The 57,011-nt window shown below is 27.1% G+C and overlaps 1 protein-coding gene and 2 long non-coding RNA genes across 4 annotated transcripts; all 3 read left to right on the top strand.

Moving 5' to 3' along the window:
* Positions 1-20,304: 20,304 nt before the first annotated feature.
* On the top strand, positions 20,305-20,637 carry LOC135931020 (uncharacterized). Its single transcript, XR_010572909.1, has 3 exons — positions 20,305-20,409; positions 20,475-20,549; positions 20,595-20,637. It is a non-coding gene; the product is annotated as an uncharacterized LOC135931020 (long non-coding RNA).
* Positions 20,638-20,773: 136 nt separating this feature from the next.
* On the top strand, positions 20,774-21,084 carry LOC135923032 (uncharacterized). The gene is made up of 3 exons (XR_010571114.1): positions 20,774-20,854; positions 20,900-20,974; positions 21,022-21,084. It is a non-coding gene; the product is annotated as an uncharacterized LOC135923032 (long non-coding RNA).
* Positions 21,085-34,017: 12,933 nt separating this feature from the next.
* LOC135931902 (cation-dependent mannose-6-phosphate receptor-like) lies at positions 34,018-50,285 on the top strand. Of its 2 annotated transcripts, none has more exons than XM_065469216.1 (6): positions 34,018-34,187; positions 34,232-34,413; positions 34,456-34,565; positions 39,664-39,872; positions 40,079-40,208; positions 49,824-50,285. In XM_065469216.1, exons 1-6 carry the CDS (start codon positions 34,057-34,059, stop codon positions 50,076-50,078), a joined length of 1,017 nt encoding a protein of 338 aa, XP_065325288.1. In that variant the 5' UTR covers positions 34,018-34,056; the 3' UTR covers positions 50,079-50,285. The 2 variants fall into 2 exon arrangements, with proteins under 2 accessions (XP_065325288.1, XP_065325289.1); XM_065469217.1 differs by having other exon boundaries at positions 34,050-34,155; positions 49,824-50,283.
* Positions 50,286-57,011: the final 6,726 nt, after the last annotated feature.

Below are 57,011 nucleotides of genomic sequence, written 5' to 3'. Positions count from 1 at the left end.
ACACTATAGGTGTCCAATAATCAATCAATATATTTGGAATAAAATTCATATAATGAAGAAAATTTCTAATGGGGAAATGGCACCATAGTTGTACATTAGTTTTTTATGTAATTACCCTTAACAAATGTATAGATTACACTATCCATAGGTACAATTAATACTATCGGTGTACAATCATCACTAAATATATTTGGAATAAAAATTAATATAAAGAATTGGTTAATTAAATGGGACAACATAGGGTAATAATGAGGGGACGGGTTAGGTATTATATTGATTTGAAAATATATGTATAATGGGGAAATGATATTGTTATTGTGTAATTAACAGCTGATAATAGGGAAAGACTGGGAAGGGGTTAACATATCATATATGTATAACGGAGAAATGGTACTGTTATTGTATATAAACAGCGGATAATGGGGGAAAGACTGGGAAGGGGTTAACATATCATATATGTATTTACAATTTATTGTAATGTTTTTATATTAAAACTATAAGTGACAGTCACCAATTTCTGTTTTGATCAATGTGCGCTCCACCTTATTATCTATTTTTATTTCCCAAATAACATTACTGATTCTCCCAATAACAATCCCTACACGCCATTCTTGACTGATGCCTACTTTGACAAAAACAGAGTTGCCAAATGTTAATTCTCTGAACTTTATTCTTTTAATTTTAGGTCGTATGTATATCACAGTCACTGGGTCATTCCATGTCAAATCAATCACTTTTCGGCCTGCCCCTTTCTTCGATGAAAAATCGTAGGCTGGTTATATATGTTCCCATTAGATTATAAACAAAATTTTAGCGGATTGGCAACTATATTAGCGAAGATATTCGGGGTTAAATGTCTAAAAAACGTCTTTTTTTGCTTTTTACTGATGTTAAATAACTAGTTTTTAATTTTAAACTAAATATGATCAAATATTGAATATAATATCAATAGCTAAGTTAATAATTGATGGTTATGGCGAAAACATCAAAATTAATTTTTGATAAAATATGGGTCATCTTATGGTCAGTTGAAAACTTGAAATTAATATTTCGAAATGTATATGATCTCCGATTTTTAATTTTTTTAAGAAATATTATCCGTTTACTATTTTTTTAATAATTTCTTCAACAATTTATTTTAAAAAATATTGCGATTTTTATACTTTAAAATAGATGGCGCTATATATAATAGTTTTAATATGTTAAAATTCATTTTTTTTATTGATTAAAAATATTTTAATGTATATATATCATACTAAGTCGATTACAATGTCCATTATATATATTTATTTGTAATTCAGATCATAAATTTTTAAAATCTTCACAAATTTAGCCTAATTAAGATAGTTTATAAATTAATTAAATCTTACTTCATCTAAAGGAATACAAAGGAATACAAAACCTGGCTAGCTTGTGAGATTTCTTCAGGAGATAATATATATGTTTGACTGGCGGGAGTAGAAGGATTGACCAGCGAGAGAATATGAGATTTAGGCAACACAAAAATATCACCTTTCAGAGGAAATTTAAATGAGGCTGAAGGTCCACAAGGCTGTAAAAATTGGATTTTTACTTCTTCATTTATATCATTTTTATCGATTATATATACTAACTACCATTTATCATCATATACACATGTTATATATCCATTAATATTTTAAAAATTAATTTTCTCATTTAAAAACGAAACTTGTTTTATATTATATTTTTTGGAATTAGAATATATTTTGGTTTTTAGTCTATTTTGATCAATGGGAATAACCCCGTGAATTTTTTGGGTTCCATGTATAAGCAGTGCATTAAATCTTTTACGAAGGGCTAATTCCTCTTCGATATATTCTTGATTGGATACATATTCAAATTGAATTCCATTAATATTTTCTTTAGCATAATTATATAATTTTAATGGAGTTAGGATTTGATTTTTATTTGGCCTTTGAAGACTAGCTCTGGCAACTAATCTTTTGACAGTTCCTTCGATACCGTCACATGCATTTTTGCCGTGAGCAGTGTCAAAGAAATGCCATTCGGCAGGAATATTAAATTCGTATTTATGAAGGCATATGTTCAGTAAAATTTTGCGATTCTTGTATTAAGACGCGGCTTCATCTGAAAAATATTTTTTTTTCTGGTTTAGAATTAAATTTGGATAAAATAACAAAATTTATATTTTTTAATTCTTCCCCAGATTTATATGCTACAAATAGATGTATAGTGGCCTGCACCTTGTTCCAATGAAATCCCTGAACTTCATCTTGTAAAATGAAGGAATAATTCTTAGAATAATCTAGAATTGTTAAAAATTCCCCATCTTTTAAATTTTTCTACATTTGTCATTAATTTCACATTCTGATGAATGGCGCAGACACAAACAGTTGTGTGCCACTAGCTCCAACTAAAATACAGTTTTTTGGTCTAAGTTCGGCAAATTTAGAGAATCTAATTGATATGGGTATTCTTCCTTAAACATCTTGAATATTTATTTAAGCTTATTTAATATAAGTCTTTGGACTGATTCTTTCTCGCCTTTAACAGATACACAATCTTTTATTCCTGGCATGACTCTTCTCTTCTCTTCTCTAGAGTTATTTCATCAGAACTATAATTTTGTTTATTTTTATTGCTTAAAAATTTTTTCAAAATCTTCGAAATTTTCTTTATCTCTGGTTATTTTAATAATTTAAGATAATGACAATTTCATAACATTCTTGATCTTGATGGGTATGACTTAGTCTGGGGGGGGGGGGGGTGGAGGTTTGGGGGTAGGCCTGGTAATTAATGAGATTTTCGATTTTTCCCTTAATAATTTTCCTGCATTCCTTTAATCCTGCTTTTTTGTTCGTGTGCTAGTCGGATTTTTTAATTATTTTTAATTTACATTGAAATATTAAAAAAATTATTAAAATTTTTTATCCTGGGAATATCTCAGGGGAATAAGGTTTACAAAGTTATATAATAGAATTTTATGATATATTATACATTAAAATATTTTTAATCAATAAGAAAAATGAATTTTAACATATTATAACTATTATATATAGCGCCATCTATTTTTTTAAAGTATAAAAAACGCAATATTTTTTTAAATAAATATCCAGCCATGCTAATTGTTGAAGAAATTATTAAAAAAATAGTAAGCGGATAATATTTCTTAAAAAAATTAAAAATCTGACATATATACATTTCTAAATATTAATTTCAAGTTTTCAACTGACCATAAGATGACCCATATTTTATCAAAAATTAATTTTGATGTTTTAGCCATAATTATCAATTATTAACTTAGCTATTGATATTAGATTCAATATTTGATCATATTTAGTTTTAAATTAAAAACTAATTATTTGACATTAGTAAAAAGCAAAAAAAGACGTTTTTTGGACCTTTAACCCCGATTATCTTCGCTAATATAGTTGCTAATGGGCTAAAATTTTGTTTATAATCTAATGGGAACATATATAACCAGGCTACAACTTTTTATCACAATTGAAAGGGGTCGGCCGAAAATCTTGCTTTATTTGCTCATTTGACATGGAATAACCCCACTGTCCTTCAAAAAACTCCATTTCCATCTTAGTTCCTTGCCGAATAATCTAAAAGCAGGTGAAGTTTTGGTTGCCGAATGTGTGGTATTGCGATAATTTAATAACACCTCTTCCAATAACCTATCATCCCAACCACCTAATTTATAAATCATATCCTTAGCTGAGCGTACCTCTCTTTCAGCCATACCATTTGAAGATGGATGGTATGCAGGAGTAAATATATGTGTTATACCTTTTTTTAATAGAAAATTCTTAAAATCATACGACCTAAAAGCTAGTCCATTATCAGAAACCAACTCTACCGGGTAACCAAATCTAGAAATTATATTATTTAATACCATAATCGTGGTATTAGTAGTAATATTTTTAACCTTGATAATCTCAAGCCATCGAGAGTACCCATCAATTATTACTAATCCATAATAATTCTTAATGTGTCCAAAAAAATCAATAAAAATACGATACCAGGGTCTGCTCTGATCTACCCAATGATTATTTCTAACCCTTGGTAATTTTGGAGCATTTACCATGCACATATTACACCTAAAAACCATTTCCTTGATGTCTCTTTTAACCCAGGCCACCAAAAATATCTTTCCATAATATCAATCATCCTAGACAACCCTATATGTCCCTCATGAAGAACATTTAGAATCTCTTTTCTTAGCGATTGGGGGATAACAATCTGCTCTCCCTTAAAAATACAATCATTTTTAATAAACAACAACTTACCTAACTCCATATATACTTTAATCTGTGTGAAATCTCCCGCTTCATTCAAAATAAATTGTTTAACTTTGATTAGTTCTAAATCTACTACAGTCTCTCTTTTTATCATATCTAAATTATTCAAAATTCTCTGGTCATTTAAATCATTATCAATATTAAAAAAACAAATAACATCTTCCTTTATTAACCTAGATAACCCATCAGCAATAAATTGATCTTTTCCCCTCCTATAATTAATGTCAAAATCAAACCCGGCTAAACAAAAAGCCCATTTCTGTAGCCTTGGCGACATATTGTAAAGTTTAACCGGATCTGTTCCAAACAAATTAACTAGAGGTTTATGATCCGTAAAAATTTTAAAATTCCTCCCTACTACATATTCCCTCCATTTCTTAACAGCCACAACAACCGACAATCCTTCTTTCTCAATAATCGAATATCTTTTCTCAGCACCCGTCCATGCTTTTGACATAAACTCAATCGGCCTTTCAAGACCATCCTCTTCAACATGAAATAAAACAGCACCCATACCCTTATTAGAAGCATCAGTAGAAATAAATAAATTTTTATTCCTGTCATAATGTGCAAGAATTGGTGCATTGCACAATCTTTCTCTAATCTCATCAAAACTAGTTTTTTCATTAATTCCCCAATAAAATTTTTTACTCTTTTTAAGCAATTCATATAAATTAGATGTCAATTTAGAAAAACCTTCTCTGAACCTTGAATAATAATTCATCAGACCCAACGAATGCAATTCTTCCTTACTCTTAGGTTCAGTCATGGTACTTATCGGATCAATCTTTTCTTTAATTGGCTGTATACCTTTGTAACTTATCAAATAACCTAAATACTTAATACTCTCTTTGCAAAATTCACTTTTTTTTTATATTTCCAATCAAACCAAAATCCATCATTCTTTGAAATACCTTTTTCAATTTATTAAAATGATCTTCCTTATCCTTACCAAAAATTAATAAATCATTTAAATAATACATAACCCCGTTAATGTCAGCAAAAATTTCATCCATGGTCTTTTGGAAATAAGCAGTCGACACTGTAAGTCCAAAAGGTAATCTATTAAATTGAAAAAGACCTTTATGGGTTGAAACGGTTAAAAATTTGAAAGTTTCTTTAGAAATAGGTATTTGCAAATAAGCCGAGGAAAAGTCTATTTTTGAAGATAATCTGCCTTTTCCGACCTTAGCAATAATGTCACTTATCCTTGGCAGCGGATATTCAAACCTTTCTAGCTGTGGATTAACAGTGACCCTAAAGTCAGCACAAACTCTCAAAGCATTATCCTTCTTTTTAACCAAAACTAATGGTGTCGCCCATTGGGAAAATATAACAGGGGTTATTATGCCCTGTTGGCACCATTGTTCTAGAATGTTACCTAACTCTTCTAATTCAAACGGTACTCTCCCGGCCTTCAAAAATCTTGGTTTAAAATCATCTTTTAATAAAATATTTATTTTTAAATGTTTTACTTTGCCTATTTTATTATGAAAAACACAATCACCTTTTAACTAAATTTATCATAATTAAAATCATAACAATTTTTTTAAATAAACATTGACTGAATAACCAAATTCCCTCTATCAAATCTGTCATTATTTTTACAAGGATTGTTAAAAGTTACAAAATTTAGCCTATATCCTAACTTATTAGTATGGTAAAATCAAAATTGAATCTAATCAAATCAAATTCTTTGAACTAATCTAGACCACATAAAGGTGGTCCCTCCCCTTCCAAAACATAAAAATCTAAATATTTAATCGTATTTAGAAATGACCTTACAATTAATAACTTTACCAATGACTGTGATAGGCGACCCTTCATACGAGAATAATTTCTTCGAACAACTTTTCAACTCCACATCTTCATCCTTCGCAAGCTTTTCAAACTCTTTCATGGGCAAGGATGACACCGGAGAACCAGTATCTATCATCAAAGAAAAATCATAATTATTAATTTGAAGGTCAATCATAATATCATTAATAAAATTAATTTTATTTCTTGGCCTTAAATTATAAGGTGTTTGTATTAGAGGTCTGCATTGAGCGGGTTTTTGGACCAAAAGCCCGCCTATCTAATGTTTTAAAAAAAATTTCGCCCGCCCAGCCCGCCCATAGTGTTCAAAAAATATATACCCGCCCGCCCCGCCCATTTGTCTAAAATTCCTTACACGCCCGCCTGCCCGCTCATTAGTCTAAAATTTTTTACCCGCCCGCCCATTATTTATAAAAAAATTTTAACCCAAGCCCGCTTATAAAATTTAATTATCATTCTTTCATTTTTTTAAGCATCTAATAAAAATATTTCAGCATTACACCTCTACAAAAAGTTTATAATTTATGAAATTGATATAAGTATAAAAATAATCAATGTAAATTATGGACAATTTATTTGATCTAATTGAATATTTATGAAAAAAATATAAATATAAATGTAAAATTAATATTATATGTAAACATGTGCGCCGCCGGTCAAATGCGCCGCCGCCGGTAATTCTGACCACGCCAACGCCGCACGCCAAAAAAGTGTCGGCGCTCAACACGCCGCCGCCGATGTAAAAATATGGCGGCGTGGCGGCGTGATACATATTTTTCATTATTAATTTATTTTATATGTTATTTATGAATTGTAATTAGAAGAAAAATATTAATTATTTTTTGAATTATTTAAAAATGTGATTTTAATTAATAAATATTATTTGATATAGATTTCCATATCCGCTCACTTTGGGCAGGTTTGTGACCAATTTGCTAGATAAAATAAGATTAGGACATTAAATTTGAAAAGGTAATTCTATATTTTATTCTTTTAATTTTTGATGCTTCAAATAATTTACAACTCGTTATATAAAATTTATTTTCTATCATAATAGGAAATTTTAATAATGATTTTTATTTTGTTGCCATTATAACATATATAAAAAAACCAGGACTAAAACAATTATAATGGATGCAGCATTGCAATACTTTGTAACAAAATATATTATATCCTTGCAAGCAAAGCCTTCTTTTGCTTGGAAACATTTTGGATCCTTAATATTAAAAATTGACACAAATAATAAGAGTACCAGTGTTACTACAGATAAAGTCTTTTGTAATATATTTGCAAATAGCACTTGATAAAGATGGTGAGGATGAAAATAATTATAGAGTAAATTTTTTGATTATTTTAAAAATATTTGTAATTTTTTTAATTAGTTATCCAATCAAATCTTTTTCAAAAAATATCAGCACATCAAATATAATAAAACATTTACTTGACAAACATGTTTATCATGTAAAGAAGAAATACCTAAACAAAATTTAAAGTTATTTTTCAAACCCATAAGATACAACTGATCAAAATGGATTCTGGTAAAGAATTATGTTCTCATGTGTTGCAAGGATTTAATGTCATTCTCTTCTATAAATAATATTGGAATGCAAGATTTTCTAAAGGTTATTTGTAAAATCATTATAATTTTTTATAGGGCAAGGGCAATCTTAATTTTTATTATAACTATTAATATATTTAATTATTTTATAACATCCCACATTTAGAATTTTTTACGACATAATATTTTTATTATTAACTTTTTATTATATGGAAATATAGCATTATTTCAGATGCCAAAGAATTATCATATAGAACTACACTTAGCCGGAGTGGATTAGATGATGTGTATTTATAAATGAAAGCATACATATGCCAACATAATACAGGTCCTAAATTTTGTGCTATAACTTTTGATATGTGGACCGACAAATATAGACGGCAAAATTATATCACCTTTACATTTCATGAAATAGATAATAATTTTAATATTGTATTTTATACATTGGCGACACATCATGTCACTCAAAAACATACCGCTGAAACTATTCTTTCCGAAATAGAAAAAGTTGAAAATGAATTTGATTTAGGGTCCAAGAAAATTCAAATGGTAACGGATGCAGGACCCAATATAAAGAAAAGTGTTCGTCTAGGAGAATATGACCATCATTTATGTTTGGGGCATGGATTACATAATCTAGTGACAGTCGATGGAATAAAAAAAAGTTAATAAAATAGAAAATCTCATTAAAAAGTGAGAGAAGTTATAGTTGCCTTAAGATTCAAAACAGTGGATTTTGAATAAATAAACGATATAGAGAATAGAAAATGTTTTGAATCGATATCATATATATCGGATATTTTAGATTTGGATGATAATGATTCTTTTTATGAAGATCGTTTGGGTTTTGTGATGATAGTGTAAATCAAAAATCATATGAGAAAAAACAAAAAACCTTAAAATTATATGTGCCCGTTGGTATAGTTGGTGCATGAACTTTTAAATTTTCTTAAAACCTCCAAAAAAAACTGTTGAATTTTTATCTGTCCAAAAAGGAGTAACTATAAATTTTGCCTTATTATTTCGTAGTGAAATTAATATGATAGTCCTCCCATAGCATCCCTTAAACAAAATAGTGCTTACTAAATTTGATCATAGATTTCCAATAACCGATCTTCAGGTACTATTTTAAAATACATAAATTATTTTTATATATTATTTCTCTTTCTTTTATTAATTTACTTAGGTGTTAGGAGCACTTTTGGATCCTCGTTTTCAATCAATAAACATAGTAAATGAATATTTAAAGGAAAAAATATTACTCCGGTTGAATTTTCATGTCAACACGCTACCTCTCTACGGCCTTACACGGACGAATTAAACGAATATGAAACGACGGAAGTTGCTTCAAAACTCGATTATCTTAAGTCATTGGCTACGAAACATTCATTTATTCAAAACAATAACCTGGAACAACAACACTATTTAACTAGTTTAGAAAAAAAGTGTTATTCATTATTTTCGCCTTATAATTTGGAGATAAAAGATGTCTTCGATTTTTGGAAGATAAGAGCATTGGATCTTCCTAAACTCAATATTAGGTAGAAAGATGCTGTGCATTCCAGCTACGAGCACACCCAGCGAGCGTGTATTTGCTGGGCTCACTCTGAACTCTAAAAGATCATTATTATGTCCTTTAAATCTTAATAAAATAATATTTATTCATGATAATTATAACTTAATAAAATCATTAAATTATAGTTATAAACATAATAAAGTATAAATTTTATTTTAAAAGTGTTTCCAATGAATTTATAAATATAATTAAAAAAATTTAAGTTAGAAAAATATTAGACGCCGACGCGCCGCCGCCGATTTTTGTGGCGGCGTCTAAATTGATTCGCCGCCGCCAGCCTATCATTTTAAAAAAAGAAACGCCGCCGCCGAAAATGCTGTCAGCGCACATGTCTAATTATATGTAATTATAATGCAAAAATAATAATGAATCGACATTTTCTGGATTCAAACACGTTCTTCTTTGTTCAAAAATCTTCTAGCAATGCTAAATCCGCGTTCGGAAGAAGCACTAGTTGCAGGAATTGCCAATATAAGAAAAAAGTTTTATTGTTGTGTTTATTACATAATATAGTTAGGTATATGTTCTTCACTTAAAAAAAACGATTGGTACAATAAAAAAAGAAATGTTGTTATAGATCATTTAAACAATTATTTTTTTTAGTTTGTTTTTGAACAAAAATTTTAAATCTCCTTAACCCGCCCGCCCATTGTTTAAATTTCTTAACCCGCCCGCCCAGCCCGCCCACTTAGATGGGCAAGCGTGGGCGGGCGGGCCGAAACCCCACCCAATGCAGACCTCTAGTTTGTATCATATCCGTCTTTTTGAAATTGTTATAATTGCTGTTGTTGTTGCTGCTGTTGTTGTTGCTGCTGTTGTTGTTGTAGATCCTACCATTATGCTTGTTTTCATTCCATGTCATATAGCATTGTGCACCATATCTATCCCTTTTCTCCATGTATCTTTTTCAATGAAGGACTTTTTATTAATAATCTCCAATGATTGACATTTGACAACAATCTCCTCAATGATAATCAAGTCTGTCGTGTTTTCTTCTATCAATCTTGTTTTTAATCTCTCATTGTGACAATTAATAATGAATTGAACCGCTATCAATTCTGAATTAAGGCCAGATCCGCACGCCTTCAGCCTATCCAGATATTCTCTGGATGACTCTAATCTATCTGGTTTAGCACTAAAAACTTCCATTATACGCGTAATTTTGTTCTTTTCAACTTTTTTTTGTATTAAATCCTTCATTTGCTCATAAGATAAATTATCAATCGAATCCATTATACTCACCGCCAAATCTTTATTTATTGTCTCGAAAAGTTTATATTTCTTAGTGGGTTCATCAGTTATGTTTTCGGCAATAAATTTTAGGTCAAGGGTTTTGAGTAAGACTTTTATGTTATTATTTCCATCCTCCACCATGACGCAAATAAAGAATAATTGCGCTAAAAAGAATCGGTAGTAGAATAAGAATATGTAAGTCTGGTTGCGCTAAAACAAATAAGTAATAGGATAAGAATATGTAAGTCTGGTTTCGTTTGCTTTAGAATAAATAATAACGATATCTCCAAATAATAATAAAAATGCGATTAAATTTATTCTTTTATTAGTTTTTAAATAAAACGCAAATATATATATTAGTCGTTAAAAAAGTAATTTTTATTAACAAATTATCGCGTGCATAGAAAGTCAAAAACTTCAAATATATATATATATCTAGTAAATCAATTTTAAGGTAAATCAATTGATGGTTTGAGGCTTCGTATGTAGAAATAAAATAATATATTATTTAGTGAATGTTTTTGTATATGTAAATAGTCATAGTTTAAAGCTTCAATTAACTTTGTATATTATGATATTAAATTATATTATGCAACACTCTCTTTCTGCATAATATTTTTAACTTGTGCGTTCAGGTTAATTTTAAATAATTCAACCCATCTGCAGCTTATTAAGTTATCGTCTGTCTACCAATAACATTCTGGATTGGAGAGTGCAAAATCATATATTCTAAGTGCAGATCAATTAAAAATTTATTCTATATCACAGATGGACGTACCAAATATTAAAATGTTGCAACTCATTTAATCTACAGAGACATGCTTATAATTGCGAGAATCTAAGAAAGATTCTACCCTGGATGACCCAAAAAAAATTACCATTCAATTTAAGATATATGCTTTTCATGCCGACAAAAATTAGCAAACATTCCTTATACTTTAAATGACAATGTAGATATTGATTCTTCCCCTCATATAATTAATCAAGAGGCTATTGATAACATTAATATATCCCTACAATCAATTGTGGAATCTCTCATTAAAAGAAAACGCTTATGTGAAAAGAAATATTTGAAGAAAAAAATATCTAGAGTAAAAAAAGTTTTAACGACTAAAATTATACCATTATCTTCATCAAATGATGAAAAATTTGATGAAATTCTAGACCTTAAAAATTAAAAAATTATATGAAAGATATTAATTATTGGAAATTTGTTACATTATTAAGTGTCTAATGGGCATTTACCCACTCTGAACCTCCGTTTATTTAATAGAAATTCAACATTTTTTAGTATAAAAAGTGAAAATATCCGGTTATTGATAAGTTAGCAGCAAAATTTTAATCATAATCCGTAATTTCATAAAGCGCCATCTATTTCATTCAATAATTTTTGGAGTCAATAGCGTCGCCAAGGTTTTGATATCGTATATATATTTAGCAAAGGTGTCTAAATAAAAAGCAAAAAAAAAATTTCCAATATAAATTCCCTTTTTTTTGCTTAAAAACACACGTAAAGCAAAATTGGTAAACCGGAAGTTAACGGGACAAATTGGCGCCAATTTTTATTATTTTTTGTTAGCTCTTTAGAGATTTATTTTACCTATAATTTGATATATTATATAATTTTTTACTATAAATAGTTTTTGAGATATAAGCATTTTAAAAAATTTTACAGATTCCAAAGTGGCTCTTTTTTGCACCTTTGAGCCCCTATATCTCAGGAACCAGGTGGGCTAGCTAGCCAAAATAAACGCCACTCATTTTCTTAACTATCTAAATAATTTCAGAAATTTTTAACAATTTTAAAAGGGGTTTGCCGAATCGTGATCGATTTGACGTGGAATAGCCCCATTGCTCTTCCTGACATTTACCGTTGGGGTTGCCCATGGCACCCTAGTAGAGAAATCGATAAGCTCCAAAATTTTCGCAGCAAAAAGGCTATTCACTTCTAGTTCAATCGCTCTGCGTAACGGAAAAAGCACTCTACGAGCTTGGTACCATTTTGGAACAGCCCTATCTTTTAAAGTCGCACTTCGAAATTACATATCAACCCCGGTTTGCCGTCAATAACAACTATGAACTCTTTAGCTAACAAAGACCCCATTGAGTTATCCGTTAGTGAGATCCTCGGCCTTTGGGGGCACCAATTGTATTCGAGCGGAGCATCGTTGAGCTGGTAACGACTTGATATTATTGGTCTTCTTTTCGTTTTGAAAATCTGTTGTATGCTTACCTGTCTCGGTAACTCAAACCCAAATGCTAAAATTCATGAACTCAAACAGAAGTAGGTCATTTGACTTTATTATAATAACTGATAATTTACGAATTTCCTTCCCCACTTGTACACGAACCATGGCTTCACCCATTAGATCCAAAGGCACATCTCCATAGGCTGATTATAAGTTTGTGGAAGATGTTGGTGGTTTGCCAATTTTCTTCCAAATATTCTATCTTATTAGAAGCTTGTGCTCATGTATCATAGTCAAACGTGATACAAAGTCCATTTATTTTGGCTGTAATCTTTGCCCTTTTATTTAATCCCCCAGTCCAAAGAATATTTATTGAATCACTTGAAAGTGTGGTTTCACTGAGTTTAATTTTCGATATACAGGCTTACTATGGTTGAATGCTACGAAGGGTCCGGTTCTTTGGCACTATAAACATGTTTTGTCTTTAGCTGGGCATAAATATCTTTCATGCCAGCCGGCACATTTCTTACATTTATTATCATAAAACTTGCCATAAGGGTTCCTGTAAGTATTATCTCTCTTCGCACACTCTTGTGAGTTAGACATTTTATGTTTGCCATATAGCGGTCTGACATTATTCACAAGATCTTTCTTAATAGCCATTTCGTTCTGAGCTCTTTCCGTTGCCGTGGCCATATCTAACACAAACTGGAAAGTCAGAGGTTTTTTGTTCACACCCAATGCTAAAGGATATTTAACCCTAAGTTTAACTTCGAGACCTGGTAGATCCATAACCGCAACCAATTGATCTCTTAACCGGCCGTCAACTTCTGACAGCCTAAAACAACACGCTTTCGTAGTTATTTTGATCCTATTGGTGAACTCTCCAATTGGTTCGTTCTCATTCCTAATTAACCTTATAAAGTCTAATCGACTACCAAAGATGGTTTTATTCTGCTTAAAGTATGTAGTGAAACACTCCTTATCTTTTCAAATTTAGTCGTTAGAATGGCTTCAGGAAATAAATATTTTTCGAGAATATCAATGCCCTCAGTGTCAAAACTCACCATGAACAGGTCCTTATTCTCTTGCTCGGTGCCAGTTTTTTAATCTCATTGTTGCGCCCCAAAACACCATTTACTTGATATTTTTCCAATTTGTCTATTATAATAGTATTGGCTTGGAGCATAATTTACCAAAATTAATAACTATTTTCTTACTTGTTTTAATTAGAATATTAGAATCCTCGTTGCCACTTTAATATTTTGGTCATCATTTGCACTTTAGTAATTTAGTCATCATTTACACTTTAGTAATTTAGTCATCATTTACATTTTATTTATTTTTATAATTCAATCACAATTCTCATTTTATTTATCAATCGTAATACAAGGAAGTCTTGAGATATGTGATGTCAATAATCTTTTAGGAAGTTAACCAATACCTATTATATTAATCGCAAATATATAAATAATCATATCTAAATGTATATCACATAATATGTAAATAGAATATTACAATAAATTACTCCTTACATCTATCTTTCTATTAAAAAATTAACATTATTAAATCATACGTGGAAAATCATTAGATAAAATGAAGGAAATTCACAACGAAAGATTTCTATTGAGCTTCAAATTAGGTTCCATTTTCAATAAGACATCAATTTCTCAAAATTTTCCATTATGTACCAAATTAAATATTTCTTTGAACCATAAATTTGCATTTAATTAATATCAATTATTCATTAACATAATTTTATCATTTTCCTTTTGCAAATTCATTCACCACCTATTTTTGTTGTCAAATATAAAAATTCATTCAGGGTTGGGCCAATTTTCAGAAAATTATATCCCGGATACAGATCCCTTTTAAAATTTTATATTTAAGAAACTAGATACTTAGGAAATATTTATATAAGATACTTGTATCTTATTTTCACAAAGTATTGAAATACAAGATACCATTTTTAAAACTTTAATTAATCAAAACTAGGGCGTCGCCCTAGTCTGGTCTTCGGCCGAGGAGAATCTAGCATTGGAATCACAAATGGCACAGAATAAAAGATAGCCATGAATCACAAATAGTGGTGAGTAACAAATACGATGAATCACAAAGCATGAGATGTCAAAGTTTTATAAAAAATTATAATACAATACAGGTATGGGGTAGAGTAGGTAAATTTAAAAATAAATTAATGTATCGCGATAATATAAATGAGTGTTTATCAATCACTTATTTATTGAGCAGGAACAATGATAAATAAAAATTAGAGAAATATTTACTAATATTATTTAAAATAGTATATTGCGAATAAAGGCGAATATTGTTCGGGGAACCATTTCTCAAGTTATTCCTAGTAGGATTAAAATAAAATATTATTCGGAGAGACCAATCGACAAACTTTTAAAAAAATAGGATCCTTGTGAATAGATATAGAATAATTTACATAATATAAATATCGTACTATGTATTGTTTTTTTGGAGAAAATGTAAAATGATATTTAAATAATAAAAATAGAAAGCCAGGAATCGTCTTTTTTAATGAGTTATACAAAATTAGCAGGAATGAAGAGGAGTATTGTTAAAAAAAGTAGGATCCTTAAGAATACATATATATTTTTAATTGAATAAAAAATATTGTAATATATATCGTCTTTTTGGAATAGATATAAAATCCTATATAATATTATAATAAAAATTATGTACTATGTATATTTTTTTGTTAGTTAGACAAAATAATCTGTAGGGATAATAAAGTATTATTCGGCCCGACAAAATGTCAAGCTTTAAAAATTTAGTCTCCTTAAGAATAGACATAAATTTATTTAAATGATAAAAGTAATGTACTATGTAAATTTTTCTGTGAGTTTAAAAAATATTCATCAGAGATAAAAAGGTATATTTTTCTGCCCGACAAAATGGATAGCTTTAAAAATAGGTAGGATGCTTAAAATAGATATTTAAAATATAAAAAAAATATACTAAATATTCTTTCTTATTCGTATAAATCGGGATTAATCGGATACAACCTAACGATACACACATTGGTTGTAGTTCATGTTTTATCATTGGCCATAATCTTTAGTTTATGAGGAGAACAAATCCGAGATATAGCCACATATAGCTGTCCACGTGAATAAACAGGATGAGGTAAATAGTTGCCAACTTTGTTCAACGTTTATCCCTAAGCTAACTAATTGTCATGACAAAAGCTGGTCTCACGAGAAATTAGCGGGGCTTAATAGAAAATGGTAAGCTAGAATCAGTTGGAATTAAACTTATTCTAGGAATGAAAACTTTAATGCTGAGAAAGCTACCATAAACAAATTCCTCTTCAAACAATATTGTAATTGAAATTATGACCCATTACTAGAATTGAATTTACTTGAATACTGTTGAATTGAATTTAGAAGAGAATGATTTAAAGAAAATATGTATTTTTATTTTTTGATATCTAAAATTCATAATTTGTTTCAATATAATATAATTTACTTTACACTTTAATGAAAATTTTAGTGACCCATTAGAATTGAATTTACTTGAATACTTTTGTGTTGATTGAATTTAGAATAAAATGATTCGAAAAAAATATTTATTTATTTATTTTTTTTTTTTGAAATTGATAAATAAATGAATAAGAATAATTAAATACGTAAGGATGACATGACGTAGCGATGACATGACGTCAGCCGTAGCGAGGACATCGGAAAATTATAATTATGCTAAAATATAAATTTATAAAAAATATGAAAATAAATTGCAGAAAATTACAAATTTGTTATATAAGATGATATATTTTTAAAAATTGAAAACAATATCAGAATAAAAAATTTATTTGTAAATATCAATAAATCAACCATAAATCAGCATTATATATTAATATTATTAATTTTCAAGCAATTTGTCATTTATCCTTTGACGATTTGGTCTGTTGACCATATTAGCTAAGCTGAATAATCGTTCAACGGGGGCAGAGGATAGTAATATTGTGTAAAATTTATTAAATATTTTTTAAATATAATTATAACTATTTACCATATTTATTAATTGAAGATTTGCTGACATTAATTTCAATATTATTTTTAAAAATAATTAAAGCTTCGTATAGTGTTGTTAAACGGCTCATTTTGAGCCGATTTTTAAAAACGGCCAACTCAATATTTTATCTAGAATAATATTAAGCAAACCTGAAAATTTTGTTTATAGAAGGAACAAAAATTTGGACATCTACTAGCGAAATCTCGAGGCTTAGACAATATTTTTCTGGGTAAAATATTGAGTTAGCCGTTTTTAAAAATCAGCTCAAAACGAGCCGTTTAACAACACCATCGTGTATTAATAAATCCTTATGATTTTTTTTTAATTTTTCATCACCAAACCAACGATTTTTAAAGTAGTGGTTATAATTAAATATTTGATATTTTTTAACGAGATTTAATATTGGAGCTGGTTCGCCATAATAATTGATTTCGCCTTGTATTGTCAATCGCTATAGCTTATTGGGAGATTATAATGCAATATTCTTCTAAATATTGCATTGTAATATCTTAGTTTTATTCTAATTATTTACATAGTTTTGGCAGTTAGCTTTTAAATTTTAATAAACTAATTAGACTTAGAGGTCTGCATTGGGTGAGATTTTAGCCCTCCCGCCCATTTAAATGGGCACGCGGATCAAAGCTTTTAAAATAACGGGCGAGCAGGTGAGCGGGTTATGTAAAATTTTAAGCTGGATGGGCGGGCGGGTTAAAACTTTTATTTGTTATTTAAATTTATTAAAGTAAATATTAAAAAAAATATCTGAAATTTCAACATTTTAATACCAAAGTACTGATCATTAAGGATGTTGTCGGAAAAAAATAATTAGGTAAAAAAAATCGAAAACATGTTGAATTTGATTTGCATGTAAGAATATAACATCAATGTTGAAAATCTGATTTTACCCGTTTCCCCAAAAGCAATGGGAATTCGATTAAAGATTATTGAATTATAAATGAAATTCACGTCAAAATTAAACAACAACAAATTAGAAGATGTGGTTGTTAAGAGGAGAGCATTACCTAATGACATATTAAGATATTCAATTCTTTAAGTAACGAGTTTTAGTATGTTAGCAAAATTTTAGCTGTTTAGTTTTAGTTTACAATTTATAAACAATTAATTTAAATTACTTTTTTTTAAATATTACTGGTTTCACTTTTTATTTAAATATCTCACTTAAGTAGAGAATATACTCAAACGGATATCCTACTTTGATGGAAACGACAAGAAAATTTTTTATTAATATTGGCATTTCCAGCAACCAGTACTTTTTCTAAACAAGTAATTAGCATTGCTGGAAAGTTTTTAATATTAATAAATAATTATTTTATATTATTACATAAATATTTTATTAGATCAGATAAATTCCTTATCCGTAATTTAAATTAAATATTTTTTTATGCTTAAAATAACAATTTCCTAAATTATAAAACTTTTTTTATAGGGATGTAGCTATAAAACTAAATCGTTTTTTTTTATTAGATGCTTAAAAAAAATTGAAGGAATGAGCTTATTTAAATCTATATTATAATTTTCCGATGTCCTCACTACGTCATCGTGACGTCATGTCATCGGTACGTATTTATTTTTATTTTTTTTATTTGTTGATTTTATTTATTTATTTTATACAAACAGATGTTAATAACATTTTATCACATTTGATTTTGCAAAAATGGATAGATATTTATAAATAATACTGCTTGGACGGTTCAATAAGTTAATCATTTTCCTTGAATTCCATCGGAGTGCCAGTTATTTAAAAAAATTCTCTAAATAAGGGCACTCTAGGATTTTCATGTGAAACAGGCTGAAGGCTATGAACCATACAAGTATATAGTAAATCTTAAAATAGGAATATCTTTTAAAATAATGATAATAACTTAATCAAAGTTTCCTTTTCACTGATTTCATAAGTTAAATATTAGAAGAAGTAAGATTATTAAATTAAGCTAAATTCTTTTAAAAAAAAGAAAAGATATATACTCTTTTAACACTTACATATCACTTACACTTTTCACTCCATACTCTTCATTATAATATCACAAAACCTTTCAGGCAACTAATCCTTACAATTGCCTTATTCACTTATATCTGTTTGTTTTCTGAAGTTTAAATATTTAAATAAGAATATTAAATTAAGTTAATTATACTAAATGTTTTATCTACTCTATAAATTAAGTAAGAATATTTAATTAGGTTAAAGCGTTGTGTAAATTTAATCAAGAAAGTGTTAATTTAGGAAATTTGAATGCAGGTTGATCTTATGTGGTTCAAAAACATTATGACCAATGTAAACTGGGTTACTCTTTAACACTTACTTTCACTAAGTATCACTAAATATCACAAAATTTCAAGCAACTACTTCATATAAATTGCCTTATTCAATCACATTTCCCTGTTTTGAAAATTTTAAATATTTGAATAAGTCTATTAAATTGTGTTAAATTAAACTGAATATGTGGTTCAAAAACATTATGATCAATTAAACTGGGTTACTCTTTAACACTTACTTTCACTAAGTATCACTAAATATCACAAAATTTCAAGCAACTACTTCATATAATTTGCCTTATCCACATTTCCCTGTTTTGAAAATTTTAAATATTTGAATAAGTCTATTAAATTGTGTTAAATTAAACTGAATTTCTCTTCACATATTAGGGCAGACGTTATTTTGTCATATGTTATTATTTTTATAAAGTAATATATTTTACCCGTAGACTAATTGGTAAATCACATTAATTATAAATTTAATATCACTGGGCTTGGTTTCAAAATTATTAGGGATTGAGGTGGGCTTGAGAAGATCTTTTTAAATTATTAAGATCTTGGATGCTTGGATATTTTTTCCAGATATTGTAGGCTTGAACCTATATTGGGATTTTTTAATGTTAAATGTTAGACTTATGTTAATATTTTTATAAAGATATATATTTTAACTCAAAGAATAGTTTTCAGTAACATAAATTTAGACTGATTATGCTATGCCGACAACATATGTATCTCTATTAAAGATATCACTAACATTCACTATTTTAACAAAAGTCTCAAATAATATGGGAAAAATCAAAATTTAAAAAATACTAAAATTCTCTTTTCCCTTTTAATTTCTTTTATTATCTTCCCCTTTCTCGTCATTTCCCTTTCCTATCTTCACTTTTTAATTTTCTTTTTCTTTACCTTCCTTTCCCTTTTAATTTCCCTATTTTCTTTCCATTTAATTTTCTCTTATTTCCCTACCTCAGGCTACACACTCCAGCCGAAGCTATTATCAAAAAATAAAAATCATTCAATTCTTAATTCAACTTATATTCAAGCAAAAAAATTATACTGGGTTATATGACGTGAAGCACAATACAATCTACCAAATGCAAAATTAAGTTATTCATCTATATATACTAAAAATGCTTATACTTTTCATTTTAGAATACATCTATTTTAGCTTCTGATGGATGATATTCCTACTATTTCTAGAGAGGTTATCGATATTGACTCCTCTTCAGGTTTAATACATTAATATGTTTTTTAATTATTCTTTTGTTTTTATTTTAGATAACAAGCCATGTCCTAACCTCACTTAATGTTTGTACAGGTGGTGATTTATCCGTCATTAATAAAAGAAAAAGATGGCAGGTCAATCAAAAAAAGAAATGGTCCAGGGATCGTGAGGCCCTACAAAATCTACTAACAACGCAAAATAAAGTTAGCCTTATATATATATATATTAAAAATGCATAAATGTTTTTTTATACTCTTTTATATTATAGAATACATCTATTTTAGCTTCTGATGATGTTCCCACTATTTCTAGGGAGTTGAACCTAATATTGACTCCTCTTCAGGTATTGCATTTATATTTTTTATATTATTCTTTGTTATTATTTTAGATAACAAACCCTGTCTTAACCTCACTTAATGATTGTACAGGTGGTATATTGACTCCTCATCAGGTTCAATGCATTTATTTTATTTATTTATTCTTTTGTTTTTATTTTAGATAACAAGCCATGTCCTAACCTCAGTTAATGATTGTATAGGTGGTGATTTATCCGTCATTAATAAAAGAAAAAGATGGCAGGTCAATCAAAAAAAGAAACGCTCCAGGGATAGCCAGGCCCTACAAAATCTACTAACAACGCAAAATAAAGTTAGCCTTATATATATATTTTTTTTATACTCTTTTATATTATAGAATACATCTATTTTAGCTTCTGATATTGTTTCCACTATTTCTAGGGAGTTGAACCTAATATTGACTCCTCTTCAGGTTCATTGCATTTATATTTTTTATATTATTCTTTGTTTTTATTTTAGATAACAAGCCCTGTCTTACCCTCACTTAATGATTGTACAGGTGGTATTTTGACTCCTCATCAGGTTTAATGCATTTATTTTTTAAAATTATTCTTTTGTTTTTATTTTAGATAACATGCCCTGTCTTAACCTCATTTAATGATTGTACAGGTGGTGATTTATCCGTCATTAATAAAAGAAAAAGATGGCAGTACAATCAAAAAAATAAACGCTCTAGGGATCGTGAGACCCTACAAAATCTACTAAGAACGCAAAATAAAGTTAGCCTTATGTATATATATATAAAAATGCATAAATGTTTTTACATTTTTTATATATTTTAGAATACATCTATTTTAGCTTCTGATGATATTCCCACTATTTCTAGGGAGTTAAACCTTATATTGACTACTCTTCAGGTTCAATGCATTTATATTTTTTAAATTATTCTTTTGTTTTTATTTTAGATAACAAACCCTATCTTAACCTCACTTAATGATTGTACAGATGGTGATTTATCCGCATTAATGAAAGAAAAAGATGGCAGGTCAATCAACAAAAGAATAGCTATAGGGATTGTGAATCCCAGCAAAATATACTAACAACACATAATAAAGTTAGTGTATATATATATATACTAAAAAGGCATAAATGTTCTTATATTTTATTTTTTAGAATACATCCATTTTAGCTTCTGATGATATTCCCACTATTTCTAGGGAGTTGATTCTAATCTTGACTCCTCTGCAAGTTTAACGCATTTATTTTTTAAAAATTTTTTATTTGTTTTTATCTTAGATAACAAACCCTGCTTTATTTCCTCCTTATAATTGTTTAAATATTGATATATCTACCATTAATAATCAACAAATACAAAATAAATGTTCAGAGAAACATGATAGTCTTGATAAGTCCCCAAGACAAATTTTATTTTTTGATGATAGTATCCTAACTACTAGAGATATGCATATATTGAACCCTCTACAGGTTCAGTACAGTATTTTAATGTTCGTTTTATTTCAATAATAATGTTTATTTATATTTTTGCCTAATTTTCTTATTTTTTTAGGTTAACCCAAACTTGATCCCTCACATTGCTACAAAACATGATATTTCTATTAAAGATAAGCAATCTGAATTTTGATTGTATTTTTAAATTCATTATGATTATTTAAATATTTTATTTCAGTTCTTAACTACCAAAATTATTATGATCTTTCATTGGGCTTGGAAGTTTTTCATAATTAATATGGCTTTGGACTTAGCCTGGGAATTTTTTTTAATTTTAAGTAATCAGTAATATTTAACAAATAATATTGGTATTATCAAGTAAATGCTTTAAATTTATTTTTACTCAAACCATAGCACTTATTTTTAATGGATTAAACCTGGCCTGAAGGGATGAGGGGGGTAAGAAGAATAAAAATTGGATATTTTCAAAAAACAGGTAATATGCATAAAAGTAAGAAGAAAATTTTCATTCCCCGTCATTTTTGACAGGCTATCTACTAATTTATATAATCGGTGTCCGAATTAAATTTTTAATTTAAAAATAACATCATTTTAAATTTTAATACTATTAATATAATTTTTTTTAAAGTATCTGTATCTTTATGAATAAAAAGTTGATTAAGATACAGTTTTTTTAAAGAATTTGTATCTTAGATACAAGATCTTTTCTAAAATTTTAAAAAAGATACAAGATACATTAGTATTTCATAATGGAACATATCTATATTATAATTTTCCGATGTCCTCACTACGTCATCGTGACGTCATGTCATCTCTACGTCATGTCATCGGTACGTATTTATTTTTATTTGTTGATTTTATTTATTTATTTTATACAAACAGATGAATGGAATTTCGAGAATTGATGGTGTACACATACCTAACATGCATTGTTTGAAAAATCGTCTTTGAATTGATAAAAACAATATTCCCTCAACTTTGTAAACATGAATGAAACTTTTTATTTCACTTAATCCTTTCTTTATTTTTTAGATTACCTTATCAATTTTCATCTCATATTATCAATTACACATTATTGAAATCTCTACAAGATACTCAACTTGTATATTTATTTTGAACATACTCACAATTTTTGTCAGTACTTACATTACAATTTTTTATACTCATATTTTTCTTTCATAACCAATAATTAAGAAGATAACCAAGTATATTCAAATATTCTTATCCTAACCTATTTATAATCTCCAATCCTTACAAATAACTCTTTCTTATTTTTTTCCCCTCCCTTAATGAATTTATTTATCACTAAATTTTATTATCTCATTCTTTTCTTTCTATCTTTATTATCTATTAGCCACTATTTCTCAAAACCATATATATTCTAATTTAATTTTTATAATATAATAATTTATACCTTCTTTTTCCACCCTTTTTTAATCTTATTTTTTAATCTTATTTTTTAATCTTATTTTTTAATCTTATTTTTTAATCTTATTTTTTAATCTTATTTTTTAATCTTATATTTTAATTACCTTACAATTAATTAACCTTAATCTTAATAACATTACATTCATCATGTTATTTTCTAACTTTTAGAATATCATATTAGGCTTGATAAGTCCCGTAAAAAATTTTTTTAATGATAGCCAAACCTTATTAATTCCTTTAATGTAATTTTTATTATTTTTATAATATAATAATTTATACCTTCTTTTTTCCCCCCTTTTTTAATCTTATTTTTTAATTACCTTACAATTAATTAACTTTAATCTTAATAACATTACATTCATCATGTTATTTTTTAACTTTTAGAATATCATAATAGGCTTGATAAGTCCCCCAAAAAATTTTTTGATGATAGCCCTCCAACTACTAGAAATATGCATCTAATTTTGACCCATCTACCGGTTTTACATTATTTTAATGTTTGTTTAATTTCAACAATAGTTTATTTATATTTTTGCCCGATTTCTTTATTTGTCTAGGCTAACCCTAATCCCTCACATTGCTACAAAACATGATGAATCTATTATTAAAGATAAGCAAAGAAAATAATGACGATTAAACAAACGCCTTACCCATTCTAGAGTTACTGGTAGACAAAATAATAAAGAACTACGCTCGAAATGAACTCATCTGGAGGTTTATTTTGTTTTTTTTATCTTATGTTTTATATCTATGTTTATTTTATTTTCACCCAGTTCTCCAAATTATACTATCATCATTACCACAATCCCTATGCCTCCGCCTATTTTTTAACAAATATAAACATTTAATTCTGTACTATCATTCACTTCATTAGGAGTTAATATAAATATTACTTTATCCGATTCTCTGAGAAACTTTCATGAATATTTAGAGGAATGTTCAAACTTAAATGTGTAGTACGGCCAATTTCATCAACTTTATTAATGAAAATATATGCAGTAGTTCTGTCGTGGCCTTTATAACAATACTTACGACCGTTTTATGGTTGAGTTAACATTGTCGTTCATGATTCTATTTTAGAGGGGGATACCAATGCTGACATTGACAGAAATATTGTTTTGCGTTCTTCTTTTACCAGTATCCCAAGGCATAGGCTTATCATCTTTATCAGGACGTAATGTGTTTTGTACACTGCTTTGTTAATCCGTCATCACTTTCATCTACAACCCTAAATGATATAAAATTATACATTAATTATTTCCTCTCCAGACGACCGCCCAGATTTATTTTATCGCTTTTTCAACAAAAATTAAAATGTCAACAAGGATTTGCTCTTAATTTTATCAAATACATAATAAATAATCCTCATTATTTTTTAAAAAATTTATCCTAAATTTATATGTCAATAAAAAAAAATATCTTAAAAAATATATAAATAATTTGCATATAAGTTTCATTAGTGTTAAATGGAATTTTTGTAATTTAAATAGACAGCATTTTTTTTTTTACTTAACATAAAAAAATATATATTCCTTATCGAATTCTTTGACAAATAATTTCAGAAATGCAAGACATACATTAAATTTATCTGAAAAAAAACAATAACCCTATATAATAAACATATTTTTTAGATATAATTTTAATTGATCATATTACAAAAAAGTATAAGAGTCGGTTATTTTTATTTTATTTTATTTGTCATGATTCTCTAATAAGTGGTTGCCCAGGCCTTCCCAGTTTCCCTTAATACGGAATTTACATGTTTTTTTCCATATTACTGATATTTCCCGTTCATGTGATGATATTAAAAATTTAACTATCTCCGAGGCGGGAAAAAATATTTAAAATTATAATGGATAGGACTTGGCTTGGAACCTTAAAATTAATATTAGCTTGCACCTGACTTGGGAATATCTTTTACAAATTATTAAGGGTTGAGCTGGGCTTGATAAACTTTTTTAAAATTATAAGATCTTGGATGCTTCCTAATATTGCGAGCTTGAACCTGGCATGACATCTATCGTAAAAAAATGAATAAAAATCTCATTCCCCGTCATTTTTGACTCGCTTTCTACTAGTTTGTATAAAAAAAAATTCATAAACATTATATATTATTATTTATTAACTATTTCCATCACAATATCTAAAAGACTATATTATTGAAACACTATGAAATCAAAAATACAATTTCATAAACCAATAATTATATCTAAAAATTTCTATCTAAATTTTCTAATAATATATATATATAATAAAATTCTTCATCTTCGTTTGTAAAAAGCTAGATTTTTTTTTAAACTTATAGGTTAATAAGCGTCTACATTACAGGATTTTTACTGGATGCAAACTCACTTTAAAAACCTATGCCTACCCCCCTAAAAAATCCCGCCAGCTTCAGCTGCGATGTTTCCCTATTTTTAATTTCACATTTTTATTTATAATGATACTCTTTTAGAAAATTTAAAAAGAATAACTTAAATTATTTTATCTCAACTACCAACTATCGACATTTTGTGAATATAAAGGAGTTATTTTTTAGATAATAAATTCAATTAAAACCTCCATCATTTACAATGAATTCATTATTATAGCATTATGAGCTTGCTGAAAATGTCGAAACCTTTTAAATTACATTTGAAAGGATAGCAGAAAGTTTTATTTGGAAAATAATGTCTATGATTGTTTGCAATATATAGCAGGGGCGTCGCTAGCCTTTACAATCTCAGGGGGCTCAACTAAAAAATTTTTATGGGGGGGGGGGCTTCGCCCCCGTACCCCTAATTTGCGGGCCTTCGGCCCGCTTTTGTCCGGCCTTCGGTCGGGTTATATATAAATATATTTTTAAAAATTACTAAACTCTTGAAGGATTATTCTTATTTTCATATTTTGTTTTTTATTATATTATACGTACAAAATAAACTAGAATATAAATAATTAAGACTAGAATATTGATCATTAAGACTAGAATATAAATATCATTAAGACTAGAATATAAATATCATTAAGACTAGAATATAAATATCATTAAGACTAGAATATAAATAGAATATAAATAATTAAAACTAGAATATAAATAATTAAAACAATACATATCTACAAATTTTTCAATACAAAATCGATTTACTACAGTATAAAGTATTTTAAATTGCTGATATAAAAAATTTCGCGTCTAAAAAATTACAAGTGATAAAACCGATTAATTAATTCATACATATGCCTCAATTGTTAATGTTTTTAAAAACCCCATAAGGCAATATAATTCTAAGCAACTAACATTAACAAAAGGTCATGAAACTAATATAACTCTCTCTTACCATTTTAGACAAAGTTTTATAGAATGAACTAATAAGGAAAAATTTATAGGCCTAACCAAATCAACAATTCTTGAAGAAGAGAATATAAACGACCAATCCAAATCATAAAACTATATGGTGGTTAGAGCTTCCTCTTAGATGACATGATGGAAGCTAGATAAGTAATCGAGAAAATTATTGTGAGATATTAAATTTCTAAAAGATTATCATCCATTTTTAATCCTATATAAATTACTGGACAGTTTATCATTGTTGCTCATCTTAATTATGCAATCATATGCTCTCAGCAGCTGTAGTAATAATCTTAAATTACATAGCCACACAAATAATACTGGTTAATTTGCAGTCATAGCCATGACATACACGATGTTAACTCATATCAAAATCTAGTATGTTAGATTATTGATAAAGCAAAAACACCTAAAATCTTGGAAGAAATTATGTTTGTAAGAAATTATGCAAATATATTGAAGCCTTAAGTTATTTACAATTTAAGTGTGCCAAATTAGAAATAAATAATTTGGGAGTTAGAAAATAAGTACCATAGTGATATGATGAAAGCAATTAAGATCTTATATATTATTGTATTGTCAATGTATTCAAATATTTTTAATTAAATTTTTCAGAAACTTTGGTCATATCAAAAGAAAGCATTTACTGTTTTTTTCTGATTTTTTCCTATCTCAAAAGAATTTTTTTTATAAGCACCATGTCTTTTAGCTAATTTTGGATATGAAAAAAAAATTTATAAAATAAATATTAAACGATATATTTATCCGCAGATACTAACGCCTAAAATTGCGTTTCAAAAATTATAAGGTTAAATTATTTATAAAATAAGTTCTCTACGCCGGCTAGTCATTATTGCATATTCATCTATAATGTGATCTATAGGAATGGTATTAATAATATTTTTTTCTATGCTCAATAGAGCCAACGAATTTAATCGTTCCTGACCCATTGTCGATCGAAGATATGTTTTCACCCGTTTTAATGCTGAAAACGATCTTTCACATGAGCAGGAATTAAAAGGTATAGTTAACGCAATTTTAAGGCAATTAAATATACGAGGGAATATATCTATGGGTAAGATTTTTATCAAATCTATTATTGATTTACACGTAGATTCGTGTTTTTTATTATAGGTTAAAATATAAGCCTTTAATATTATGTATTCTTCCATTGGATCAGGAATGTAAGATAAATGGTTTAATGATATCATTATTTAAAAAAGGGGGGAGGAGGGATGTAAAGCATTTATAGCTATTAAAATATCTGTGTTTTCTTGGCAAAATCTCTTTTTTAATTCATTTATCATAATATCCAAAATTGGATAAAAGACATGACACTTATAAAAAGTTTTTGTTTGAGATTAGAAGAAACAATATCATCTATTTGAATATAATTATTCAAAATGGTAGAAGGTATATTTGCTCTTTTATTTGTTATTTTTATATTATATCAATTGCAAAATTTATTTACTTCGGTAAATAATGAAGAAAAATACGAATTATTTCTTAAATTTGACAAGAACTGATAAGAGACTCAATAAGAGCCAATGCTGTTGATATGTCCGAATCTGATTTTTGCAAAAAAATAGAAATATTGGAACACATAGATAATAATTTTTGGAATATAAACATACACATAATTGTATCATATTGTAAAAGAATATATAAAATTCCCTTTGCTTTCACCACATCACCATGGTCTATATTTTTTAAATAAGAAATAATTGCAGGGAAAGTCATTTTTACTGCCTCTATAGTTCTAATATGGGATCCCCAACGTGTAGAACTCAAGGCATCAATATTTTTGGATTTTAACCCTAATCTTAATTGCAAATCAAGAAATTTATTGTGATGGATAACAGATATTGAGAAAAAAGCATGAATACCTTCTAATACATAAAAACTTTCTAGATTGAGGTACTGATTTGCAGGCAGAGATCAGTACAAGGTTGAGTTTATGCGCATAGCAGTGCACATATATAGCCATTTTGTGATTTTTCCGATATCTTTCCTGGACTTCTGAAAGATTCTCTTTCATAACACTTGCACCATCATATGCTTGAGCAACGCAAATTGCATTTATGGAATTGTTGTTTAAGGTTGTTATTAATGTCTTCGTTAATGACTCTGCATCTAAGTCTTCAACTTTTTGAAAAGATATAAAAGATTCCTTTGGTGTTTTTGTTTTATCAACATATCTAACACATATACTAAATTGCTCATATGAGCTAACATCACGAGTGTCATCAGCCATGACAGCAAAATAGCCTGCCTCCCTTATTTCTGATGCTATGTACTTTACGATTAAGTTTCCAGCTGCAGATAGCATTTGATTTTGTGATTGAGGTGAGCAATAATGAGCATTGCCTGGTGGTTTATATGCTATTAAAAATGGATCATACTCTTTCAAACAGTTCAATATTTTACAATAATTTCCTTGATTATTGCTTGTCTTACTTTCATAATGACCTCTAAGGGGAAGTTCCAACTTACCACATAGTATTATAATTTTGAATAATCGTTTCAAATATTCTCTTCTTTCAAGTATTGTTGATTTAGTTAGAGCTATAAATTTTTCTTTAATGGTGTCTTCTATCAAAGATTGTTTATAATGGTTCCAGAGAATTACATTCGTTGCATGACCATTTGTTGCTCCGTGAGTTGTTAAGTATTCTTTAACCTTACGAAATTTTTGATAACCTTGATTAAAAAGGTATCCTTTTTGAGGTTGAGTGGGAAAATTACGACAAGGAAAACAAAAAATAGAGTTTCTGGTTATGCTATATTCAATCCAGGGAAAGGATTTGTACCACTGAGTTTGAAAGCATAGTTTATCTTTACCCATTCCAATATATGGATAGGCACCTAATATAGGTTGCATAGGACCAGTTGTTTTAGTACCCATATCTAATTCTTCGGAAAAAGGTGATAAAAATTAATAAATGAATTAAAATATTATTGGCTTTAGAAAATTATGACAAATATTATATATTTGAAGAAAAACATTGTTAAAATAAAAATAATACTTGTATAAACTCTTCTAAAAAAGTGACAAATATTAATATAAAAATTAAAATATTATTGCTTTTATGAAAATTATGACAAATATTATATATTTGAAGAAAAATATTGTTAAAATGAAAAAAATACTTGAATAGTTGTTATTTTTAGATTGGGCCAAACGTATAGCTTCTATTATTTTATAAATAAATATAAAATATCTTATAAACAAACTAACTTACTTATTTTCTTTCCTTCTGTATCTACATTATTTATAATCATGTCATTCACAATACTTTCTTCATTATTTAATAAATCTAAATAAGGTTAATTTTAAAATGTATTTCATCAAATGTAATTTGCTGTAATAAAACTTCTTTATCCAATATACCTTTATATTTACTGCTATCAAGAATCTGGCTTGTTGTAGTATCCTCTTCAGAATCCATGCCTAAAATTTTATATTTAATTATATTTAAAAAATTAATACCTTCAGAGATATCTATACATTGGATCTCACATATATCTTCAGATTGAGCCACACATATTGCTTCAATTAATTTATAATAAAATATTTTATATATAAATTGATTTACCCATTTTCTTTCCTTCTATACCTACATTATTTACAATCATGTCATTCACAATACTTTCTTCATTATTTAATAAATCTAGATAAGATTAATTTTAAAATGTATTTCTTTTCAGTGTATTTATTTTTGTAAATATGATATATAAAAAGTAATATTCCATATTATAGTGTCCATTATTCAAAAATATATATAAATAAGCAAACTATTCTAAATTTATTTAGCATTTTTATTAAAATATAGTTTATTATTAAGTTAGGATAAACAAATAAATATATAATTATCAAATTATGAAAGAATGATTGAGTAAACAATTTAGCCAATATTATCTTTATTAATGTAAAAAGATTAATAGTGTATGATTTTTTAAGATATTGGCTATTTATATAGAAAATATTTACTATGTTTTATTTAGCTAATATTTTGACATCACCTTATGTGATTATAATAGAAAAATTTAAAAAAATTTTTCCATTTCTAGTGTCCTGCTCCTGAAAGGTGAAAATATATTGTAAAGCAATTTTTGCTTAACTTGAAAACTAAAGAAATCAATATTGTTTAATACTCTGGTGAAAAATGACTTAATAGATAATTAACTAATAAATTTTTATTTTTTAAAACTTAAATGTCCAAAGTGTTTTGTTATTAATTTGTGAAAATTTTAAGGATTTTTTCAAAACATTTTGGACACAGACTTATATATAAATTTATTTACCTATTTTCTTTCTTTTAACATTTTTGTTTTCAATATTTATATCTTTTAAAACTACAATTAATCGTCTTTCAACTAAATCAAAGTTTGAATTTTAAAAACTGTATAAAATATACTATGTTCATCACCATCTTTATTATTGAATCCTCTTCTTTGGTCCTCAAGATTATTGCTACTTTTATCTTTAGTTTTTTTCATAAAGTCTTTAATGCTTAAATTTTTAAATCGCAAAGTCATTTTATTTAAATAGTGATTTTAAACTCGGCTTACAATATTAAATTTGTTAATTTTCAATTAATAAATCTTTATATTTATTTAATTAGGGTTATATAATAATTTAATTAATAAAAATCAATTAAACTTCAACTGTTAATGCTAAATTGATATTTAAACATTATGCATGGTATTGATATTTTATTTTTAACAAAGAATTTGATTGCAAGCTGACATAGTGAAAATATAATTTATATGTATTAATCTAATCTAATAAAATTTAGATAGTCTTATTAATTTTTAAATAATAAAATTAAATCTATATATTACTTAACAGAATTATAATAAACAGGGGACAATCAAAAAAAGTTCTTTTTAGTTTAAGGGGATATTAAGGAATTGATTAAAAAAAAATTTTTTTTGCTTCAGAAGGCTATTCAAATTTTTCAGGGGGCTTGAGCTCCTGCGCCCCCCCCCCCCCTAGTGACGCCACTGATATATAGATTTGGTTGATGAGTTGTATTATAATAGGTCTATAAAAAAAGTATGAATTTTTAGCAATAAATTTTGTCCTATTTGACCTCTAAATTTATAGATAACACCCCAAAAAATTTATCCTACCCCCCCCCCCTAACCCCCTCAAAAAAATAGGATGCAAACTGCCCCACCCCCTTTCATGTAGACGCTGGGTTAATAAATAATGGCCATTTTGTGGAAGTCACAGTTGGAGTAAATGATAAGTTGTTAAAATTATTGTATTTGTTCATTATATATTGCTTAATTTTGTAAATAATGCACAGCTTGAACATAACGAGTTTACTATTAATTAGGTCGGCGAATTTATAGTAAACACGTTATGTTCAATTGTTGCGTTATTTAACGGGATCGAAATCTCAGCTGATTCTTCTAGCTTTAACAATTGCACATTAAACGTTATTATCTAAAATAACGCAAACAATGAAAGGTTATCATAACACTCAATAAATTATCCTCTATTTATTGGCTTGATTTTGTAAATAATGCTACATTAAATAACATACCGTTTGAACATAATGCGTTCACTATAAATGATCATCAGAAAAAATTATAAACACTTCACAGAATTTTAACTCTCAATAATTATTAGTATTATTAAATTTTTGAAAAATTACCTTGAGTTATAAATATTCCCTAAAATTATACAAAAATTAAGTGTACAAAATGCTATATAATAGCATCAGCCGGAAAGAAATTAAGTAAGTTATCCCACGCATGTTTTGGTATCGTCCCTCTAATTCTTATGAAAATTTAGGAAATAGGTTTTTTGTCGTAATTGCAATAGTTCGTTCCCAAAAAAAAATAGTTCGTTCCCAAAGTAGTTTGTTCCCAAAATAATTATGAAAATCCAAGAGATTAATGCTAAATCGCAACAATTATCAATAAGAAAATTGTAAAGTATATATTATTTAATTTGCATATAATAATTAATTTTTTTAGAAAACTAGGCAAAACAAAGAGTGCATATAAACAAAGCTATTATTCAAATTCTAATAATCAAATGGTTCAATATAGTTTGATCAAATCAAAATACAACAATAATATTATCTATTCTAAGAAAAATTTAATTCAATTTGTACATTATCATGCAAAAAAAAGAGATTGCATTTTTATATATTAATTAAAATTTTTATTATGAGATATTTCATATAAATTTTGATAATGTTATATCAATGATATATTTATAATAAAGAGTTTGCTAAAATATTGTAAATTATCTGCTATTTATATCATTTTTAAACAAAGCTATTATTCAAATTCTAATAATCAAATGGTTCAATATAGTTTGATCAAATCAAAATACAACAATAATATTATCTATTCTAAGAAAAATTTAATTCAATTTATACATTATCATGCAAAAAAAAGAGATTGCATTTTTATATATTAATTAAAATTTTTATTATGAGATATTTCATATAAATTTTAATGTTATATCAAAGATATATTTATAATAAAGAGTTTGCTAAAATATTGTAAATTATCTGCTATTTATATCATTTTTAAACAAAGCTATTATTCAAATTCTAATAATCAAATGGTTCAATATAGTTTGATCAAATCAAAATACAACAATAATATTATCTATTCTAACAAAAATTTAATTCAATTTATACATTATCATGCAAAAAAAAGAGATTACATTTTTATATATTAACTAAAAATTTTATTATGAGATATTTCATATAAATTTTAATAATGTTATATCAAAGATATATTTATAATAAAGAGTTTGCTAAAATATTGTAAATTATCTGCTATTTATATCATTTTTAAACAAAGCTATTATACAAATTCTAATAATCAAATGGTTAGCAATAATATTATCTATTCTAAGAAAAATTTAATTCAATTTATACATTATCATGCAAAAAAAAGAGATTGCATTTTTATATATTAATTAAAAATTTTATTATGAGATATTTCATATAAATTTTAATGATGTTATATCAAAGATATATTTATAATACAATTGTGCTGTCTATTATATATTAATGAATCTAGAGCATTAAGAGTTTGCTAAAATATTGTAAATTATCTGCTATTTATTTTTTAATATATACTGTTCTTGTATTAATATAAATATTAATTACCATTTAGCCATTTAAATAATTTAAAATAAAAAGCATTTTTTAATTTATTTGCCAAATCTGTTACAACGTTTCAAAATTATACAATTTTATAATCGCTTCAAATATATTTGTGGCCATTTTAGGTCATTTGACGTTTTTTCACAAATGTTCATACGATCTAGTGGACCCTAACCGTTTATTTAAGATATGAATATTTTTCCAATAATTATTTTCGTATATAATTTAAAACATATATTCCCACAATGTGTTTTGCGCTTTAAAGATGATAGTATTAAACAAACATTAGTACGTCGTTTAAATTCGATTTATAATCAAAAGTTTAGCCTTAAAATCTTTAGCATATATTATGTTAATTGAATAGATATTCGACATTAGCTGGAAGTAATATGGGAGACGTAAAATATCAATACAAAATCTGTGATTGCCCAAGTGAAGAAATAAAGCATCTTAATTCTTCAGTCATACAATATCAATTGACAGATAATAAATGGGGGAGCAATAAACTAATAGGAAGTCATCTTGAGATGGATATAGATGGTGGAGGTAATATTTATATTAATGACAAATTTTATCTGATATTAATAGATAACTGGTTCCTAATTACCTATTATGAAGGAGATCCTTATCTAGATATGTGCTTAGGCTCAAAGAGAAAAGCAAAAATAATAATATTATGTGATACAACGGTGAAAAAAGTAAATGAATATGGCTCATTTTTATTTAAATTGTAAAATAACATGATATGTACTCACTATAGTTAAGCAATGGCTAAGTTGGCTTTATCTATAGTTGATGCTAAATAATAAATTGATAAACATTGTTGAGTCACGAGTTTATTTATTTCTGTTTTAAATATAGATTTATATTTTTACGATATTTACAATTCTTTGATTCCATTTATTTATATCAACAATTCTTTATTTTAAATGCATATCTCAAAATCATACATTAATAAATTTTAACAAAAATAGAAGTATAAATTATAAAAACACATTAATATTATTTAGCAAATCATTTTATCTCCTTCTCATCTCTTTTATAACTTATTTTTATTAATTTGAGATGGTCTGCTTAGACAAATATTTATTTAGCCTGTAATATCTATACCATTGAACACTTCTAGTGTCTCTTTAACACTATCATCACAATTCTCAGCCTCAGAAACCCAATGTGCCTTTGTTTAATTACACCATTAATATCACCATCATACAACAATTCTTTTTTCCTGTGTATGATAAAATTCTCAATAACCTTCTGGCCTGAGTCTCCTTTTGAACCTGCATGTTTTTCCTTAAATTTTCAGTCCTCAACAGATTTGTCATGATAAAATTGATGTCTCAATTTTTTTTCTAAAATTTTTTCTAAAATTTTTTCTTTAGATCTTCTGTTGATCCATAATAGTCTACAACTGGTGATCCAATAAAATTTTGGAAGAACACCTGCTAGTTATGAATGGGCATATTATGACAGCTACATTTTTTCCATTGTAACACACTATTTTAGTATCCTTATAAATCTTTCGGCTAACCAACTTTATATGCGAGAGTTAAAAATAATCTGTTTGATCCTGTTACTCTTACAAAAAGTTATCATCTTGTTAGATTTCTGAGACGATAATTTCAGGCAAGCCACTTGTGTAAAATTACTGTGAATACTATGATATTGATGACGACTACTGTTTTAACCCATTTTGTAAATCATCCACAATACTGGATAATATTTACCATTGACCAGACTTGCAATATTGTCCCATGCTGTTCCAGGAATAGAGTTGTATTTTTTGGGTCTTTTTGAGTTGCTAAACATATTCTCTTATAATCTAAACTAAGTCATCAATCATATTTACACTTATTGTTTATAACTCTTTTGGTCCACACTTTTATTGCTTGCGAAGCTAGAAAACATATCGGCAAGAATGTTTAGTTTACCCTCCTGGTAGACTAACAAATAATCGGTATGACTAAATACTGAATTGCTAAAATGAATTGCTAAAAAGCAATTAATCATAATCAATCAAATTTTTATTATGTATTTATTTTATGTAATGAAAATTTTTAAAACTTTTTTTAAAATATACTTAAATTTTTTTTTTATTAAATGAAGGATACTGATTAAATATCATATAATATATAATTTTATTTTGAGTTAATATTATTATAAAAGAAATATTTTCATAGCTTATTAAAACATAAATAAATTTTTTTCAATTTTAAAATTTAACAAATATATATCCGTAAGAGGGCATTATATGCCTAAATATGTAAGTATCATTTTAGGAAACCGGAATGATGATTGGATAGCGCTTTTTTTATATTTGGGTATATATACATATGAAAAACCTAAAAATTAAAAAAAAAATTTGGTTTCTTTGATGTTTAATTTATGAGTAGGTTTAGAATAGTAAAATAATGGAAATTTTTTAAGGTAAATATTGCTGGCGTTTTAAATCAAAATATCTTAATTTTTGTTTTATACATGTATATTTACGTGCTAAGCATTATCCTAAAAAATTTTTTGAAAATAATTTGATTTGACCGATTGCCGAGCTCAAAACCGACCACTTAGTAAATATTCGATTGACCAAATTTACTAGTAATACAATTTGAAAAATTTTGATTTTCGTTTTATATATCTATAAATACGTATAAAACATAATCCCAAAAAATATTTTTAAAATATCTCTATTTGGCGGATAACCGACTCGTAGCCCACCCAATGACTAAATACTGAATTGCTGGCGTTTTAAAACAAAATATCTTAATTTTTGTTTTATATGTGTAACGTGCTAAGCATTATCCTAAAAAATATTTTGAAAATATTATGATTTGACCAAATGCCACCACTTAGTAAATATTCGATTGACCAAATTTACTAGTAATACAATTTGTAAAATGTTGATTTTCGTTTTATATATCTATAAATACGTGTAAAACATAATCCCAAAAAATATTTTTAAAATATCGCTATTTGGCGGATAACCGTTTCCTTTAACCTATAATAAAATTTTAAAATATATTATTAAATATATATTTTACCAAAATAAAAACTTTGAGAACAGATCAGACATTTTAATAGCAAAAATATGATTTATAATTATAAAACAATTTTAAATTTTAACGGCTATTATTTAAAAGTATTTATTTATTTATTTGTTTATTATTTTTTATATACTTCTAACTCAAATTTTTTTATTTTTAAAATAATGCCAAATATTTTTTAAATATTCAGAAAAAATATAATAATTTCGAATATAAATAATAAAGGAAAATAAAAAAATATTAGAAAGAATATAATCATGGTGATGGGGTTTAAACGCCCCTTTTTTGAATCTCATGAAATATTTGCACATAACACATTTTTAGAGAGTATTATAGATTTTATTTATTATATAAAAATAAAAATACTTTAGCATATAGTATTGCATAAATTTTAAGTGTTAATACAAAAATTATATAAATTTATAACTAAGAATTTATAGTAAATTTGGTCAATCGAATATTTAGTAAGTGGTCGGTTTTAAGCTCGGCAATCGGTCAAATCAAATTATTTTCAAAAGATTTTTTAGGATAATGCTTAGCACGTAAATATACACGTATAAAACAAAAATTAAGATATTTTGATTTAAAACGCCAGCAATTCAGTATTTAGTCATTGGGTGGGCTACGAGTCGATCCGTCAAATCACGACATTTTTAAAATATTTTTTAGAATTATGTTTTACACGTATTTATAGACATATAATACGAAAATCAACATTTTTCAAATTATATTACTAGTAAATTTGGTCAATCGAATATTTAGTAAGTGGTCGGTTTTGAGCTCGGCAATCGGTCAAATCAAATTATTTTCAAAAGATTTTTTAGGATAATGCTTAGCACGTAAATATACACGTATAAAACAAAAATTAAGATATTTTGATTTAAAACGCCAGCAATTCAGTATTTAGTCATTGGTGGGCTACGAGTCGGTTATCCGTCAAATCACGACATTTTTAAAATATTTTTTAGAATTATGTTTTACGCGTATTTATAGACATATAATACGAAAATCAACATTTTTCAAATTATATTACTAGTAAATTTGGTCAATCGAATATTTAGTAAGTGGTCGGTTTTAAGCTCGGCATTCGGTCAAATCATAATATTTTCTAAAATATTTTTAGGATAATGCTTAGCACGTAAATATACACATATAAAACAAAAATTAAGAGATTTTGATAAATAACGCCAGCAATATTTACCTTAGAAAATTTCCATTATTTTACTATTCTAAACCTACTCATAAATTAAACATCAAAGAAACCTAAATTTTTTTTTAATTTTTAGGTTTTTCATATGTATATATACCCAAATATAAAAAAAGCGCTATCCAATCATCATTCCGGTTTCCTAAAATGATACTTACATATTTAGGCATATAACGCCCTCTTACGGATATATATTTGTTAATTTTTAAAATTGAAAAAAATTTATTTATGTTTTAATAAGCTATGAAAATATTTCTTTTATAATAATATTAACTCAAAATAAAATTATATATTATATGATATTTAATCAGTATCCTTCATTTAATAAAAAAATAATATAAGTATATTTTAAAAAAAGTTTTAAAAATTTTCATTAAATAAAATATACATAATAAAATTTTGATTGATTATGATTAATTGCTTTTTAGCAATTCATTTTAGCAATTCAGTATTTAGTCATACCCATAATTATATCTTGATAATTTTATTGCCCATATTACCAAACATGTATATTAGAAGGTATATCACGTTTTTCACCTAAAATTCTTGAATGAAATTAAGATCAGCTAGTTATTAACGAAAATTCCTGCCATAAACATTTACTGATGAAATTTTTAACATCTAACATTAAAGCACATACTTCATGATTAATCTAAGAACTTCACTTAACCCCATCTGTGATGTATGCTCTTGCTTGCTAGAGGTAATGACAGTGAATGAAAAATTATTACATCATTGGACAATAATATTTTTTTTTCATTTCGAATGTCTCTTGTTCTACGTAGACAAATCCCATTTTACTTCACTGCATGTAAGATGGTGGAGTGGAATGGGCATTAATTTTCTATGCAATTTTCCTTAAAATTTATCAAACTTAAAATAGGGACTAAACCAATTAAAAAATAATATTTTTAGGCTTAAGCCATCTTTATAATCATAAAAATACAAAACTCGAATTTTCAATTATTAATTTCACCTGAAATGATGTTTATAAATTTAAATCCCTAAAGCCATCTAGGCCAGAGACCTACAGAGCTACCATTTGCATAGCTCGACCTGGGGGTTCTAAAATTCGCCCGGCCCGGATTTTTATATTTTCAGACCAGGCTCGGATATTTTTTAAAAAATTTAAGATATATTAATATTTAAAATTTTTTTATAGATAATACTGGCGATTTATATTCGGCCCCGCCTGTATTTTTAAAATAAATTATAATTGCCAATTCATATTTATTAAGTCACCCTAACATATTTCAAATTATATATTAATAAATGTCAGGATAGTTTCTTAATATAAGATAGCAAATATACATTTTTAAAAAAAACTTCGAGGCTGAAGGGATAGTTTTCTTTCTAAACTAGGTATTGCTTGCTTAAAATAGAGCAATCACCTAACTACTGTCCTCACTGATATATATTACTAGGTTTATAATAAATTTTATCTATATATTATACCATTATATAACAAGTTTGATTTATTTTTTAGTAGACTCTGATTTTCTTATTTTTTAAATCATATATTTTATTCATTGCCCCGCCCTCAAAAAGCCTACCTTTAAGTTTTTATATGAATTCAAAAATATGATAAATATCTCTCCAATTCAAAACAAAGAAGCAAAAATTCCAGATTGTGGTTATGTATTTGAATTGAGGCTTTGGGAAGACTCCTTTTGTGTTGATGATAAAAATCCTTCCCACAGTAATCCCGGGAAAAGGAGACACCAGGGTAAAAGCACAGGGTCTATATTGTCAATACTGTAAGATACAATTTTATTGATATTCTATGATTTTTTATCGTAAATAGTGATTATTCTTGCCTTTTTAACTATGGTTATTGCTTATGAGTTTTTATAAAATAATTATGTCATATCAAAGTCGAATTAATAATAATTTTATTTTTTTCAAAAATTTCACATAAATTGAAAACTATTTACATATATCAATTCTCAATTATTGTTTCAAGGTTTTTCACATTTTTTGGCGTCTACCTGACATTTGGGACTCTTTATAGAAAATTTATATTGGGTGTTGGAAATGGGATCGATATTCTTCCTAATCTTGATTTTTGGAGGAATTTTCTTGAATTACAAGCAGTAAATTATAAATATTTTGTAAATATAATGTCGTATTGCGATATAGATTGCATGAGAATTCCAAATTTCTCAATTTTAAATCATTTACTGAGGGGATTTTAAATTTTAAAAATCTGATTTTACTGAAAATGTATTCCGGAGAGTTTTTATATTATAAATTCAAACATTTTCGCCATGAAATTTTTTATTAATTTATATTAAAAATATTCATAATAGAACTAGCTCCAAATTTCATGACAAAATTGTTTGTAATTCATTATGTGGTACTCTATACATGCTGACATTCATGCAGGGATGCGAACCCGGCAAAATTTTTAATCAGGTTCGGTTTGTGTTCAGTTCAAGGTTAAAAAATAATTAAGTAGATTCGGGTTCAGTTCAGAGTAATATTTTTGAACCCAGGTTTGGTTCCGGGTTCAGCTTGAATTGATAAAAATTTCTATATTTAAATCAAAATTAAAAAACTAGACATAAATTTAGTATAAAAAATAAAATTATTTTATTTATAGGCAAAATATATTTAAAAGTACAAAGAAAGTCATACATCAATTTTAAAAATTTTATTTAGACGTATTAGCACAATATCTTCCAAGTGTTGTTTGCTTATCTTCGATCTGCAGTGAAAGAATGAATTACAAATGTGAAAAGGATCATTCAACGCTAACTTCTAATAAATATATTTATATGAAAATATGATAAATTAGCTTGGGTTGCAGGAATAGCAAATATGATTTTGGATAAATTATCAAAAATGCAAAATATTTTCCTTCTTATCCGATCTTTTAAAATCGCCCAAATTCAATAATTATCTTTTCAATACTTTTCTATGCAATAGTTGGTCCTCTTAAGTATTTTGTCATGCCTTTCTTTAAGTTGTATCAATTTCTCTAAATCATCTTCTTTAATAACTTCATCCGAACTATAATCATTAGATAAAATGGGCGTGGATATGGGCTTTCTATAAATTAATAAGATGCCTTTTCACACAAATCTATTCATCTTCATTAAGTAATATTGTAATATTTAAGGATTTACTTATTATATTTAAATAACTTGAAAATATTAAAAAATCTCATTAAATTATTAATATTTGTATTTACAATTTTACAAATATCTTAATATACGATTTTATAACCCGGGTTTAAAAAAATTCCCGAATTCAGTTCGGGGTTTTGAAAATTGTATATACAGAGTTCAAGTTCGGGTTCAGAAATTTTTTCAAAACCCGGGTTTTCTTCTCTGGTTCCGGTTCGAATCCCTGAATTCATGTATATAAATTGGATTTAAATATACAATATCATATCCAAAAGTTGTGATAAAAGTAATAATTGTACCTTATAATGTTATTTATTAATTGGCATGACATTTTAAACTATAAAATTCCAAATGAACGGTAGCAATGCGTCATAGACATTTTTTCAGGATTGGCTTATATATTTTTGGTTAAACTGCCAGAAGCCTCATGTTTATTCCTTAAAAACATTTAGTATGCTCATTGACATAACAACTTCTCAGGGAGCTCTTCCATAAATATTTTTTGCTATTTTTTAGTAAAGGTAACCCGCATCGGTTCGGATTACTCCATAAAATTTTGAAAAGTCGTGTGCTGCATTTAGAGTTTAGAAACCAAATTGAATCTAGTTAGGCCTATTTTCTAAATGAATTCTAGTTAGATGTACCGCAGCCAACCTTAGCAGATAACATTTATTTGATATGGGTTGAGAATAGACAAGAGATTTTATAAATCATCCTAGATGATATGATTTAAAAAGTTCCGGTATCACTAATGAGCTTCCGTAGGGCGATATATCTGATACCCAAAAATATATAATATAATCTAATCTTGGGTTTGTGAGTGATTGAGGGAGTAATTTGTTGAATTATTAAGATGGTATCATTCCTCGCCTCTTATTGGATGTTTTGTCTGGCACCCTTAAGATTTTTTAGCTATGAAAAAGGAACTTCAACTATTCTTTCGTTTTTAAAGTAGTTTTTGCAGCAGGGAAGAGATATGTCAAAGAGTGATTTGACAATTCCATTTTATGAAATTGAGAAATGATGTTTGGTTGGGTTGTGATCGAGGAAAATGTCCGAGAAGCTGGCAGTTGATTGTGAGGAGAAAGAGGGGGTGTAGTTTCTTCGAAAAACAGGTTTGCAAACTTTAAAGAGGGGGGCAAACTTTGAAGAGGGCTAGATTACAATGTGGATACCTATTGGAAATGGGCCAATGAACATAATAATTTTTCTTATGGGTACCAATTTTAAGAATGAAGGGTAATTTTTGCATAATATAAGGATTTGACAGACCTCTCGATTTTCTTACTCTCATTTATACAAAATACGTCGTCTATTAATTTACGCTTTCTCACGTTTTTATTTAATAAAAAATTTAAAAGCTTAAGCAGAAATTTACACATTTTTTATTTTAAATTTAATCTTACATTTATAAAAGCATCTTGTTTTAAAAATAAAATTCCATATTTTGAGAAAAAATATAATTAATTTTTTCGATTTCCAAAACTTTCCAATTTAATATAATATTAATATTTAAATTCATAATCAATATTTTTAAATTCAATATTAAATTAGAATAAGATAAATTTTTGATTATAAATATTAAAAAATGTATATATCAAAAAATTATATACTATATCTATAATAAATAAAACAATTTGAAAAAGAAAATTATCTAAAAAAAACTATTAAGGTGTCGTTGAATAATTTTGGGACTTGAGGTTCAAATAAACCATCGGTGTCTGAAACTACTAGAACAAACAACAGATTAGGAGGCTATATTTACTGGTCTTTATTTTCTGTTCTCATGATGGAGTTGACAGGAAAGGATCTGACAAAACGATCTACAAAATTATAATTCGAAGCGAGGGGTTTGGTTCTAGGGGACTAGGGTTAGAGTTATTTAAACGAAATATTTTTCAAATATACAAAGTAAAAGTTAGATAATTTATAACACAATACAATATAAAAAATTAAAGGCAAGCAAAAAGATAATAGAGAAATACAAATTTATATGTGTAAATTTATATTTGCGGGGGTGATTCTTGTGATTTTTTTTGAATTCATATGTCAGTTACATCTTGAGATGATAGATCGAATTGTAAGGAGAGCAACGACGGGGTAGCTTGGCTTCCTTGGTTAGTAGAAAGACCATCTAGGGAAACTTCGCTTAAGCTGTTGGGAGCTTGAATATGGAGCTCAGATCAGGATGTCTATCTCTTTTGCCAAGGTGCGAGATGGCCCATCAGTCGGGTTCTCATCAGTGGGTTCATTGGACATTTTGTGATGGTGGTAAAGACTTCAAGTCCGATTCTCCTTAATATTTGAGTGAGTACGATTTCTGTCGATGTGGAGCGATAACCTCCTTTTATAAAAACGTAGTATGCGATGGATGAGTTCGTAAAGATAGAAGGCGAACCTTCTCTTGATAACCATAACAGCATTAATGTTTTTGATAGCGTGATCTGGCATATCCATAATTAGAAGAACATCGACATTTTCGTTATCGTATAAGCGAAGAGATTCACAACTTTTAAAATCATAGTCTCGAGGAGTCTGCCTATTGATGTTAGTACAGTAGGGCCTGAACACTTCAAAACATTTGCTTAATTTAAGTCGTATCATTGTCAGCATAGTTAGTCTTGATTGTCAAACCGATTAGGACCCCTAAATAGATAATTTTGCTCGTCGGGAGGAGTGTTGATTACTGCAGGGCAATTTCCGATCCCTGAGTGTGTGTTGCAAACTTTTGCAAAAAATCCCTAACTTGATAACGTACAGTGGCGAACAGATTTGGTCCTTGGACGTTTTTTCTCCCAACACCCGGGCCTCTACGAGTTGTGCTATGACGGGAACGTATTTGTTGGCTAACCCAATGAAAGAGGGATACCGGAAGATTGGCGACCTTGAGGGAGTTGAGGTCAAGATCCCCTACGGGCCACAACTTTGGTGAACGGTGACTGCAGCGCACCCTCACCTGGTCTCGCAAGTGCGATATTAAGTTAGGTAACTAAGTTAAAGTCAACGATACCTGGAAGGGGACAGGGATTGATGATACCGTTGAAGATGTTTTTGATAACTGGCAGGTCTAATGCATCGCTGACACTAGAGAAGAAACGATAGACAAAGAGTCAGTCGAGATTACCACTGCGTGAGCTACTCGGCATCATGGGCGATGGGTCGCACGATATTTCTGCTAACCATTCCCCTATTCCGGTTACTCAGAAACAAACTAAACTACATCTGAGTTCGACACAGGCGGACTGGCCTAAAAAGGCCGTTTGATATTATTATGATGACCGTCTATTAGAAGTGGTGTATGACCATCATGAGCTAATCATATACTTACGTTACCTTGACTTGGAGGCGGACGCTTTATTGATCGTGTCCCTGATGAAGGCAGTCGTTGGACGTCTCGATGATCTCTTCGCCTCCTAATTATTGTGCTGTGTAGGAGGCGTCATGTGCATGAGCAGACCCCCAGTGGACTGCAACAATGAGAATCCTTGACTTCTCTAGCAACGCATCGATGTTAGCAATATTGGTATTGATTCATCCAGGCTACGATCTTCCTAAGCGTCTTTTAGAGCTTTGCATATTCGTGGGAAAAGAAAGAAACTGAGATTCCCCATAAATTGCACTCTCAACTTTCGCCATCCTGACGACGATAAAGAACTCAACTTTGTCGGCCATGGTTCGTCAACTCCATTGCCACCAAGATCCTTGCACGTCCCAGACTATGTTCCTCCTGAGACCTCCAAGAAAAAGGTAATTTGCCTTCTTAGGATCAGCAAGGAATCGAGACTGACTTGCTTAGGCATATACGCAAATCTTTAGAGAGGGATAGACATGAGCTTAAGACGCTTAGGAAGATCGTAGCCCGGATAAATCACACCAAGATATTGCTATCATCGGCGCGTTGTATCTGAATTATTATTGTTATTAAGCGAAACAATCAAATTAAATAATTTTTCAGCAGTTAAAATGCGGGCACGGCGAGGTATTCTGAAGATTATAGATACAAAATGATTGATCATGATATTCTGGATTTATTGGGGTTGAATGACGTCAATGGGTGACTTTTTATTTTTATTTAGGTAACAATTATTTGAAAGGATTTACAAGATCATATCAGAGAATAAGTCTATGAAGCTAGATTGTGTTAAAATGGATTATTGAAAGGGAGTCCAGATTTGATCTTGATAATCGGTACCATAAAGTATTAGTTTACCTGATTTGATGAGGAATATTAATTTGCTATAGGAGGGGCATTAATTAGAGACCATATGTTTTATTTATAAAATCCTGATCATTTTCATCAATCCCAAGCTCTATCAAATGTAAATGGGTTGTTAATTGTTAGATATCACCATACTATTGAAGCAATTTATTAATAGATTTCTACATAGTCATAGACTATCAATTGCATTTCATAACTGGTTAACATAATTACGCTGTAAAACATTGCAAATTACACTAACTTGAAAGAAAATTTTTAATCTTCAATATTTATGTTAAATAATATTAAATTAACCTAAAATAAAATAATAAAAATGTATGTCTACACACTTCATTCATTACCATAATATGATGCTGTAAACACTACAATAAAGAAGCGCGTTACCGTTACTCGTTACTTCTGAAAAAGGAAGCGTTACCGACTATTCAAAAAAGTAACGGGTTACTCGTTACTTAAAAAATTAAACATTGTATATAAAAAAAATATTTATTTTTTTCCTACAATATATAATATAAATAAAACTATATAAAAAGATATATAATTAGATAAGATCTTTTTATAAAAAAAATTTTCATATATACACTCAACACAGCTTTTGCCGTGCTAAACACACGTTTGATTGGTTCAGGGAATGGGAGAATTGTATTATTAATAAATGAAAATTTTATTCGGGGAATTTATTAAAAATATTTAAAAATTATTTTTATTATGAATAAAGCTTAATAGATCATCTTCACAAGGGTCTTCATTCATTTCCTCATCAAATTTTTTTTATCTTTATCAGAAAATATTCTGGTATGTGTGTTGGATAAAATTAAGTCTGCTCTTTCTTAATCAAGATCTTTTATCAAACTGGAAATAAGTTCTAGCATTCTTCCTTTTTTGACCTCTAATTTTATCCAGGGCCAACCAATTTAAATAGCGGGTGAATTATTGCGGATAGTATATATTCATCTTTATAGATGTGTTTGAATCTATTGAAAGTAAAAGATAATCGAAATATAAATTGTAAGTAATTTGAACGGTATACCTTTTATCTACGCCTCCCGAATTGAATTAATAAGCGGCTTACAAAACTTGAAATTATTTAAAGCCATTTTTTTAAAGTTTTAATATTATAATTCATGGGAGCGAGATATCCCAAATGCATTTTTTCTTCGCTCTCCAAAATTGAAAGAGCCTATCTACTAATTTCACGGAGTTATAAAAGTAGGTCCTTCATCTTCCCACGTTTTCCTTAAAAATGATTGCACAGTTTCGTTTGCCCATGATTATTCCACAATAGCTTACATTTAGAAAATGTAATTTTTGAAATGGTTTTAAAATGGACATTTTTACCTGCCTTTTCAATATCAACACTTGCAATGAGATTTAAAGTGTGTGCTGAACAAGAATGATGCTTAGGTAAGTATAAAATACTATCATATTTTGGTTTTCAAATAGATCAAATAATGGAAGAGGAATTATTTCTCATCCTATTCCTCTCCTTCTTCATATACTCTAATAAATTTTTAATAAATATATTATAATTTTTTTACTTGAAAGCTTTTATATAATTTCTAGCATTGTCGGTAATGCATGTGGTCACTTTATTTTGTATCTTATATGTGGTAAAAATTTCAAAGATTATTTTTGCTACATAATCAAATATGTGTTTTTATTTAGCCTTTTACAAGCTAAGCAGGCTGAATGTCTGAGTATAGCCAGTGTACCATCATCCCTAAATAAAACTTTTTAAAAGAGAATATAATCTATAAAAAATATATTTTATATAACGATGATAAGCATCAAGAATTCATAGACAATTTTTAGGATACACAATAAATCCAATTTCTTTGCCATTATGCTTTGTCAATTTTCGAAACGGGGTAGGTCTAAACATCACATTTTTAGTTAGCTGTAATTTTTTGATAATATTAATAAATGCAGTGCTTTCTACAATTGAAAATGGTTGTAATTCTTCAATTACAAAATTAAACTATTTCATCAACAGCTGATTGTTCTATTATCTCTAATGTAGATGGATTTTGCTCAATGGTGTGAGTTGATTTCAATTTTTTTAAAATTATTATTCAAATGTTCATTAATCTTTTCCATTTTTGAGGAATGTACAGTCTATAATTTTTTAATTAAAATATTATAATTCCTGAATTTTTTTTTAAAAATAACTTGTTTTTTTCAATAATTGAATATAAATCTTTTAAAAATTTAATTTAATTTTTTAATCCCTCACTAAGCTTAATGTCAAGATAAACATTAAAAATTGAAATTATGATTGCCAAAAATAATTTTTCAATTTTTTATCTTTTTCAAAATTCAGTTTATTAAAAAGGAATCAGGAAAAATATCTAGGTTCAGTTCTCTAAAACAATATTGCTTCTTAGTTTATTCCATGTATATATTTATTTAAAAATACATATTTATTTAAACAAAGTTTTTTAAAATCACTATTTTATTCTTTAAATTAATTAACAATTTGAAGTTAAACCAATAGCAACACTAAAACAAGATATAGAAGATATTATTTAAACCCAATATAATATTTTGAACCAATACAATATTTTATTAATCTTGGGTTTTTAATGTTGGTTCCCAGCCCTATACTATAGTATAATTTAATTGATTATATTTTAATTTCATGATTAAGCTTTTCAAAATATTATGAAAGAATACTTCCTTTAAAGGTTTTTTTTATAATACCCATGATTTAATATTCTATTATTTAAGTAATGTTTAAAATAATAATATATTAATTCATCTATTTACCTTCATATGCTTTTTTAAGTTTGAACCATTGAAGTTGAAATATTTGCGTTGGGACATAATTTATCTTTACAAAGTGTAGACTTTGTACCCTTAATTTTCTTTATTGGTGTAAATTATGTTTTAAATTGGGACCAGGGGGAGGGTTAAATCATCTTCATTTGAAGAAGTAAGTACTATGGACATAATTCTAAAATAAATTATAAAATAGAATAACAATATTATTAACATTTACTTTGAATTTTGATTGAATATTAATTAGATTAACATTCGACTTAAAATTTAACAACAAAAAAAATAAAAATGAAGGAAATGGTGGTTGATATGAATTAAAAACTCGGCTTAAATTATTTATATTAAAAAAAAAATAAAAGTAATTTTATATTATAAAATATGTTTTTTTTAAAAATATTTTTTAAGAAAAAATTTAAAGTAACGAGTAAAATTTTGCGTTACCGTTACTCAAAAAAAAGAAACGCGTTACCGTTACTCGTTACCTCTATAAGAAGGTAACGAATGGCGTTCCTTTTCTTAAAAAATGGTAAATAAGCTAGCAACTAAGTTACATTTTATTACTTTACAATACTACCATATTTCATAAAATTATAATTACTTTTATTTACCTAGTCTAGTAAAGTATATAAACACAAATTAAATGTTATAATTTCACTAAAATACAAATACATTATAATTAATGAGTAATTTTAAAAAAATATTTTGCTCTTTTATAAACTACCCAAGCATTTTCCAACCAACGATATATGTATTTTTTAATGTAAATAATATGATAGTGAATAAATATGATAATCATTCTATGTATTATATAAGATAATAGTCGAGTTTTAAATTATTCACCTTTTATAATTTTTACCCCGACTCGGGTTTATAAGAAAGGCTCAGCCTTGCCCGGGTTCATAAAAAATTTTTTTTAGGACCGGCCTAGGCTTATTTTTAAATAACTATCCGCTCCAGCCCGTATACCTAGGCTGGGCTATGGTCTGGGCCTGCCATATAAGAATTAATAAAATTGTGTACAAAATTTTTTTAAAAAGGATTATGTACCGTCATTCTCATAGTAATTATTTTATGTATAAAAGAATAAGTAATAATGTTAAATAAAAAAAAAATAAGTAGATGTCGTCAAGGAGTTAAAGAAAGGAAAAGCTTTAATTAAAAAAAAACATTGGATTCGGCATATTTCTTTCAAATCTCGAATTAGAATCCTTAATAAAAGTTTCGGATTCGGTTTTAGAAATCCTAAATATAAATATTTAAATTGGATGGAAAAAATCGTTCGTTAGTACAAAATATATTGCAGAGCTAGGAAACTGATTTAATTTTTACGGGCCAGGAAATTTACAAATAGCAGGCCGACTTGTGCACATTTCTAATCCATTATGAACATTATATCATAAATAATTTTTTATTCGCCGTTTTGATATATAGGAGCAGCCAGCCAACAAATTAACGATATCGGCCGATAACCGATATTAATATGAATGATCGGGCAGATCTGATATTAAAAAATCAATACATCCTTAATATCTATATATATATATGAACCTAATAATCTATCTATATATTTAATCAAATTAAAGGACGGTTGCAACTACTTTTTTAGAGAAAATCCAATAGTTAAAAGTAGAACTTCTAGCGGCTCTCGAAATGATTATTCATCTTTTTCCAATCAAAATATTAATCCTATCCCTAGCTATAATACGCCTAATACAGGATTAAGCTTGACCAGTGACAACAATTCACATTATAATGAGTTTAACAATTTACCAGGTGCGACTTCTAATGCTCCTCTTGGTTATGCAATATCCTCTCATGATGAAAATTTATTGAGGTAGAATCTTTTATATTCCCAACATTTTTTTAAAGAGTGGAAGTTCAATCCATCACGATATTATTTGTTTTACTTTGAATATTATACAGTATGTGCGACACTTATTTGACTAAAAAATCTTGTTTAATAATATATATTGCTGATTTAATTCATTACTATATTATATTTAAATTCGTATTTATGGTTTTATATTATACAGCATTAATAAATACATATCTTATTTCTTTAACTTCGACTTGTAAATCGACTTATTTTAAGATTCATTTTTAAAGTTGTTCATCATTATATCGTTTTAATTATAGAATATGTTTTTTGTTTTGTTTTTAACTTAAATATATAAAATTATCAAAAATAAAATTTAAAATCTCAATGAAAATACTCAGGGCATATTTTTTTTAATAAAAAAAATAACTAATATTTCCAATTTTTTAATATTTTTATTAAAATACCTAAAAATTAGTGTTGTAAAAGTAACGAGTTATATTTTTGCGAAAAATTAAGTGTAACTAGTTACTTTCGAAAAAAAATGACTAGTATTTTATTGAATGTAATAAAAAATTACTGATTACTTTTTAAAATATCTTATAATTATAGATTGGAATCGAATAATCGAAAACTCCTTATCTTCTTATATGTTGTTTTATAAATTTAAAATTGCTGTTTGTTAGATTTAATGTCACAAAGCGCTAGTATATAGCGTTTGCTTAATATAGTGAAGCTTATTTTTGTATAAAAATGAACATCTTTGAGACATTAATTAGTTTATTATTAAAATCCATTAAAATTTAGAGTCCAAATTTTTGAAAAATAGATTTTCGGGACTCAGTGTAGTTATTTCTTTCTTTATTAAATTATATTTTCAGTTAAATTTCTGATTAAAATTTATAAATCGCAAAATATTTTGCATGATAAAAAATTACATTGTAAATGATGAGTTATATAAATTATTCAAAAAGAAACTTGCAATTTATAGACTTACTTTTAAAACTTTAATAAAGCTAGTTACTTTTTTAATGGCCACTTATAACTACTTTTCACATGTAACTTTTAACAACCTTTTTAATAATTAATAAAAAACAGAAAAAAAGGAAAAGTTAATTAAGCGAAATTTGTATTTTGAAAATTAATGCCTTTTTGAAGTTTCTATGCTTTTATTTCGTCCCAAAAAATTTCACACTTGGTTTGGTTTTCAAAAAGTGGCTATTTTTATATTTGAATAGTTATATATTTTAAAAGGTTACGCGTTATTTGTATAATATATTATTATAACTTTCCTACATTTAATATTATCTTATGGAGGTCAATGTAATTGCATATTAGTAGAAGTTAAATGACATAATTATAAAATACTATATATATAGGAAACAATTTTAAAATAAAGAATCGATTGTTTTGACTATAAAAGCTATTTAGGTCTATTTTATAGTTTTATTTCAATTCATGGGTGCAGCTGATTGGATAATTTGAAGTTGTTAAAAAATGCTTTTCAAATGAATCTAGATTCAGATATTTCGTTTAAAAATGTTATGCATTACCATTTTTTACAAATGTATCTATGTATAGATAGGATTCTTTTGTTAAAATTCAAATTTTGAAGTGTGATCAAAAAAATGAATTATCTATTTGCAAAACAAAATATATAATAAATTAATAAAATACAAATAAAACATTCTGAAAATTTTTATCAGTAAGGCGTCTCCGTTTATCTGTAAAGACATTTTAACCACACTAATAAGTCATTCTACGGGGACACTTGGGCAGAGTCGTGATAATAACTATAGGAATCATTAAATATATTAAAATCTCGAAACTCATTTTTAAAAAAATCATCTAAAATTTGATGAATATATATACTAGTGTTGTTAAACGGCTCGTTTTGAGCCGATTTTTAAAAACGGCTAACTCAATATTTCATCTAGATTAATATTATGCAAGCCTGAAGATTTTGTTTGTAGAAGGAACAAAGGTAATAATAAAATAAAATTATCTAAACAGATACCTTTAAAATAATATCCACAGATACCATATTCATTTTGATACCTTAACAACTCTGATAATTTGGTAAGGCGATAGTTTAATGAATTTTCTTGTCATCGCAATATAGTTTTCAATTTCAATAGTATTGTTGGTTAATTTATACAAGCTCCACAATTTAATTTGTTTATTTTAAATTATAAGCTGTCAATTATGATATGAATACAGGATGCTCTGATAGGAGAATGTCAAGAACAAGCTGCACATTCTTAAAAATTATGATGTAATATGTGTAGATTTCTTTTTTCTATCATAGTATGGTTAATTAATTTTTATAAATGGGTTATAATATATTTAGAAACAATATTTAAAAATATTAAAGTAAAAATCTATAAGTTTATTATATTATTCATATATATATAACCAAACAAACCATACTAAAATGTAAACCTAAGTTTATCTCAAACCTGTGACATATACAAGGTTGGAAAATATGATTAGGTAAAATTTTGTTTTCATAATATTTTTATATTGATATGTGCTTTCATTTCTTAAAATAATCTCAGAAATTTTTTCTTTTATTTAAAAAAGTGCGTAAAAAATCTTAAATATTTACTAATAAACAATACTATAGATACAATTCATTTTATAATTAAATCTTCAAGTAAAAAATTTATTATAATATAAAAATTAAAAAATGGGATGCTTCCCAGAGACGCTATAAATAATATGGGATTGGCAGTTTATTTTTTCTATTCAATTGTTAAAGTGCACTTAATTATTCAATAATTGTTTAACTTGGCTTGAGGGTAAAAAATTATCTATTATAATCGTTTTCAATTTCACCGTACCAATCCATTTTATTCAGGGGCGAACTGGCGATGCTACGGCCTCGAGGGCAAATGTTTTCTAGCGGTCTCATTTTTATATGGGCTTCTCTCTCATACCCCTATTTGCCAGCCTTCGGCCGGGATCCCTTAATGGCATATTTATATTATACATGTGTATATTATTTCTTATATTTTTAGACAAATATATCTAAAACGATAGGTGAAGCACAATATTACAGTTATCATATTTTTATTTAAAAAAGACTCATATGAAATGAAAATCCCATATATTTTAGGATTTGCACAAATAAAATCATACTAATTGAACAGACAAAAACATACTTATCGCAATTTTGCATATAATAAAATATATATTACACATATAAATCAATATTAATTGCACATTTAAAAAAAATTACTTATTATACTTTAAAATTTACATACAACACATCACAGTATATATATAAATTCAGGCATATATAAATAATTAATTAAACAAAAATTTTATAATTTTTATACTAATAAATCTCGAATTAACTCAACTTTGGAGCAAATAAACTCATATTCGAGTTCAATTTGCCTCAACAATCCTGTTTCAACGGGCATCAGTAATGCCTCAAATTAATATTTTTTATAATTTTAAATTTACTAGATTTTCTTTAAGAATTTCTAATATGTTGGCAAAATAGATTAATGTTGTAGTTGTGTGCAGAGTTGGGCAAGAATTACAAATAGCTTTGCGTTACATAACATATCTCTCATTTTAAATATAAAGAGGTTCTCCAAACCATTATGTTTGTTTGCTTAAAGTAACGTTTGTTTTTCTTAATTTTAAAATTTTTTCGATTTTTTTTAAACAAAAATGATTTTTTAAATGTAATAATATGTTTTTTATAAATATATACTAAACGTTAAAATCAATAGCGTATCCAGAATTTTCTTTTGGGGGTGGGATTTTTGGGTGGGGCTTCGCCCCAAACCCCTATTACCTGGCTTTCGGCCAGCTTTTCCCCAGCCTTCGGCCGGGTCTTATGTTTTAGCTATTCTATTAAATTATTCATAATTTAATAATAATTATATTTATATTTGTAACTATTATTTACTAATTCGTGCTTATGGATATTACAAGCCTATTTTTTATTATTTTAAATTAGGTATATTATATTTAATAAAGTTTTTTTTAAATGTAAAGTTGAAATAAAGTTTAATGTCATTTTTTTTGTAAATTTGCTTTAAAAATTAGCCTCAGCTTAAATTCTCATACAATATAAGTAAAATATAATTTTTTTATTGTAATATTAATAGTAGTGTGTATAAAATATTGACTAGAAAATAATTTAAAAAACAAGTTTTTTATAACTTCTTATCAAATACAATATTATACAAATTTTTATTACTATAATTATAATGTAATTTCTTTTTTTCGTGGGATTGATGCCAATTCATCAAGAATTTCGTTTGTCGTTTTAATCAAATCTCTACGGATATTTAACAGAGCTAACCCATTTAGCCCAGATTCGGAAGTAGTACATCGTAAATATGTTTTCAACCTCCTCAAGTTGGAAATCCTTTCATTCGTACAGGTTGTAATAGGCCAACATGAAAGAATATAAAACAACTTCAAAATATTAGGAAATTGAGCCAAGGTTTCTTTACACCGATTGAGCGCATCAATAGCATGCGCTCAATTAAAATAGCTTAACGTAGTAAATATTTATACTACAATTCGAATTCTGATTAAATTTATTTCAGTATCAAGATCATAGGAATAAAATTTTGCTAAATAGTTAATTTTACCAATAGTGGCATTAGAAAACGAAGAAGGATCTTTGGGTAATAAAACTTGAAGAAGACTTGTTTTTTATCTAAAAACCGTACTTTTATTTGCGATAAAAAAGTATCTAAGAATGGGATGCTAATGGATATTTTATAATATTCTTACATCTCAATAATTGCCTAGGTGCTAGACGAGGTTTAATTAGTGTTATATCAAAAAATTTAGCCTTCGATTCAACGTCTAAATAAATATTATAAAAATATTCTTCTACATTCATTCTTATTGTATCTACCTGTTCACATATTTTTCGCCAAATCAATAACCTGAACCAAATCTAAATTTAGTTTTTGTAAATTTCTTCAAAGTAGTGAGCTATAGGAAAATAATTTATTGATGCAACTAGCAGCAATGATAAACTCTTTGATCAATTGAATTCAATAATGATATCACTTCTGACGACACATTGCTTTTTTCCATACTCTGCCTTATTTAACTTTTGTATTTCTATTTCTTCGGTCCTACAAAATGGAAATAAAAATGAAAAATATTTAAAAATTATAGATATTTATTAATAATTAAAATATTATTAAAAATACTTATTAATTTTAACTCACTAATAATTTTGAAGTTAATAAAATTATTATATATAATAATAAAATAAATTACCGTTTGATTTCAATCTCTTTGACTAAAATTTTTCCATTTTATTAATATTTCTTAATAATGTTAATGTACTCACAAGGAAAGGAAATTTTAATAAAATTTATCAATAAAAAATAAGTTTTATGTTGGAAAATTGATATTTAAATATTTGTAAAATTATGATTGAGGGTGGGGGGGGGGGGGGGGAGGTAAAATTTTTATTAGTTTAAAATGATGTTTATGAAAACAGTCAAATTTGCTATGGGTGGGGGGAATTTCCCTCTTCCCCCCTTTGGTTACGCGCCTAATTAAAATGGAATGTCTGATACAGTAGTGTAGTTAAATTACCTAACTTTGATCATCTCTATTGTGGCTTAGTCGAGCTTTTAGCCTAAAAAATTGAATTAAGCCTATAAGTTGAGCCTCAACTTGAAGATTGATACAAATATTTTTGAATCATAGGCGTAGTCAAGATTTTCTTAAGGGGGGGGGGGGTTAAAATTACAGGGGGCTTCGCCCCCAGACCCCATTTTTGACGGGCCTTCGCCCCGCTTTTGTCCGGCCTAGGGCCGGGTTACCTAAGTCTATATAGTCAGAAAATGTTTTTACAAGATAGGAGGTTAATTTTAATAAAAAAATAAGCCTGGAACAAATATGAAATATATTTTTATTAGTTTATATAAAATATAATTAATTACTTGTATATACATTAATATAAAAGCATGGTAATAATTTATTCCAAACAAGTATAAGAAATTTATTTATAAAAAGTAAGTAGACATATAGTTGATATTCCTCTATTATATAAAATTAGTTACAAAATACTAGGTAAAATTCCACTTTTACAGACATATTTGACAGTTAGAGAATATATTACAGTGAATTTAATAAATTTTACTAATCAATGCTCTTGATAATAAATATAGCAACAATTTATATTCAATTATTTAACGCCATCTATTTATTTAAAAAAAATGATATTAAAAATTAATCTTCATATTATTTATCCCACAATGTCTTTAAAAGATATTTTCTGATGTCCTTATCAATATTTTATAGTTTTCTGTAAAATATATAATTCGCCATATTGGTAAAAATTACTTGATTGTCATATGATAATTGATAAAATTAGATATACTGTAAATCTACGACATATAATATTCCACTGTTTGTATTGTGCTTTAATTTTTTTATTTAATATATGATTTAATTTTATTAATAGTTTTTTAATTATATTTTACTTTTATTAAAATAAATAAATTAAAATTATTCACTTTATAAAAAATTATATTTGATTTATAATATTTATAATTTTATGGATCTATTATTAATAATTATAATACATTTCACTTTTGTCTTAAGACTTATCTTTGGCTTATATTCCATTTCTTAAAAAAACATTTTTGGTTCAATTTTTTTATAATGCTTTTATCCCAAAATGTATAAATTATGATGAATAGTTTTATAAAAAATATCGACTTTTACATTCTTTCTTTCAAATTATTGTTTAAGATATATGCATACATTTTTGGGGGTCAGGTAGTGGGGGGAGGACTAAGGGGGATATTTTTTATTAGCTTAAAATGATATTCACAAAAAGTGATAAATTTCTGAAGGGGTAAATTTCTCCTTGCCCCCCACCCCCCGACTACGCCTATGTTTTGGATAAAAACATGGCTACGCTGATTTATAGCTATCTAAAGTTAGGTTGTTT

Source organism: Gordionus sp. m RMFG-2023, chromosome 1, assembly GCF_954871325.1.
Source record: "Gordionus sp. m RMFG-2023 chromosome 1, tfGorSpeb1-WG-v2, whole genome shotgun sequence".
Lineage (NCBI taxonomy): Eukaryota > Metazoa > Nematomorpha > Gordioida > Chordodea > Parachordodidae > Gordionus > Gordionus sp. m RMFG-2023.
This window is presented reverse-complemented; position numbering and strand designations above follow the sequence as displayed.

Excerpts from the sequence above, each read along its gene's own strand:
- LOC135931902 (XM_065469216.1), top strand. The coding sequence starts at position 34,057 with ATGAATATTTTTCCAATAATTATTTTCGTATATAATTTAAAACATATA. Across the intron at positions 34,188-34,231 it reads AATTCGATTTATAATCAAAA|ATATTCGACATTAGCTGGAA; the intron begins GTTTAGCCTTAA and ends TTAATTGAATAG. Across the intron at positions 34,414-34,455 it reads GATGGATATAGATGGTGGAG|ATAACTGGTTCCTAATTACC; the intron begins GTAATATTTATA and ends TGATATTAATAG.